Raw genomic sequence first — 71,025 nt, 5'->3', positions numbered from 1 at the left:
TTTCCGTACATGAAAGAAATGTATAGTTTCATGGAGAAAGACAAATATATATCACTTATATTCGGAATCTAAAAGAAAATGATACAAATGAACTTATTTACAAAACAGAATTAGTGAACAAACTTAATTGTTACCGGGGGGAAGCGGTGGTGGAGGGATAGATTGGGAGTTTAGGGTTGACATGTACACATTGCTATATTTAAAATAGATAACCAACAAGGACCTGCTATATAGCATAGGGAACTCTGCTCAATACTCTGTAATAACCTAAATGGGAAAAGAATTTGAAAAAGAATAGATATATGTATAACTGAATCACTCTGCTGTATACCTGAAACACACAACATTGTAAATCAGCTGTACTCCAATATGAAATAAAATTAAAAGAAAAAAAGAATGTACAGTTTAATTACAGTGCTCATTAGAATTTAGTACATTTGTTAATCTGTACCACAGATCAGTTGCCTATTTGATAGGCACCAAGCCAGCTAGACTTAAGGTATAAAAGAAGATAACTAGTTATTTAATCTTATCCTGTCTTCCACTGATGAAATCTCCCTGATACATGCGGGTATCCCTACAGGCAGGGTATGTAATCATGATGTGGACCACGGCCTGGCACTTAAAAGATGCTTGTTTTGTTGTAATATTTCTGTTCTTGGAACTTTAGCTCATGCAAAGCCCCAGTATGCCATTTTCATTCCTTTTTCCTCAGTATTGGCCAAATCCAATTTGGTCTGTGTTCCTTTTGAAGCAACTGACATCTTTATAAAATATAACATCTTGCCCAGTCCTGAGCCTAGGTGTGGGACAGGGAACTGACAGAAGCCTAGTATTCCCTTTAGAAATAAGAGGTTTTTAATTCCAGCTTTGAAAATCCCACCTAAGTATTAGATTAGGTGTAGAACAATCATAAATATTGATTCAGCTTAAGATATTAGAAAGATCTCTTAGGGAAAAATGATGGTGTTTGTGAAAAAGCAGGATTTAGTACTGTTATTACTATGATACCAGTTACATTAAGAAATCCTTGTATTCAGATATATATGCCCTATTAGGGAAGTCATTGCACTGTTCCATAGACATTTTCAGTCACTTTCACCTATTTGTGCCAGAATACAATTTTTAAAAAAATAAAATTTAACTTCTACAGCTCCCTAATCTCTTGTTTTACGGCCCACCTGGAACTGGAAAAACATCCACTATTTTGGCAGCAGCTAGGGAACTCTTTGGGTAAGTTGAAATCTCTCTCTCTCTCTTTTAAAGACTTGACGCTAAGAATCTCTGGTACTGCTTTTCATTCTCTAAAACTTTGCATTTGGTTTTTCTGAGGTTGTTGGGTTTATTTTTGTTCTGAATTTTTTAATAATCCAGCTGACCCATTTCCAGTTCCTCCCCTCCAATAAATTAGCTTGCCTGTATCTTTTGTAACTTTTATTCTGAACCGTGTTCAAATGTTTGAGTGTACTACAAGGAGCCTTGTGATTTTTTTCATCACTTTAGCTCTTTCATTATGATTTTGGAAACCAGAAGACCCTATCTCCAGTCATGCTGATAGTTTCATGACTTTTAGTGGTCGTGTTCACATCTGTCATAGAATTTGCTATTTGATGCTACTGATGCGCACCACCCCTTCTTGAGTTCCTTCTTGCTCTGGACTTGCCAGGGCCTGCCTCTCGAGTGGCTGGGCCAGCTCCTTGCCCTCAAGTATCCTGAGTATAAGAATGTGTGGTAGTTGAGGCAGTATGATTCCAGGTACAGCAGAAAATCTCTATGAGCCACCTTCTTATTCAGTCCTAGACTGACTGTCTCAGCTTAGCCGACTGTTGTAGTAGAGGAGCCCTTTACCTAAGGTTAAAAGACACGTATCAGCCATGTCTGATATCTATGCAACATGCACCAACATAACAAAGTCTATCTTTAATTAATCCAGAATTTTAATATCAGGCATATGACCTAAGGGTACATCTGAAATCCTACACATGAAGATAATTAGATGCCTCTGAAACCACCAAATATATAAGGATAATCAGTTCTGTTGAAATGTGAAGGAGGACAAAAGGGGAAGCTGCTCTGAACTGAGGATTTTATTTGACAGCAACTTTCATTTTCCCAAGGAAATTTTAAGAGAGCTTTTTTGATTATTCTACAACTCAATCAGTTAGATCCAGTCTGAATCATCCTTAGCGATGTAGTCATCATGAAACTGTTAAGTATAGTTTATTATTGGTTGTTCTACAGTAGGTTAGTCCAAATTATATAACTTGTAAAATATTTTTTTAAATGTTTGTCTTGATAGACCTAAAAGGACTTAACTATAAATTCCACATTTAATAGTATATGTGGTTTTAAAATAGAAAATACATGCACAGAGCTTTCTAGATGTTTATGCCCATAGAAAAATGCGTAGGGTATCATGCTATTTAGGAAAAATAAAGACGAAATCCCAACTCTTTTTTCTATTAAAAAAAATATACACATATATATAGAAAAATAACTAGAAGGAAGTCTTCAAAACAGGGTTTGGCAGTGTGTGCCAGGTATTTTTATTTTCTTTTGTGTTCTCAGATTTCCTACAGTTACTTTTAATTTTTTTTAAAAAACTCACTTAAAAATTAACTGTTCATTTTTGATCCAGTAATTTTCCTTACAGCAAACTACTTTATGGAAATAATTCAAAATATGCTACATTGCAGCATTATTTAAAATTGTAACATATTTAAAACTATCTAAATGTCTAATAACAGAAATATGTTAAGTAAATTAAATGATGGTACAATCTTAGGTTAGAAAGTTATATAGCTATTAAAATGGTTTTTACAGTGTTTATCATGACATGGCAAGATGCTTATGATACAGTCCAAAGTGGAAAATTGACTTAAAATTTAGTACATTATCATCTGTTTTTTTAAATGCATGGAAAAAAGCCAGAATGTTCACTGTATGCCTTTGCAAAAGAGAAAATACAGAATGAATTGTATACCTTCTATTCATATTGTTTACTAGGTGTATTTTAAACTATTGAAAAATGTACAAATGTTAAAATATGGTATAAACCTGGGTTACTTATATGCTCTATGATGTTTCATAATTTTTTTTCATTTTGACATAGGCCTGAACTTTTTCGATTAAGAGTTCTTGAGTTAAATGCATCTGATGAACGTGGAATACAAGTAGTTAGAGAGAAAGTGAAGAATTTTGCCCAATTAACTGTGACAGGAAGCCGTTCAGAGTAAGTAAGCTCACCTTCCCTTCTCTATGCCATGTCATTGTATTTGTTTAAAAAACATGTTTCTGCCAGATTTTCAACTTCTTTTTCATGTTAGATTGTATTTTTATCTAAATTATTTAAACCTAGAAATGACCTTTCCATTATAGTAACTAATTTTAAGTTATTTAGCTGTCAAGGGGTTTTAATCGATATTTGTCTAAGGAGTATTTATTAATCAAATGTGATGGTTTGGTTGTACACTCATAATAAAAATCCTGATTTTTGCTATTATGTTATTTTTTTAAAGTCCTATCATATATCTTAAGCTTCAGTGTATATTTCATAGTTGGTGACAATGTAAAACCTTGTCCAAACTGGGACACATTGAGTGAAAAAGGAGTTGTTACTAATAATAATTCAATAGGGGTGTTTACGCAACTGTGTATATTCCTTAGGTTGCAAAGTTCCAAGGTTAAATTTTTGGTACCTGGCATATATTTAAATTTATATCAGAGCACACTTAGGAATTTGTAGAAAGTGAATAACACAATTTTTGATATCCACCTTGGATTGACAATGTATATAAATCACATACATGATAAGGGACTTAGATCAAGAATAAAGAACCCTTACAGGGCTTCCCTGGTGGCGCAGTGGTTGAGAGTCCGCCTGCTGATGCAGGGGACATGGGTTCGTGCCCCGGTCCGGGAAGATCCCACATGCCGTGGAGCAGCTGGGCCCGTGAGCCATGGCCGCTGAGCCTGCGCGTCCGGAGCCTGTGCTCCGCAACGGGAGAGGCCACGACAGTGAGAGGCCCGCGTACCGCCAAAAAAAAAAAAGAAAAGAACCCTTACAACTCAATAATAAAAAGACAACCCAATTTAAAAATGGGCAAAGGATCTGAATAGACATTACTCTAAGGAAAATACACAAATGGTCAATAAGCATATCAAAACATGCTCATCAACATCATGAGCCATTAGAGAAATGCAAATCAAACCCATGATGAAATATCACTTTACACCCACTAGGATGGCTGTAATCAAAAAGACAGAAAATAACAAGTATCAGCAAGGATGTGGAGAAATTGGAACCCTTATACATTGCTGGTTGGAATGTAAAATGGTGCAGCCATCTTGAAAACAGTTTGGCAGTTCTCCTATGAGTTACCATATGACCCAGCAATTCCAGTCCTAGAATATATACTGACAAGAAATGAAAACATATACACATATACACAAATGTTCATATCAGCATTATTCACAGTAGTCAAAACATGGAAACAACCCAGTATCCATCAACTAAAGAATGGATGAATGAAACGTAGTATATCCATCCATTTGCCATAGTATTTGACAATAAAAAGAAATGAAGTAATGATATACAACAACATGGATGAACCTCGAAAACATTAAGCGAAAGAAGCCAATCACAAAAGACAATGTATTAAGTTGACAACATGTGGTTCTATTTATATGAAGTGTCCAGAATAGACAAATCTGTGGAAACAGAAAGTAGAGATTCCTGATTGCCTATGGCTGGGACAGTTGGGAGAGAAAAAAATGACTCCTAAGGGTCACAGGGTTTCCTTTTGGGGTGATGAGAATGTTCCAAAATTAGATTGTGATAATGATGTGTGAATTATAACTCCTTTGTGTTTCTCTGAATCAGTGGGAAGCCATGTCCTCCTTTTAAAATTGTGATCCTGGATGAAGCAGATTCTATGACCTCAGCTGCTCAGGCAGCTTTAAGACGTACCATGGAGAAAGAGTCTAAAACCACCCGATTCTGTCTCATCTGTAACTATGTCAGTCGGTATGTGTAATGCCCTCAAGGTGGATGCAAGGCAGCCTTATTTTGATAGACCCAAATAGGGAGAGAAAAAATTTAAATGTTTCAAGGCTACATTAGTTTCTCCATCACATCTTTTTTTTTTTTAACATCTTTATTGGGGTAAAATTGCTTTACAAAGGTGTTAGTTTTTGCTTTGTAACAAAGTGAATCAGTTATCTCCATCAAATCTTGATTTGTTCTTGACAAAAATGAGTTCTTCTGGGGAGTTTCTTCTTTAGCCGCTGATTTGTTTTTTCCAATATTTTACAGAATAATTGAACCTCTGACCTCTAGATGTTCTAAATTCCGCTTCAAACCTCTGTCAGATAAAATTCAAGAGCAGCGATTACTAGACATCGCTGATAAAGAACATATCAAAATTAGCAATGAGGTAATCACTGTTATTACTATTGTAAATTACTAATTCCTTTGATGAATGCCTATGAAGAGGCACTTCCTGAAAGTCAAATTTGTGTTGCTTCAATTTCTGATGCCGATTCTTCAGGCAAAGTTAAGCTAAATAAACAATGTCTAGGAATTACTGGTTCAGCCTTTCTGTTGCTACTAGAAGTTTATTATCTGTCAATACTTCAGAAACTGAAAGCTGAGGCAGATTTCATGTTAGGATGCAAATTCTGCGACAGCCAATCTCTGCATGACAGCGTACTCCACTCGTCATTATACCCATACTCCACTGCAAGGACTAATTTGGTATGATGAAATTCTGGCAGTAATAGAATGTATAGGCCCTTATTCATTATAACAGAACTTAACTGTAATTTGAATTCTCCTTGCTGTATGTAATCATGGCTGTCTCCATGAATTCTGCCGCTATAGAACTGACATTTCTTCAAAAATGGAAATAGATTTTGTTTTTCCCCCAGTACATCCTTAATTGGCCATTAACAGGTTAAAGAACTTTTTTCTCTTCAGGGACTAGCTCATCTTGTTAAAGTGTCAGAAGGAGACTTAAGGAAAGCCATTACATTTCTTCAAAGTGCTACTCGATTAACAGGTGGAAAGGAGGTCACAGAAAAGGTGATCACAGACATTGCTGGGGTAAGAGCACTGGATATTCTGAAATTTTTAGTTTGCTTTTTTGTGGCTTTTAGAAAATTTTTAATTTTTATATATATATGGAGTGCTTATTATGTGCTTAGTCCCATTCAGGCTGCTGTAACAAATGCCATAGGCTGAGTGGCTTATAAACAAAAATCAGTTCCAGAGGCTGGGAATCCAAGATCAGGGTGCCCACAGATTGAGTGCCTGAGGACACACTTCCTAGTTGAGTAGACTCCTAGTTCACGGATGGCCTTTAGCTCTCTGCACCATCCTGTGGCAAAAAGCAGCTTTCTGAGCTTTTTAGGAGCACTAATCCCATTCATGAGGGTTCCACTCTCCTATCACCTGCCAAAGGTGCCACCTCCAAATACATTAGGGATTTTTAACATAAATTTTGAGGGAATATAAACATTTGTACCATTCTGGGAGTTAGCAGAATGCTGCAGGCAGGCAGGGATACGGCAGATATCAGACATCTAACAGATGTCAGATATGTTAACAGATATCCCTTTTCTTATAAAGGAAAAAGGGTCATATCCAACTTATAATTAAATCATTAAAGCAATTCTCTTGTGCCACACCCTTGTCTTCAGGTTTCATTTTGTATTGTAATGAAACATAAACCAACCCATCTCTGCATTTTGTTAGTGGCATCTTAGAAACAGGATGTTTCCAGAGTTTGTTTCAGGTCCAGTAGCTTTCTCCATCACCTGTCTGGAGACCAGATGAGCATAAGGGTTGAAGCTGACCCTTTTGTCAGTTCTTTGCCCTCCCAACTCCGTATGTATGGATTCAGTATCAGGTAGCAGTTCCACGCTTGAAGTGGCACATGTCCTAGCATAGAAAACCAGGGAGTTTGCACAGGCTTGGCAGAGAAACAAGTCAACCATCTTTACCCAGAAACTTTATGCTTTATTTTTAATTAATTCATTCTTTAATTATTTTAGGTAATACCAGCTGAAACAATTGATGGAGTATTTGCTGCATGTCAGAGTGGCTCTTTTGACAAACTAGAAGCTGTGGTAAAGGTAAAGACACTTTACTAAACTGGTGGGGAGGGATGGAAATCATACCAAAATCATTTTCTTTTTCTGCTACAGGACTTAATAGATGAGGGTCATGCAGCAACTCAGCTTGTAAATCAACTTCATGATGGGGTTGTAGAAAATGAGAACCTTTCTGATAAACAGAAATCTGTTATTACAGAAAAACTTGCTGTAAGTAGGCATCTTCTACATTTCAGCACAGCATACACACCTGAAAGGGAAATTACTTACTCATCTTTCATTTTCTTGTAGGAAGTTGATAAATGTTTAGCAGATGGTGCTGATGAACATCTACAGCTGATCGGCCTCTGCGCAACTGTCATGCAGCAGTTAACTCAGAATTGTTAAAACATATTCAGCATGTATTTTTGTGAACAATTTAAAATAAAATGACTAAAGCACCTTTAAAGTGAATATACAATTTATTTAACATTCAAACTTCATTAAGACATGTGCAATATGGCAATTTTACTGGGGTAAACGTTTAACCCTATCTAGGATGATTGCTTGCTGGGGCTTAGCAACAGGGTCCAGTTCACACTTAGCACTAATTAAATACTTTATTGAATAAATATAATACCAAACAAAATGCATTCAAATGCTTTCTAAAAAAATCAATTTTAAGGGCCTTTCTATTCAGGCTAATGACAAACACAATAAAGGTAGATATGCTAGTTTAACATAATTGGCTGATTTTATACAGCACTTATATCTTTTAGTCCACAAGTATATTATTAAATGATAGAGAACATCTAATACAACCATTTCTACAGAACTAGGAAATAAATTTCTAAGAAAGAAAGATTTTACAGACCCCATCTTTTATACCCACCCCAACAGTCTAACTCTAAAGAGGATAAAGCCAACGACTTTCCTCACAAGAGCTCACGACTAATGTCGCTTTGCTATCAAAATCTGTATTTCTGATCCGTTATGAGCATTGAGACAAGATTCAAATATTCCCAAAGAAAGAAGCACAATGCACGTTGTGATCGCCTATTCAGCAACAGCGAGCACTGCATTCCAAACTATCTCATCCCAGGAATTAAATAAGGTCAGCCACATTCATTGGCATTTCCTCCACTGTAGTATTGTAGAAAGTCTCAATGTCACGAAGAATCCTCTTGTCTTCTTCAGTAACAAAGTTTATAGCCACACCTTTCCTCCCAAATCGACCCCCTCTGCCAATTCTGTGTAAGAAAAAGAAATCAGCAATTAGAATATACTACTTCACATGCTGCATGAACTACTGAACATGATGATCCACTTGTTAACCAGCAGCTGCTGTTTACTTATCAAGGTTATAGTTCGTGCTTCTAATTGGAGCACTAGCTGCTAATCAATATCTAGAGGAAAAAATCTTCCTTTGCAGTTAGTGCCAAAAGGATTCAAGGCTTGTCTGGCTGCAAAATGAGATTTTATCAAGTATCTTGAGCATTATTATTTTTTTTTTTTTAAAGCAGATGACAGTATTGTGTTTGGGGTAGTGAATTTAAAGCCCATACCAAAGTGGGCCAGCCAAGAGCAGATGTCAGCCTGGGACAGATGTAAAACACCAGGGATAAAACAAAAAGAACAGTTATGTAATCCATTTCGACGCACTTCTGGAACTGTAAACTGCAAATACAAATGCTGCAAGGTTAACTATTGTCTAAAACTTACAACTTTTTCCAGTGGGAAAACAAATATTTGGTATGGTGACCCAAACTTATCACTGCTTTTTTGCTCAGTTTCACACGTTATAACTGAAATTACTCAAACGTGTTTACCTCCAAAAACAGCTTTCTAACCTTCCTGATAGAAACCAGACAATACAAACCACCTAATAGGCTAGTATACAAAATGCCTTGGCTGGAGCATCTTAAAATATCAAATAATCATGACAAAAGAAAAACAAATATAAATACCGACTCGCTCTTTATTCAAACAGTGTGCTGTTTCGCTTATGATTCCACGTCCTAAATTACGTCAACGCCGTTTCTGAGCGCCATCTCGTCATCAACTGCTGCTATCGACCCCTGTATTTTTTAAAAAGTCTTTTTTTACATCATATAACAAAGTACAATTCAATTTACTTAGGGATAAAGCCACTATAACTAAACCAGGGACTGCTCAAATTGCTACCAGATGACACCAAGAAAATCCCAACTATAGAGGAATCACCAAGAAAGCGCATGGACACGGACACGAGCATCACTAAAAAATACAGCTCAAAAATAAGCTAAGACCAACCGATCTAAAACAACCTTATCTGTATGTACAGAGTCCACAATTTGGGCAACATTCACAACTGTTTTCCCACTGTGTATGACCAATCTTCCCAAGTACAATTTTAATTACACCCTACCAAGTTACTATGTCATATTACTCAATTCCCTGATTTGAGGTTACCTTTCAGACAAATCAGTCAGCAGAAAAGCAAAATATGAATTTTACCAGTACAGTAAAGTCAAGATGCCATCTACTTACCTGTGAATATAGTTTTCACGATTGGTAGGTAGATCATAGTTTATAACCAATGACACTTGTTGCACATCAATCCCACGAGCCTGAAATACAATGACGATGTTCAAATTCTAATTGAAATACTAGACACCTATGTAATGTAGGCCACAAAATAGTAATGAACTATACTAAGTGGTATAGCTCACTGTGGAGTGTGGTCTTTTCTTTATTCTCCCAAATAGCCTAGAATTGGTAAAGGTTATTAAAAAACCTTCCCCCCAAACAAACTTTTGGTGAATTAAAAAAGAGCAGTGAAAGACTTACCAACAAGTCAGTAGTGATCAGAACACGGCTTGACCCTGATCGGAATTCCCTCATGATAACATCTCTTTCCTTCTGGTCCATGTCACCATGCTGCAAAGGAACAAACCTATTAATTCAAGAATCACCAATCAAATCAACATTTAACCTTATCAACATGTATGAGACCAAGCGTCCCTGGCTGCTACAGGGGTACAGCAGACAGGTATAGTTAAGAAACAACTTTATTTTGAGCAGGGGGAACGACAACACAGCACTTAGCAGCTATATTGTAGTCTAAATCCTGCTTTAATGAAGGTAGACTTAAGTTACCATTACTAGGTTAGAATACCTCTTACCAGAGCAGAAACTGTGAAATCCCTGGCATGCATTTTCTCAGTGAGCCAGTCCACCTTACGCCTTGTATTGAGAAAAATAACAGCCTGTGTAATCGTCAGTGTCTCATACAAGTCACAAAGTGTATCCAACTTCCATTCCTACAGTATTTCAAAGAGAAAGTTAACAGTAATTAACATGATTGTTTCCAACTTACATTCATTAGAAACTCATTATTAGATTGGTCTAAAGACATATTGCACCAAATCTTAAGACAAAGGACATTGGACATTAAGAAAGAGGTCCACCCCCGTCTTTTACAACCTAGTGCAGTTACTCTTCTTCTTGTGTGTACTCTGCTAGCATTATTACAAAAACCAAGATGTGATCCTAGTTTCTGTAATTTTAGCACAGTGCTTATTCAAGAAGGTAAAAAAAAAACCTGGCTACATTTTTATGTTTGACAATTAGACAAATTACCTCTCTTTCAACATTAATATAAAACTGTTTAATTCCTTCAAGGGTCAATTCTTCCTTTTTCACCAGAATTCGAATGGGATCTCTCATGAATTTTTTGGTCACTTCCAACACATCCGTTGGCATTGTGGCAGAAAGCAACACCACCTTAAAAAAAAAAATTCATTATGCTGTCACACGTCACACAAGTAGTTAGCACAACTTGGCACAATACTCGACGTAAAAAAATCTTTGAGACCAAGCATCTCTGTCTGAGCATGGAATTGTGAGAGTCATGCATCAGTTGCTTTTGCTTTCAGGGGGAATGACAACAGAACACTTCAGTTATGTTGTAATAATACCTGCATTAAACCTAACCTCCAGCTATTTTAAGAGTGGGAGTGAAATAAAGCTCACCTGAATACTTGTATTTAATTTTTGGAAAATCTCATAGATTTGATCCTTAAACCCTCGGCTCAGCATTTCATCTGCTTCATCCAAAACAAACATTTTGATCCATTTTGGAGCTGTTTAAAATAAAGTCATACTATCATCTCTAGGTTTTCAGGCATGCTATTTACTTTATTTATAATAGTAAAACCAAACTATATTCGACAAGCAATACTTACAAAGGTATCTTCTGTTTAACATATCAAACACTCGCCCTGGTGTACCAACAACAATATGTGGTGCTTCAGCCTGAAGTTTTTGCATTTCATTTCGAACATTGGTTCCACCAATGCAGGCATGACAAGTTGCTCCCATATAGTCTCCAAGTGCCAGAATTACCTTTTGGATCTGAAAGCCAAAAGCCTGATTATTATCCAGCAGAATTACTAGTTCTGTGACTTAACTTCCAAAGCATAATGGCAAATATCTGGTCTACAAACAGCTTTAATGCATGCAGAGCACTTAACTACTTCCGAGCTTAAAATGCAGACCAATCTAAATGCCTCAAGATAAACTTCCCTGAAAACATCTTGTGCCTTGTCAAACTTGAGATCCTGTTGCCCCAGGTACCAGCTACGTAACTAAAAACATTTCCTACTGTTATTCTTCATTGTGTATTAAAGTGTAAACCATGGTAAAACAATAATTTTTCCCGTAGCACTGCGACGTAATCTTGGCTTTAATAAACCCTACAGATGTATTAGCAAGGTTTTACTTCAAACCAATATGGCAGTGAGCTCTGAAAACACAGCATGCAACAGATACATCACAAACTACTAAGACAGTCAAATAACATGTCACTGTAGTTTTCATGTTGCACAACTGCATTCAAACTTGAAAATGAGAACAGGTCTAGTCCACCCTGAACAAAAACTTGTTTCTCAATCTGTTACACAACCCTGCAAAAACCATACCTGCACACCCAGTTCCCGTTTGACTGTTTAGCTTTCAACAGAAACTCCCTGCATGCACACAGTTAAAAGGAGGGCTCTGTAGGACAAATTTATACTAAGCTTTAAATTCTTCACAATTGTGAAACCTGAAACCTGTACAACACGCAAGCAGTTTTTTTGAACTACACTATCAATACCTGTTGAGCCAGTTCTCTGGTGGGGGCCAATACTAGTGCTTGGGTCTCCTTGAACTCAATCTCCAACTGTTGCAGGATGGAAATAGCAAATGTGGCTGTCTTGCCAGTACCTGACTGAGCTTGAGCAATCACATCATACCCTAAAAAAAGTAGGATACACATTTACCGATCCCACATCAAACCGCCACTTCTAGTTTACACCACGTATTCCATTTGGAACACGAATTATGCCCAAATAATCAAGTGATCAGCAATGAGTATTCTCTTCATTTCAGGTCAGTCCCGAAAGATGATTGCCATCATTTCACTTTAAGGAATACAAATAGGTGCTAGTCCCCCAGAAGATAATTTTCCCATATTAAAGAGAAAAAGGTGCAGGTCCTAGGCAGAACAGGGAATTCATTTTTAAGAAGCGCCAACGAGTTCTTTTACCTTTAATACACGGGATAATAGCTCTCTGCTGAATAGCTGATGGCTTCTCAAAACCATAAGCATAGATGCCTCGAAGAAGAGACTCCTTTAAATTCATATCATCAAAGTTATCAACAATCTCATTCCAGTTACTCTGAAAAGTTAAAAAAAAAAAAAAGGAATAAACGGATGAACAAACTCACCTTTCCAATGTTCCAAATTCCACACCCATTTCTTACCTCGATGACACCATCGGGCTCCATTCCCTCGGGGCCGCCATGTTCTCTGCTGACACAAATACTGCTGTTAGGAGAACGTCCCTTCCCCAAACCCCTGCAACTGCACACTGAGGGGAAGAGAAGCCCTTTCTCATCCGGTCGCTCTCCCCCGCACGTGTACACTTCCCAAACGAGCAAAGGCAGCTGGTGCCGCAGGGCACACGACGTACTGCGCGGCCGCTCAAAGGTTAGGAACCGGGGACGCCCGGAAAGGCCCCACGGACGCCGGCCCTTCCCCCCAGGCCTGAGCGCCAGGCGCTCCCCTCTCGGCAGTGCACCGTCTCGCGAGAGCTCCACGCGCCGAGCTCCGCCCCTAACAATGCGCAAGCCGTAGTGATTGACGCGGGCCTAGGCCCGGCGAGGCCTTGCCAACGGCTCGCCGGGGCCCCTTTGCCGGCCCGGCCCCATCCGGCCTCCGGCCGCCGCTGCCGTCCTGCCCCCACCCAACCTACTGCCTAGCGCTCCCAAACCGCGCCGCTGGCCGCGAATAGAGCTTTAGACAGCCCAGTTACACCGTACCGACTGCGGACTGCGCCACGGCTGCCAATAAATGCCGGGCTCCGTATGGGCAGGGGAAACGGCCGCGATTTCAAGGCGTCTTCGGGAAAACACACTCTTTCACCACCTCGTTTTCTTACCCGTCTCCCCACAATCCGGGCCCTACCTATCATGGAAGCTTCTCGACAAAACACAGGAGTACTGTACCCCAAAGCCACGCCTATGAACCCGGGGTTCCCTGCCTCCTCTCCATCTATTACAACCTCCTCCAGCGCTTTAGGACCTGTGCCACAGAGCACCACCACCACCGAGGAAGCGGCATACCTGTTATAATCCGCGGAGCTACCAGACATGATCCGAGGAACCACTCAGTGCCTGACTGGAAAGGCAGAAGGGCCGCACCGCCCGTTTTTTATAGGCTCGCGGCCGGGACCCGTTTTCTGCGGAGGAATTTTCCCGTCGTTCTTCGACCAGCCACAAAATTGTGATCCTGGGGTGCTTATCTCAGAAAATATCCTAAGCAAATCGGTGGGAAAACCCAAATTTAGTTATTTGCCGATCTTACGGCGTTGCTGAACATCCCAAGACCCTGGCGGGGGATGTTGGGACTCTTTGCTCTGCGGCGGAAGAATATTGCAGCAAGCAGTAGAAGACCCGCTTTCCCCGCCCGCCCTGCTCCTACGGGGTTTCCGCGTCCCCGAAGCAGAGGCGGCCGGGCCGCCGGGCTGGACCGGGAGGCGGAAGGCTGGGGCGCGCCGGACGGTTGGCAGCTCCGGCTTTCCCGCCGGACAGTGGGACCAGGCTCGCCGATTCCGCAGTGCTCGGTGCCGGAGGGGCAGGCACGTCCATACTCTGCACTGGAGGGGAATCGGGCTGTTCCGCTCGTTCCCACCGCTACTTAACTTGACGGTAAAGAGCCGCCTGGCCTTTGGCCCGAGCGTTTAACATCCTTCAGACCTTGACAGTGAAACTCCTGCTACGGAAAATGTCGGCTGCCCAGCAAGCCCCAGAAGATCCGGTTTACCGTCCAGCGTGCAGGGCGAGAAGAAATATGTAGTGTCCTCTGCAGATGTCTCTGGAGCAGCCAACTCCATTCTTCTCATGTTGCCTCTGCTCTTCTCTCGCTCTCTTTTTAAAATAATGCTTATAATTTTAACAGGTGTGAGAAATGCCTGCTAAAATCACTGTAAACTTTTGCTTATGTAGGGGTGATGTTCCTTGTAACTCAGGAATTTAAATGGATGCTTCCGGCCTGTACAGCTCCATGCTGCTTTGGGACTACACAGGTTTTGGTTATGGTCTTTTTTTTTTTTTTAAGGCTTTTTGCGCTTTAATTGTTTATACGTAATGAATGTTGATTTAGTGAAATTGAGAGCAATACAACCCTTGCTGCTTAAATAAACTGCATGATTTGTAAAGATCCAGAGGTTTTCAACTGTAGCCCTAACCCAGGCTCGTTAATAAAAACCAAAAATAGTATTTTTAGTCATTTAACTTTAAAATACAGTCCTACCCACCCTGCAAGATAACACAAATACTCAAGAAAACATTTTCTCATTAATTCAGAAGGCCAACCTAAAGTCTGATAACGGGGGAAAAAACGACTTAATTTTCTATATTTGTGTATTCAACATGATACCTGGTTGTAAATACATTTTTTTCCAAAAATCATTTATTTGAAAATTATCATGCTAGGAACTGTGACAAAAACTAATACCAAGATGACAAAGTGTACTTGACCCTCAGTCTAGTGATGATGCTCCCTATCCACCCTCTGTAATGGTCAAATCCAGATTTGAGGTGATGCCAGACATTTTCTGAGAATGGAGGTCAGAAATCCTTGTTGGCTCATCCAAAACCTACTAAAAATCTCCTGGGATCCAGGAAACTAAAGAAAATACTAAATGAGAAAAATGGCGAACAATTTAGTCTCACTTGAGTCTACAGGGTGAAATCAATCAACAACACCTAATTGTTGAGTGTTTTCTTTAGGTTTAGCACTACTGTTACATGCTGTGGAGGATTTCCAGAGTCCCTTAACAGGAAATAATCAAGGGCTAAACTCTGGTTTAAGTCACAATTGCTCAAGGGGTTTCAAGGTAAGAAAGTTTCCTAATCCAAAATTCAGCAAAAATCCAGACCCACATTGCCAGCAACTCTACCATGTATTTCTAATAAATGCTGTGCTTGCCACATTCTCAAGTGCTTACTAAATAGTATTAGTAAGTAAAAAATAAAGATCCAAACAAAACATACACATTAACAAAGTTTTGCATATCAACACAGAGTATACTGTGAAACTTTTCCACTTACCTGAGATCTAAAATTGGATGGCTATCTCTAAGTCAACTACAATGCTTCTTTGCTAACCTGGAACATGTGAGGCCATTTATATGGCAAGTGATGCTAAAACTCAGCTTCTTTCCCTGTGTGACCACCTAGTTTAGTCTTACTCTCCAGTAGCCTCCGCTGACAATTGTAAAGCCCTCTAGCGATTGTAAGCCAACCTATTTGGGGGGAACATTATTCTGCCTGCCACAGCAACCAACTTTGTTGAATAGTGTATAAAATAAGAACCAAGAAGAGACAGTAAAGGCATTGTTAGCGTAGAGTTGATCCAGAATAGCTTCTAGGAAGTTGTGAATTTTAATCCACAAATGGCAAAATGATGTTTTTGCTTCTTTTATTCTTAGGTCAAACAAACTGATGAGGAAAAGAATTTTTTCACTGCTGGCGGTAATTCCTTAGACATATAGTAAGCCCTTAAATGTTTTTGAATGAATGAGTGAATAATTAGAAGAATAAATAGTAGAACTACAAAGATGAAGGGATATTATCTATTTCCTACAATGAGTTGTACTGTTGATATGCTGTTTTAATTTCTTTTAAAGAGTAGAACTACTCCTGCTATTCATATTCAAAAAAGGACACATCCTGATGGCCCCTTCAGCTTATGTGACCATTTTTATCCCCTGAACTTGTAGGCCTGCATTTACTTACTGAAATGGTGACGATTTACATAAAGGTACTTTTAAGAAGAAGCTGTTTTAAACTGTCTGGACTGTAAAACAAAATGAGTTCTACTTGCAAGTTTTTATGTTTTTTGTTGCACAAACAATCCTTTAAGAACAATACAGGGCATTTTAAAAATAAAATTTCTCCTAACCCTACTACATTAAGGAAAAAAGCTCAGCATTTTCCTCCTCTTCACTGCTCCGTCAGTTGCTTTGGTATTGTTACTTCTGCTGATGCCGTCTGTGAATTTTGTATGGTGAATTTGCCCCCATTTGAAAGTGGGCCTGGAGCATAGGCTGGGTGGTGGTGGTCCTTAGGTCCACTCCTTGCATCTGAAACGGGTGCAGTAGACGTAGAAGTGAAGTGGCAGTTTATAGACCTCATTTCCTTGGAATAAATCCAGCCATTCTTCAACTATTCAGGCTTCCTGATTTTTGCCATACTTGAGTACCACCTGAATTATTTACCTAATTTTTAAGTCAATTTGCATTTACTTCGCTTGAGTGAAATCATCGGTTTAATTTCTTGTATTTTCTAATACTGATTAAAGTAATTACCAAAAAAAATCAACATAAATACTGTGTGTCAATATAGCTCATCTGAACGTTTCTGTTTGGGATACACTGTTTCAGACGGATTGCAGGCCTACTAAATCTGTACTCGTTAGCCAGACCAGGGCAGAGGCAAGTTAGATCTTGGTTTCCAGTTCTGAATTCTGAATGATAGGCCAACTAAAGTCTGAAAATAACCGACTAAATATTGTCAGTTGTTTCTGATGAAAACTTTTTTTTAATTATATTAATAGGACTTCGAAAAAATAAAGGGGGCGGGCACTGTCATCTTCCTGACTCCCGTAGAAAGGCTGAGGTGATGCGTAACTAGCTGGTATTCCCTGAGACTGTCTCTGGGAAGGCCTTCGCCTCTGAAAAGAGAAGATGGTCAAGGCATAGTGCCCCTTTGCTTGCTAGAGGCTTCTATTTTTATTTTCCTTTAAAATTCCTTTGAAAAGTAACTTTAAAATTTTATACTCACAATTGACCCAAATAAAAGAAATTATATGGGCTATAATGGCATTTTTTGGCGGCGGGTGGTGGTCAAGAAACCTATTACATTAAATGCTTGAAATTTTCAAAGTATTAGGCTGATCATTATCCTCCACAGTAAGCTCAGAAGTCAAGAGCCAGGAATATGTACACTCTGGTGATATCAGGAATAAGCAGCCCAGCCCAGTGGAGGAGAAGTCTTATTTAATTACAATTTGTAAGGCTCTGTCTCTTGCGATGTTCAGTAGAAACACCGAAAATTTTCCTGAGATGTCCACTGCTACTAGCTGTTTTCCCTGAGCTGATCATTCATGTTTAAACTCCCTTCTACTGCAAAGCAAATATAACTTTGCAGTGTTTCTTTAATCTGCAGAATGAGTTTGCAGTAGAAAATGTAATTTGTTCACTTAAATTGTAGTTGACTTAATAGCTTTGACTTTATATGACCTATCTTTCTCTATAAGCTGATGTCTGTTAGTTGATGAAAAAACCCCAAACCCTGTGTTTAGCTGCCTTTCTGCTGGCTCTGCAAGTAAAAAAACAAAAACACAAAAGATGATTCTAATAGATTTAACTCTAAGCACACCTCAAAACTTGGTTCCTGGACAAGGTGGTGCTGTGGTAGAGTCAGCTGGCAAACTCCTTCCAGCAGGCAAGGAGACGCTTGGGACTGAACTCCCTGGCTTGCCAAGGAGGGGAAAGGCAGAAGACCCTTTGGGACCTTGAATGGGAAGCTTCTTATTTTTCCTGCTCTCTCTAATTTGAAATAAGCTGTTCAATCTGTTAGACTCAACTTGAAGTAGACAAAGAAAGAAAAATCTATCAAACGAACTAAATGAAGTTCTGAGGCTAAAAAGTAGAGTCGGAGTGCATTTCTATATGAGTTTAGATTAATCAGCCAGCTCAAAGGCTGTCTGATAAGATAGCCGATACTTGTGGACAGTGGGAATCACTGAGGGGATAGACTCTCAACAGAAAACAGATTGAGGAATAGGTACTAAATTTTCCTTTGGGGCACCTATTTTCCAGTTTGGGTTGCCCTCCTTCTTTGCAGTGACCCTGGTTCCTAGAGGTAAAAAACTGTGGAGGGATTATACAGAGATTTGTACAGAGTGTACAGAGATTGTATAGAGATTAAATGATTTACTTCAAAATGCTTGCGTTTGAATGCATTCCTTGAGAGAACTGTGATGAGAATTCCCCCTGGGCTAACTAGTGTGAACTGAGATTTCAAAGCTTCCCAGGCAACTCTGAATAGTTTGTGGATCTAGGTGGATTGTTAGGTTCCTAAGAGTATCAGTGGCCCTGCCTTTGCTCCATCCCACCCTCCTCCTTCAAATGGGGACCTTTGTCCCTATGTATTAAAGTCTTGATTTTGGTTAAAGTTAGAAGGTTGATATTTAACCTCTGCCGTCTCTTGAAAGCTCACCAAAATAATAGTAAAAAGTCTTGCTGAAAAGACTTAAACACTCAAGAAAATTGGAAAAGAGACAACAGCTCACAAAACTTGAATTGGAAAGCAAATGAGAAAATGATGAGAAAATTAGCAGATGGGAGAAAGCCCTAAATTCAGAGTGTGGAAAGCTGATAAGCAACCTCATTTGTATTGCAGAACAACCAAAAGACTCAGAAATTGGTAGGACCATGTTTTTTTGGATATAGGGATGTGAGATTAAAACATGAACACTGGTTGAAAGTCTGTTGAAAAAGCAGCTAGAAACGGCCAGAGCAGAGAGGAGCAAACAGTCTGCTGAATTCCAGCATGCCAGAGTAAGTGCCTGTGCTGCCGAACCCAGGTTCATGTGCGCAATGCACAGTGAAGCCGCACAAACGGAAACATCGGGCTTTGGAGCAGAGAAAGGTTTACTGCAAGGGCCAAGCAAGGAGTACAGGCAGTGGCCCATGCTCAAAAGACCCTGGACACCAGCTCTTTGCTGACCCTGGATTAGAACCCTGTGGCTGCAGAGAAAATAGACATTTTTATCAGGAATTAAAATACACACTTCAGGCTGAAATCATTGGCAACCCCCCGGGAAGTAAAGGAGGAAAAATAAACCCAGGGATCAGAAAAGCCAACAGGCCAGTTAATTAAACCTTAGAGTGACCAGGAAATCGGGAGTTTCCTACAAGAATGGGAATTCCTTGAATGTGAAGTGGTGAGAAGACTCATGTACAGCCAAAAGCAATTGCCCAGGGTCGCAAGCACAGGGGCATAAAGAAGAGTGGCAACAATGTCTCCAAATGCTTATAAATTTGCATGACTTATGCTCCGCTATTCATGAGGCCAACCAGAGGTCAAGGAGCAAGCCCTGGCCTTGTCCTTATGGAGAGGCCCCTTCACAGGATCCTGGGATACAGATGGTTGGACAATGTCTTCTCAGGTCCTCCCTGTGCACATGTGGCCAGCCTCCCACCTCCTGAATACCAGTCCCAGGCCTGTGCCAGTCATATTCCCTTTGGGGAGCTGCTGTGCCCACCGCCCCAACATGTGATCTACATGAAGGATCCTCAGGTACCTGGATGGGAGCCCTGGAACAGGAATTCTCCAAGGTCAAGTACATTTCTGTTCCTTGCCTTTTTCCCAGCCTCCAGCTGCAGTCAACCTCCTCTGACTCTGATTCAGATCCTGAACTCAAAGGAAGTTAGAACCTGGATCCCAATTCTGTCTGAAAGACAGTGCAATAGTGCAATTCTATACACTCACAACTCCTTCCTTTCCCAGCCCAGTGCAATGAGAATAAATGTGAAATTAAATGAGAAAAAAAGAAAAAGCAGACTTCAGGAATTCCTCCCCTACTCCATGTAGTTAGGCAACTTTCTCTCCTTTACTCTGGCTAGTCTAGAAGTTTACTGTCCAAAGATAGTATTGATAAAATAGTAGATCTCTGGATTGAAGGCCCTCATGAAGGTATACTTGAAATTTGGTGGTCAATGTAGAGAACTGTGGTTTTACCATCTCATACTATTATTGGGGAAGGGCCATGTTCCCACTCAAAGGTCTACCTACTACTCCATAAAGAGGTTTTCCTTTTGTGGCATGCGGGATCTTAGTTCCCTGACCAGGGATCGAACACATGCCCCTGCATTGGGAGCATGGAGTCTTAAACAGTGGACCGCCAGGAAGTCCCCATAAAGAGGTTTTGCTATGCCACAGTGATTTACTTTTCTATTTGCTGCTACATCGCCAGACCTGGTCAAGGCCTACCACAGGCATATACTGAACAACATATCTGTTATTTTTGGCGCCAGATGGAGAGTTCTGTTTGGGCTTTATTAAATTTGACATTAAGCAGAGATATTGAGTAGGCCATTGTATAAATGAGTCTGGGGACCTGAAGCAGGGGGGCAGGGGTAGGAGAAAAAGTCAGGTCATCAGGTCCTAAGATCTCAATTTGGGAGTCGTGGCATATGAATATTTAAAATCATTGTACTGAATAATATCACCCATGGAATAAGTGCAGAATTATAGGAGACTGGGTGGAAGACTGAGTCCAGAGGCACTCAACATCTGAAGGTCAGCAAAGGAGAGAGACCACAAAAAAGTCTGAGGAGAGGCCACTGAAGTACAAGAAATAAGAGGAAGGTCTGACAAACCAAGAGAATAAAGGGTTTCAAGGAAGGCATGCTCAACTGTTCAAATGCTAACAAAGGACTGAGTATCTGACTACTAAGAATTTACCACTGCGTTTGCAAGATGAATGTTATTGGTAAGGTTGACTGGACCAGTTTCACTGGTGGGGATAAAAGCCTGATTTGTGTGGATTAAAGAGAAAATAGGAAATTAAGTTCCATGTGTAGTGGACTGATATGATCTGAAAATCTACCTGTAATAACTCTCAGATGTGCTAGATGAATTACAACAAAATTTATTTTAAATTCATAGCTGAACTTGCAAGGCAAAAGGGATATTGCAGATACACAAAGTGAAGATGTAAATGAACACAGGACCAGGATGCATGCAAGCTGACTCCATGGCTACCTAAGGGTCTAACCTAGGGGCTTCCCTTTTGAAAAATCATCTTTTTATTTTGGAATAATTTTAGGTTTGCAGAAAAGTTGTAAAGATAGTACACAGAGTTCCTCCATATACCCCTTACCCAGTTTCCCCCATTGTTAACATCTTAGAGTCCAGTTTCTCATAGAGGTTTGGAGATTGAATTTCTTTTACCAGTGAAGTCCCCCAACCCCAAGGTGGGAATTTAATATAAAAATGTGTCCAAGTCCAAGTGACATCCCAAGACTCTTGTTGGAAGTCAACAGAGAATGGATCTGCCAGGACTCTTCTTCACCCAGGGCACAATGGGTTCTCTCAGGAAAAAGAAAGCCCTGCTACAGATCATACGTTTTGATCATAATCGAAACATACGTGGAAACAACTCACCCTGTTAAGAGTCAGCACTTACAACAAGCAGTAGGACTCAGTGGCCATGAACTTCTGGTATTAGAAAGACTATCTGAAAGAGAACACAAAATAGAACAATTTAAAATGACTAAGACATTGAATAACTGAATACCTAAGAAAAAGATAAAATACCATAAAAGAATAATCTGGAAGGGGGATGGATGGGTGGGTGAACAGAGCACCTCTTCTTCTCCAGTCTCCGCCTCTCTCCCTTCCCTTGTCCTCTCCTTTTTCTCCTCCCCTTTCTTCTTTTTAACCACCATAAATGTGGGAGAAGAGCCCAAAATCCTATTCTAGCTTGCTAAAGAAAATTCACAAGTATTTATATCTTTCAGAAAAAAAATAGACAATAATTTAATTATTACCAGACCAGTAACTTACTGAGAATGACAACCAGAAAGAAATCAAACTTTAGATGATAAAGGTGATGAGGAAAAATCATAAATTTTCTATGACAAGAGAATCAAACTAAGATGGAAAGAAAAAAGAAAAACGCCCCTCTTTGTGGTGGGTCTTTCCCAATGCGCATGTGCATCAGCATGATACATTAACCAGACCTCCTCAAAGCAGGACGATATAATCAACTGTTGAGAAAAATGGTCCCTTTCTTCAGACACCAGCATGGTAATTTTAAGATTAATATTTCTTTTTCATCCCATACAGGGGGTCACATTGACCAAAGGCTTACTCTGTACACACATAACTGACCAAAACATCTCTAATGAACTTGATGTACAATGCTAACCTGTAAATGTGATACATAAATTCTGTCTCAGGAATGTATAAAACTGCACCTCTAACTCTTGACCAGTGGAACAGTTGTCAGAGCTTCTGAGAATCTGTGTCCCGGGTTATAATCCTCTTCTTAGCTTGATTGTGACTTGATTTTCTGTCAGCAAAGGTAACATACGAGATACAACAACAATCTCTGAACTAAAATATTTCCAAGTTACTGCACAATTTTTCAGATCCTAATTCCCTGAAAGTCCACCAATCCATTTATATAGCTCCCCCCTCTCAGGGGAGTACAATTTGACAACTTATTTTTGCTTCCAAGATTTTACCTTTTGTGATTCCTATGTTACGAAATCTGAGGATTCTTCAACATGAAGGATTTTGCAGACATCACTTCCACTGGCACATCTTCATCCTTGGTGTCACAACCACTTTCCTCATTTATGTCGCTAAGTTCACCTTTACAAAGTTCCCCTGGCTGCATGCCTGGAGTCTCAAGAATGGCAGCGGTGTCAACATTCCCCTGGCGGTATCTTCTAATCACTTTCAATTTCACTTCACTTCTAGTGATATCACTTTTCCTTTTTTTGGGGGGTGGGGGGTGGGGGGCTGCACTTTAATTTTTCTTGGACAATTTTTTCAGTCATTCATTTTTGTAAAATGTCAGGTGGGCTTTATCACTGGAAGACAAAGCAGCAACTGCATACTGAATAACAAATGCACGGTGACTAGTCGTCAACAGACTTTGAAAGAATTGATGTGATTGGCTACAGATCATGATACACATCTCTTATTTCCCTAGTGCTTTGAGGACAGTGAAGTTTTTCCTATGTCATTACTCACAGGTATTGGGGGACTGGTCTTAATTTAGACTGCTGTGACTGAAATGTGTGCATATCAGAACTGTGCAAAGTGAGGAGTTATTATACTCATTTCCCAATGAGAAAGTGATCAAATCGGTTTCTGGCAGAAGAGGTTATCAATGCAGAGGTTCTACATTAATCATTTTGTAGTCTTTGGAACCAGTTCACTCAGGTCAAAGGTGAAACCTTGATGTATAGAAAAGGTAAGTCTGTATTTAAGAGAAATGAAGTACAATCTATTTCTTGGAAACAAACAAGTAAAGTTTGAACCAAGACCTTCCTGTTAACAAGCAGGCAGGTTGAATGTTCCACTGAGAATTTCCTGTTCTTTATTAGTTCCTCCCTTCTCCTTCTCCCCTCCTTTTAGTCATTGAAACACTTATAATCAGAGATTTTTAAAGTTTAGCTTTCAGAATCACCCAGGGCTTGCTAAAACACAGATGACTGGAAATTCACATATTCTGACAAGCTCCCAGCTGATGCTGATGCTGCTGGTCTGGGGACCACACTTTGAGAACCACTGCGTTTGTTGGTAGACTCAGGAATGGAATTGAAATCTCTTCAATTAAGTGGCTAATTCACAAATTTTTTGACTAGCAAAAGCTTGTGATCAATTGATGAAACATGAATACTTCTCTCAGGCCATAATTTAAGTCCCTTAAGCCAAATCCACAATTCTACAGATGCCACTTTTTCCAACATGAATTCAGTTTGCCTTATTGTACACCTATACAAACATTTAAAAATCTTCAGAATACTATCTAGCTATTTTGAACATTTACAAAAAATATTTGTGACAAAAATTAAAATCTAAAGACAAAAAATACAATTTGTTTTGCTGTGTAACAAAGAAATAATGTTTATGTTCTTAATGGCTTGCTTTTTGAATCAAGTAGGTTTATTTTTATTTATTTTTTTTATTTTTGACTGCGTTGGGTCTTTGTTGCTGTGCGCTGGCTTTCTCTAGTTGAGGCGAGCAGGGGCTGCTCTTTGTTGTGGTGCACAGGCTTCTCATTGTGGTGGCTTCTCTTGTGGAGCACAGGCTCTCGGCGCGTGGACTTCAGTAGTTGCAGCATGCAGGCTCAGTAGTTGCAGCATGCAGGCTCAGTAGTTGTGGCAGGCGGGCCCTAGAGGGTGCGGGCTTCAGTAGTTGTGGCTCGCAGGCTCTAGAGCACAGGCTCAGTAGTGGTGGCTCATGGGCTTAGTTGCTCCATGGCATGTGGGATCTTCCCGGACCAGGGTTCGAATCCATGTCCCCTGCATTAGCAGGCAGATTCTTAACCACTGCGCCACCAGGGAAGTCCGCCTGAATCAAGTAGGTTTTGAAACATAATTTAAAATCTCACAGGAAGTTGGAATGAAGTCTGTGGTGTAGTAATACACCAATGCTAATTTCTTATCTTTGATAATTGTACTATGATTATGCAAGATGTTAACATTAGGGGAAGCTGGGTGAAAGGTGGTGTACAAGAACTATCTGTATTAGTTTTGCAATTCTTCTGTAAGTCTAAAATTATATCACAAATTTAAAAGTTTTAAAAAACTCATAGCAAGAAGAGCACTCTGATATATGTATACTTATATATCGAAAAAAGTTTTCATCTGCAGAAAATGACTTGGGTTTCCTCATTTATCTCTACAGAATAATTCAGTTGCCATGTTCTTTCTATTTCTTATAGTCTCAGGATAATTTCAGAGATAGTCTAAATGGATTTTATTGGGATACCAATTGAACTTTGGTGGAGGTGTAGAAAATGCCTGTGGATGAGGTTTTCTGAAATTGGTAACATTTACTATTATCCCCTTCAAAAAATGCTTATTTTTATTTTTTGAATAGGTAATATATTTATAAGACCTGAAGTTTAAAAGGTACAAAAGTGTATATAGTGAAGAGCCACCCTCTTACTCTTGTCTTACTGCCACCTAATTTTCTCCCCAGATTCAACCAATAATATTATTCCTCTGTATCCTTTAGGTAGAGTTGTTAATACATAAGCAAGGAAATGCACGTCTATTTTACAGAGAGTGATAGCATAGTTTACTTCTGTATCTTTTTCTTTTATTAATTTATTTTTTTACGTAATATATTTTGGAAATACAGATTCTGTATCAGTGCATAATAGGCTTCTTGATCCTTTCTTGGGTCTGCATTTGATCCTGTTGCATGGATGTACACAGTTCCTTTCACTCATCCCCTTCATGGACATTTAGATGCCTCCCATCTTTTGCTATTACACATGATGCTGCCATGAACAGGTTTCCCCCATCATTATTTGCACATGTGCAGTTATATCTGCAAGAAATGTAATTCAAGGGTCATGTATGTGACATTGTAATTTGGAAGAGTGTTATTATATGAACTTTTTGATAAGCAATTATAAACTTTGTACAAAATGCAAAAGAACAAAAGGGTAAATGGTGAAAAAGAAGTCTTCCTCATACCCTTTCCCTCTAGCTCCTCTCCCCAGAGGTAACCTCTGCTACTTGCTTCTTGGCTATAGACAATATTTCTGGCCACTTTAATCCAGTTTTTCAAAATCTTTAGCCAGTGGGTTGGTCCTTCCTTCTTCCCTGCCTTCTCCTTCTCCTTCTCCTCTCTTTCTCCTCCTCCTTCTCCTTTTACTTCTTCTTTAAGATTTCTATTTTAACATTACCCTTGATTAATTTAAGATGGAAAAATCAATGAAGGCATTGCTATATACATGTAGGGCCTTAAAACAAAATTCTTTTACAATCTCTCCTGCGAAGTGTATCCAAGTATTGTTACCAGACTAGGGTATTCCAAACCTGGGAATAAACTGTCTCTTAGAAGTCTTTTGCAGATAGTCATTGTGTCTACCTCTCTTTGTGGCTGTTTCCACTCATCCTAAATAGATGCTTGCAATCACGAGAGCACACTCATATCAACAACTCTTCAACATTGAGGGGCTGGCAAAAAAAAAAAAGGGCAGCTTTTACAAGACTCCAGGGCAATTCTAGGAAAAAACTGCAGCATACAGATCATGCCCATTCACTCCTGGACTCTCTTCCTTGTTGGCAAGTGCTGAACTGGACAAGGCGAGGGAGCAAATCTTTGTTAGTCTGGGGAGCAGCAAAGACAGTTTAGGTGAAAATGACATCCTGTGAGTGTCCAAAGCTTCTGAATTTTGGGTCAAGTTGTAGAAATGGGTAATATATGAAAAAGTAGCCCTAAGAGACTGGAGAGTTGATACAAATAATAGCAGAGGTGACTAAAAATTAGAAGTGGATATTTTATAACAGCCATAGAGAGATAACAGTGGAAATCGTATTAATTCTTTTAGCAGTCAGGAACTTGGGTACAATCATGAAGCACTCAAAAGCATCACAAGGATCAGTATAAATATTGGCACACTTGCAAAAAAGGAGAGGGCACACACAGAGGTTTGACAATCTTTGCTCCCATGTCAGAATATAATTTAGGCAAAGAACTTTTACCTGCTTCATGTTGACAATAGATGATATACCCAGAGACCAATTTTCTTTTCCCAAACTGCAAGTCATCTCTCCTCTCTTATATATAATTTTTTTAAATTATTAACCTTAATATAACTTTGATATGCACATATGCACTCACAAACATATATAGTCCTGTAAGTTTAAATGACAATACTTAAATCTTTAAAACTCCAGCTCTTAAAACAACTTTATCAAGTATATCATAATTTGATGTTTATATGCTTTTTAATCTTAATTTGAGTATTCTGAAGGAAAAAAGTGTTCACACATAAATAAGAATACATATATAAAACCATGCATAGGTGTTGTGTAGGAGCTATGCATTTTATTTTTTATTTCTGTCTGTGTTGGGAGACCATTCTCCATGGGGTTCTCATGATTCTGCACATCATAAGAGCAGAAGCAATGATTAATGTTGCTCTGGACTCTCTTTCAAAGATGTTTGTACAGTGAGCAACCAGGAGATAGAGATTGTGTCTTCCTCCAGAGCAAAGGATGTTTTTATTTATTGCCCATCGTAGTGATGTCTCCCTCCAGTACAAAGTTCAGGTGGGCTTACTGCTCATTATAAAATATTCATGTTCTTCAAATTCAGGGTTCCTCTCCTGTAATGCAATCCACTGTGTGGGCAATGCGGGTATCCCCTGACCCTCTCTGTGTCACTCTGTGGGAAATGGCACTTAGGGGACTGGTGAAATGCTGGGATTGCTGGGAGTAATACTATCTCTGACCCAGGTGTCCTGTGTCTTCTGCCACCGTCCATGAAACTGTGGAAGGCTAGCTTGTTGGCTGAAATTAGAGTAAAATCTTAGATTCTTCACAGTTCTTGGCACTCTGAATTTTATTTTATTTTATTATTTTATTTGTTTGGCCACACTGCACAGCATGTAGGATCTTAGTTCCTGGAACCAGGGATCAAACCCAGGCCCCCTGCAGTGGAAGCGCAGAGTCTTAACCACTGGACCTCCAGGGAAGTCCATTGGCACTCTGAATTTTAATATTTTTCAAAGTCCCAGATAAATATTGATTCTTAACTAGGTTTCTCAATAAACTATTAGTCTAAGTTTCCAAAGACAATTTAAGATTTTAGAAAAATATATTAAGTTGGCATTAAAGTTCACTAAATACTATTTAAAAACTTTTATTAGAAAGATATCACATCTTATAAGTTTACACATAAAGGGAAGTGGAGAAACTCTCCAGGTTCTCATAAATTGCAATATCATCTGAGGTTTTCAAGACCAGTTTCTAAGGACACCAATCATTCAGATAAAAACACAACTCAGTTGTACGCCCATATTCATGTTTATATACTTTAAGCAATAGTAATTTATAAGGCAAGTGTTTAGAATTTTGGAATTTTCATTTAATTTAGCACTTTGTAAAATGCTGTGTTTCTCACATTTGCTCTGTTTGCATTTTTATTTCTCATATAGCAAAACCAGGAAAAGATATGTAGCTATCTTTCACATCCAGAATACATAAAACAATTTATTAAAGTATCTGAGTAGTATCACATAAACTTAGCTTATATTTTACTTTTTATTCATGCATTTAAAAAGTAATATGGAAACTCTAATCTTCACTAAACGGATTTTTTAAAGTCTTTTCAGTTGGAAGCTGTGTCTTTTTTTTTATTATAACTTAGAAAAATTTTATTATTAACGACTAGCACCCAGACAAAACTGAGATCTTGTGTTTTGGATAAGAAACTGTATTTTCTTTTTCTAACCTAATCAGGTGTTTTCATAATTATTAAACTTTGGGTATATACATAGAAAAAAAGAGTTACTCAAAAGATCATTGTTCATGGACTCATGAATATTTAGGATCAAGGTCAGTGATGCTTTAATGGCACCAGGTAAAAACGTATATTCCAGTCTAGAGTATCATATATATTTCGACTATAAACCACGAAGTTTCTTTCTTTTCTTTTCTTTTTTTAGCAGCAAGAGGTAATAGTCATTAATTTAAGGTTTTTAGTTTTTCTTTAGTCTTAACAATTCTTTTTTTTTCCCAAATAGATTTGAGTCATAGATCATCATTTTATAGACTCTCCTCTACTTCTACATTATTGCTTACATTGCGTAAAAACTATCCTAACTGCTTTTAATATGACATTTGGCAATGTCTTAAAATATTTTGGAGTAAGGACAATTTATCACTGTCATATGGGTATTTTGCAAACAATCTCAGTTGGGTTAAGAATATAACTTTAGGGCTTCCCTGGTGGCGCAGTGGTTGAGAGTCCGCCTGCCGATGCCGGGGACACGGGTTCGTACCCCGGTCCGGGAAGATCCCACATGCCGCGGAGCGGCTGGGCCCGTGAGCCATGGCTGCTGAGACTGCGCGTTCGGAGCCTGTGCTCCGCAACGGGAGAGGCCACAACAATGAGAGGCCCGCGTACCACAAAAAAAAAAAAAAAAAAAAAAAAAGAATATAACCTTAACAGAGAATTCTTTATTTTGTCCAAAACAGCAGAATAAAAACATCCTCAACAATACACAAACCTATGTATAAAATATAGAACATCTCCAGTATATCTCCTTTTCATGGGATCATGCCAAGTATAGGCAAGAGAAAACTGATTTAGGCAATGACCCAATTAGCCAGGCATTAACATTCAAAGACCAGGTAAACAATAATTTTATCCAGAAAAGCTGTATGAAAGAGTTCCTATGAAGCCGATTCACACACTATATTCTCTGTTCCTGGTCATTTCATGCACAAGTTGACTATCCTTAACCATGCTTCTTCGCCTTCTTTCACAGAAGAAGGATTATTTGGAGGAGTGGTACTATAAAGGTACAGGGAATACCTATCCCAATACCAGATTTTCACCATGAAAAATTATAGCGACAAAGCTTAAAAAAAACCACACACACGCAAAACACGTGGGATTTCAGAAGTATATACCCTAATAATTTTTAAGAAAGCTCACCATAAATACTTCCAAAAACAACAGGCTTTACAAAAGACTGTACAATATCCTGTGTATAGGATATAGGATATTCAGGCCATTTGCCAGATTCACTCAGTAATACGTTTCTGATGTACGCTTTCATTTCAGGAAGGTCAATAATCACCTGATTTCTTCTTGACCTAGTGATCTGTTGTTAGCCTACTCCTGATAATGGGAGAGGAAACTGATACCAGTTTTAAGTCAGCTGGTTCTCCTTAAGTCTCAAGGTTTCTATTATATTTCAACACCATGTTATTGTGCACTTACAGAAGCAATCTCTCAGTCATGAAAAATAAAACATCAGTTGCAGAACTTACAAAGTAAAAAGGGAAATTCTTTCCCAAACCCTTTTTTGCTTAAAAAGTTCAATTAAATTCAAATGTACAAGACCAAGCACAGGCACTTTCCAAAAATCAAAAATGAAGCCAAACCATGAAATTACTCAATAGTTACAGAAGACAGCTCTGATTTTGGGGGGTCCTCTCTGGTTGCCTCGGCACAAGCACTGGTCTTTGGCTGCCCTGGCATTTCCTCCTCTTTTTCTGTCAGCCCACCAAGAGACCCCAAGGGAAAAGTGCTTTCACAATTCTGGGTCGAGGAGACCTGTGAAATTACAGGCATCTGGACAGAGGCGTTGTCTTCAAAACTGTGTTCTCCACGATCATACTGAACAAGGGTCTCTTCTTGCTCCTGGTTTAAGTAGTCCGGTACTAGGAAATCACTGCTCTGGAAGTAGTTTGCTAGCTCTGACGTTTCATGGTTCAGACTCCTCAGGTGCACGATTAAATTTCCAGAGTTGGTGAACATGGCGCCACATGTTCTGCACTCGTAAATCCGAGGCTTGCGGATAATGTGCCGGGAAACCCTCATGTGGTGTTCATATTCCCCGAAGGAAGTGAAAGTGGCACTACATATCTGGCACCGGAAACAGCGTTTACCTTCACGCTTTGGGCGATGCATCTTTAGCGAGTAAGCCCTGGTGAACTTTTTCCCACAGCGGTCATACTGAAATGGTTTAATTCCTGAGTGGATGAGCATGTGCTGTTTCAGGTTCTGAATCGCACCCCACATGTTGGACACTGAAAAGGTCTATCTGGACCATTTGGACTTGACCGTTCTGTGCTGCGATCATCATCATCTGCGTGAGCACTGGTGCTAGAAGTGCTCTGAAGTGTAGGTAACCCTTCAGTGACGCCTTCATCTACTGAACCTGCGGGCGGCGGTGCCAGGGCCCGGAGGCCTGCTGCTCCTCCTCCTCCTCCTCCTCCTCCCCGCCAGGCTGAGGCGGCGAGGGGTGGCGATGGCAGCCTGGGGGGAGGGGGCGGAGCGCGCGGCCTCGCTCCCTCTCTCCTCCCCCAGGGGACGCAGCTGTGTCTTTTTAAAAAATCATTCTCTCTCTCTCTCTCTCTCTATATATATATTTTTTTTTTTTCTTTTTTTTTCTTTTGGTTGCACCGGGTCTTAGTTGTGGCAGGCAGGCTCCTTAGTTGCGGCTCGTGAGCTCCTTAGTTGCAGCTCACGGGCTCCTTAGTTGTGGCTTGCAGGCTCCTTTGTTGTGGCATGCAAACTCTTAACTGCGGCATGCATGTGGGATCTAGTTCCCTGCCCAGAGATCGAACCCACATCCCCTGCATTGGAAGGCAGATTCTTAACCACTGCGCCACCAGGGAAGTCCCAGGAAGCTGTGTCTTTATAATTCATCATCTTACAAATGGAAAGGGTCTCCTGTATTTGTTTTTTTCTTTCCCTTTTGGTAACTACTCATTGTTGGCTTGTTGTCGATTTTCCTACCTCTATTTTTTATGTTATAAATAAGAGAGACAAGAGGTCATTCAATGAACGTTAAATTTTCCTTTTTCTCATCTAAAAATGTTTTTGAGAGTGTTTATATTAGAAAACAATAGACATACTCTTTAAATTTTCATTAATAACTTAGTTATCTTTATATCATAATTTATATGTTTTAAGTTTTATTTTGCTCAGAGTTTTAACTCTCATCTAAAACTTAAACTTTTCCGCTTGGAAGGCACCTTTTCCTAGGAAAAAGACTTTTTAAGTTTCAATATTCTGAAGACTACACGTTAACCTACTTGAGGCCTTTCGATAGGCCATAGAGTTTACTGCTGGGCACTTGCAGACAGAGTGACAGCCCAGTATCTATCTTTCCTCACAGCCTGGAGATTTTCTCCTCAGGCGTAATGTCTCATTTTTTTTGAAAATCCTTATGATCCCTTCCCCTAGACTCATAAAGTCTTAGTGGTCTTTTGTCACCAATTATAGGAGTCCCATTAAATTTGAGATATTTTACTGGACTTTATTTTCTAATTTCCTCCATGGGTGAGTCATCCTACATAAGGCAAAGGCACCAAGGGAGGCTCTTGTCCTCTGTCTTTAGTGGCATATCTACACTGGTCTGCCAGAACAGAAAGCTTTCACTGCCAAAGGCTTCAGAAAAGCTAGAGTCCCTTTTGGGGTCCTACATCCTCCTGGGTACATATGGACTTTCACATAGAAAAGTAACCACGGCCATATAACAAAAGGAATCAGTAAGCTCTTAGGCAAAGTGAAATAATACAGCAGCCCTGTAAGAACAAGGAAAAGGATGCAAATGTATTCATTAAGAAGAGAGAGCACTTTTTCCCAGTGGCCTTGAGTTTCCTATAAAGACCTTCACTTCTTTTTTTTTCAATCTTTAATTTTTTTAATTGGGGTATAGTTGTTTTACAATGTTGTGTTAGTTTCTATTGTACAGTGAAGTGGAGCTCCCTGTGCTATACAGGTTTTCATTAGTTATCTATTTTATACATATTAGTGTATATGTGTCAATCCCAATCTCCCAATTCATACCACCCTCCCTTCCCCCCTTGGTGTCCATACATTTGTTCTCTACATCTGTGTCTCTGTTTCTGCCTTGCAAACCAGTTCATCTGTACCATTTTTCTAACTACACATATATGGGTTAATATACGATATTTGTTTTTCTCTTTCTGACTTACTTCATTCTGTATGACAGTTTCTAGGTCCATCCACATCTCTACACATGACCCAGTTTTGTTCCTTTTTATGGCTGAGAAATATTCCATTGTATATATGTACCACATCTTCTTTATCCCTTCATCTGTCAATGGACATTTAGGTTGCTTCCATGACCTGGCTATTGTAAATAGTGTTGCAATGAACATTGGGGTGCCTGTGTCTTTTTGAATTATAGTTTTCTCTGGGTATATGCTCAGTAGTGGGATTGCTGGTCATAGGGTAGTTCTATTTTTAGTTTTTTAATACTGTTCTCCATAGTGTTCTCCATAGTGGCTGTATCAATTTACATTCCCACCAACAGTGCAAGAGGGTTCCCTTTTCTCACACCCTCTCCAGCATTTGTTGTTTGTAGATTTTCTGATGATGCCCATTCTAACTGGTGTGAGGTGATACCTCATTGTAGTTTTGATTTGCATTTCTCTAATAATTAGTGATGTTGAGCATCTTTTCATGTGTTTGTTGGCCATCTGTATGTCTTCTTTGGAGAAATGTCTATTTATGTCTTCCACCCATTTTTTGATTGAGTTGTTTGGTCTTTTGATATTGAGATGCATGAGCTGTTTATATATTTTGGAGATTAATCCTTTGTCCGTTGATTCATTTGCAAATATTTTCTCCCATTCTGAGAGTTTTTTCATCTTGTTTATGGTTTCCTTTGCTGTGCAGAAGCTTTTAGGTTTCATCAGGTCCCGTTTATTTATTTTTGTTTTTATTTCCATTTCTCTAGGAGGTGGGTCAAAAAAGATCTTGCTGTGATTTATTGTCAAACTGTGTTCTGCCTATGTTTTCCTCTAAGAGTTTTATGGTGTCCGGTAAAGACCTTCACTTCTGCATTTATCCTCTGGGGGTCAGCAGTTCCCCGTAAAGGAGGAAAGATACCCTTGGGAAAGGTGAGGGCCACTGGCAGTCATTCATTTCGTTTCTCATTTTTCCTGGTGGTGAGGGAAAACTTGCTTCTTACTGGGGCTGGACACTCACAAAAAAAATCCTCACTCACCTGAATAAGATTTAAGCTGAATCACCTCTCAAATGTAGAAACACTTATTCAGAAAGGACTATTTTGAGTCAGCTACTCACAGAAGGGTCTCCACCTATTGTATGGATCCACCTTTTGTCATATCAGTACAGTAACAGCAACAACAAATACCATACTTACTGAATTTTCTTACTAAGATTTTCAGCAGTGTATCATTATTAAAAGTTATTCATATGTTTATCACAATTATGAAGGAACTTATGAAAATCAAGTCTAAGGGCATAAAAAATGGTCATACTTGTTGAATAAAAAAATAGAGATTATATGTTATATTTACAGCATGATTTCCTTTCTGGAATACACATACCTACAGGCATTTTGAGAAAATATTTCTGGAAAGTCATAACCAAAATTTCAACAGTAGTTTCCTTTGGCTGGTGAGATTACAGGAGTTTTTACTTCCGGCTTTAACTTCTTCTAAATTTTCCATACTAAGCATTAAAGTATGTACTATAAAATAGTATATAAAATAAAGAATAGAGATATCATCAACCTTAGAGAAAAAATAATAGTGAAATTCAACATTTAAATGAATATTTAAATGTGAATAGTCTCCATGTTAGTCCTACACTTTCCTGTTACATGTCCTGGCTTTTATTTATTAATATTTACCTAGCATATAGAACTAGCATAAAGTTGTTTGGGGGTAAATAAGATTTCGGCACTGAGTGGTAGTAGATGTTCAAAACAGAGAGAAAAAATGCAGGAGAGAGGCATCTGCTCATTACTACTCTTGCAGGGCACCTGGGCAAATGTCACTGCCCACGTCGTTTTCCTTCTACTCTTGGTCCATCAGTTCTAGATTTCCTCATTATAGGACTCTAGAATCTTGGAGGAGGATGGGCCACCCCTGTCATCCTGTCCTGCCCTTCTACCCAGCTCAGAGACTCTTCCCAGAATACCTCTAACTTCCTGGCCTCTCCTTCAGCACCTCCAGAAATGTGGAGCTCAGTACTTTTGCCTGAAATACTTTCCCCCTTTCTCTGCCTGCAGCACTTCTACTCATCATTCAATATTCAAATCAGGTGCTCAGTTTCTCAGGCCCATGTGGCACAGTCATTGGTGCTTCTGAGTGTGGACTCTGGGGTCAGAAAGACCTGGGTTCAATCCTGCCTCTTCTGCTAACACTTGCTGTGTGATCTTAGCCAGTTTATCTCACCTCTCTGAGCCTCGGTTTTCTTACCTGTAAAATGGGGTTCGCAGATGTGGTCATGTGTATGGGCTCTTCATGTGGTGTCCAGTACGTAGCAAGCAAGTAATAAATGGTAACTGCTACCACTAACATCAGTGGTTTCAACGCTGACCTGCAGATTAAAATCACCTGCAGAGCTTTTAAAACATGATTTAATAGGGCTGGGCTGATGCTCCTAGCAAAGTTTGCATTGTTTGAAAGTTGCCTAAGTGATTCTAATGTGTAGCCTGCCAGGTGGGGAACTGTTACACCAGCAGTTTTGAAAGTATGGTACCTGGACCAACAGCACCGGGGAAACTGTTAGAAACTCAAATTCCAGGGCCCCCTAGCAGACCTACCAAATGAGAAACTCTGGAAGTGAGCCCCAGCAATCTGGGTTTTAACAAGCCTCCCAGGAGATTCTGAGGCATGCTAACATTTGTGAACCACTGCACTAGATTGTAAGCTAAGTAAAGGCAAGAACCGTTTGTCTTGTTCAATGCCATACATGTTCTTAGGGCTTGACACTGTGCCATACACAAATTCAGTTTAGTTCAACCAAGAAATGTTGGGACTTCCCTGGAGGTCCAGTGGTTACGACTCCATGCTTCCACAGAAGGGGCCTGGGTTCAATCTCTGGTTGGGGAATTAAGATCCTGCAAGCTGCATGGTGCGGGCAAAAAGAAAGAAAGAAAAAAAACAGAGAGCTTCCCTGTTGGCGCGGTGGTTAAGAATCCACCTGCCAATGCAGGAGACACGGGTTCGAGCCCTGTACGGGAAGATCCCACATGCCGCGGAGCAACTAAGCCCGTGTGCCACAACTATTGAGCCTGTGCTCTAGAGCCCGTGAGCCACAAGTACTGAGGCCACGTGCCACAACTACTGAAGCCCGCACACCTAGAGCCTGTGCTCCATGACCAGAGAAGCCATCGCAATGAGAAGCCCATGCACCGCAGTGAAGAGTAGCCCCTGCTCGCCACAACAAGAGAAAGCCAGTGCGCAGCAATGAAGACCAAACGCAGCCAAAACTAAAAATAAATAATTTTTTTTTAAAAGAAAGAAAGAAATGAAATGAAGAACCGATTGAGTGCTAGTTTTCTTTAAGGCATTGTGCCTGGTCCTGGGGATACGATGCTGTACGAGACAGGTGCTCGTCCTCAGGTTGCTTGCAGCCTCTCAGACTCAACTCTTCCTTCCTGCTCTCACTGCTCTTTAAGCACCTACCGTTGTAAACTTTATGCTGATTTATATATATATTTTTATATGTCTGTGTCCCCCACGAAACTGATCTCCTCAGGGCAGGAACAGACTGTACTCATTTCCTAGGAGATGCTCAAAAGCAGTTGCATTGCTGGGCCTGGCTCTGCATTTAAGACTAATGGAATGTGTTCCCCTAATGAAAAATGATGGAGGGAAAAGGCTGGTGTCAGTCAAGGTTTTATCAGGGAAGCAGAACCACTGTGAGGATTACGGTACAAAAGATTTACCTTAGGGCTTCCCTGGTGGTGCAGTGGTTGAGAGTCCGCCTGCCGATGCAGGGGACACGGGTTCGTGCCCCGGTCCAGGAAGATCCCACATTCCGCGGAGCGGCTGGGCCCGTGAGCCATGGCCGCTGAGCCTGCGCGTCCGGAGCCTGTGCTCCGCAACAGGAGAGGCCACAACAGGAAGAGGCCCGCGTACCGCAAAAAAAAAAAAAAAAGAAGCACAAATGGATGAAGCTGTGTGGTTCCAGAGCCAAGGTCATGAACATGGGTGTGCCTTTGGCTTGGGAGTAGGCAGAGGGTGTAGATACTTCAGAAGAGTGAAAGGTAGGTGCTGGGTCTCAGGAAACTCATGATTATTTTATCTAACAAGGGTCTGAGGTGGAAATACTTCCTGTTGTCGAGTAAAGTGAGACCTGTAGACTTTGTATACCAGCCCTGAGAGTGGTCATTCTTCTGCTGAGATGTGATGGTCTGGAGATACCCAGAACACTGCCTTGAGTCCCGTCTTGTCTCATCTAATCAGTGCTCTCCAGAATCTTCAGCATACTGGGTCTTAAATGCTCTTTTAGCATGTCTTAGCTCAGGACATGTAAAAGGTACTCTACTGCCTACTTCAATATAAACTCCCACTTGGTAGAACAGGAAACTATACTCAATATCTTGTAATAACCTCTAATGGAAAAGAATCTAAAAAAGAATATATATATGTATATATACACACATACACACACATATATCAATTATTTGCTGTATACTTGAAACTAACACATTATAAACCAACTATATTTCAATACAATTTTTTTAAAAGCCGTCCCACTTGGGCTTCATTTTATCTTTTCCAAGTTGGTCCCTCCATCTCTTCTGCATCTTCCTGTCACATTAGTCGGGTTCACTGCTCCACAAAGATCCTACTTGGATTAAATGTCTGTTTCATATGCTTTCGTCTAGGCTTCCCAAAGTGATTGTAAGCTCTTCAAGGGAAAGCATTTATGTCTTTTAAAATTTATTTCTCTTCTTTTGCCTTGAGGTTCCCATAGACTGAATATGTGAACACAAGTCAACTAAAGATGAGTAGAAGCACCCGATCACCACACCCGTGCTCTGAGCACCCAGGGAACCCCCAAAATGTGATGAGCTGGCAGGTATTTAAACTAAGACTGACAAAAAAGAGGGCTTACGTCAATTTCTGTCATCTTACTGATGGCATCTTCATCTTACTCCGTAATTCTTCTTTTTTTAAAAAATACATAACGATTTTTTTATATATAAATTTATTATTATTTTTTATTCTGCGTTGGCTCTTCGTTGTGGTGCACAGGCTTCTCATTGTGGTGGCTTCTCTTATTTCGGAGCACAGGTGCTAGGCGCATGGGCTCAGTAGTTGTGGCTCGTGGGCTCTAGAGCTCAGGTTCAGTAGTTGTGGCGCACGGGCTTAGTTGCTCCATGGCATGTGGGATCTTCCCGGACTAGGGCTTGAACCCGTGTCCCCTGCATTGGCAGGTGGATTCTTAACCACTGCGCCACCAGGGAAGTCCCTTACTCAGTAATTCTTTAAAATGATTGCACAGGTTTCTCTTTGTTGACTTTCTCTTCAATCTGGATAGTACAATGGAGTGGGATGTTTTAAATAAAAATTCAATATTAAAAAAAATAATAAGTATTTCTCTTTTTCTCAGGACTGACTATGGTAAATAGCCAATGCCTGTGCTTGACTCCATTCTAGTTTACCATGAGCAGGACTCAGAACAGTACCAGCCAAATGAGATATTTCATAAAGGTTTTGGAGCGAAATAATAATCATCTCAGAATCAGAAATTATCTTGATGTGTTTTTTGTAATGACAACATTGATGATAAAGCCTCGTGATAATATGGTGTAAAGGTGTTTAAGGACTGAGTTTGAATGCCAGCTCTGTCACATATTAACTTTGTGACCCTGGGCAGGGCTCCGTGAGCTAGTTTCCTCATTGTAAAAGAAAGGTGATCACGGGACCTCAGGGTGGTTGTGAGGACTAAGTTACACATGAAAAGGAGCATTCAATAAATGTGTTTTGCTACAGAAAATTTTAAATCTCTTATTTTTTATTCTACTGGTTTTCTATTTTTTCCTTTACCTGGATCAGAAAGATAATTTTACATTTTCCTTCAACTTTTTTGAAACTTAATATTTTCTGATAATGAGAAGTTGGTAGACATCATATTAACAAAAGATTTTTTCCTTTTTTGGTAATTACTTGGATCATAACAAATAGTAATAAAACAAGACGAATTTCTCTCAGCTTTGGGCTGGGAATCAGGAGGAGGAGGAAGGGAAGGGAGAAAGAGAGTCCTTAGATTGGTGGTAGAAACATAACCCACTAACCCTTGATTGGGCACCCGTGACGAGGTCTCTGTGGTGGGGAAGCCCCACCAAAGGGATCCTTTCTCGGTGAGCAAGAATGCTTCGGGGCTGGGCTGTGAGCTCCCAGGGCAGAGCCCTACTGCCCGCTCTCTGATCAGCTCGACTTTGCTGCAGGTTGGTTGTGACTGAAAGGAGACCACTGTGAATTAACTAGGAGGGAGAACATCAAGTTGGAACTTTATTTCACCCAGCCACAGAGGGATAAAACGGCATTCTTCTCTATTTAAATTCTATCCCATCTTCTTGTCCTTCCACGCAGGGCTGCTGACAGAGGTTGTTGGGGCAATTGTGCCAGGTGTGGAGATTCTGCCCACCGGTCAATTGACCTCACTCTCAGATGCTGGCTCTGCCCCTGTCTCTTGAGGTCGGCCCTTGTACTCGCAAGACTTTATGTGCCTCTGTAAGTATAGTAAAACTCCATTAATCTGATGTTATCATGCAAGAAGAGAAAAGTGAAGTCACCAGCTGACAAGATGAGACTTTTTCCTGACATCATAGGTTCTTTATTTGCAAATACAGATAATATTTGAAAGGAAATAAAAACTCAGAGGCTCAAATACATCCAGTAAATTGAAGGAGCAGTGACACATGCATCCACAAGTGAGTGTAGCTGTATGAAGCCCTACCTGTTTCCCTAGGCAAAAGCACAGCAAGGGTTATAAAATATATGCCTCCTTCACATTATCAGGCAACTAAAGATAATCATATTATTCTCTTTTGCAAAGTCCGTACACTTCAATGTTGTAGCAAAAAAAAATAATGCAATTATAAAGTGAGGCTAGAGAGGAGTTTCTCATAAAATTCCTGTAAGTATAGTAAACAAAATTTACATCACATCGCGTGATATTCCCTTATCAATCATTTAAAAAAGATTTCCTTAAGCAGGCCTGCCTTTGTATTACTTCTTCTGCTTTCCATCCTTATCATTAAACTCAGAGCTACTAAACACTAAGGATTACTCAATCTAGCCCTGGCAACATATAAACAAACAGAAAACTCCTATCTGAAAGCCCTGTTGCAAAGCACAGTTAATGAGTAAACAGAAATTACTGACTTATAAGAAACACTGTCACCCAGAAAGAGAATTATCAGAATAGCTTTGTCAAGTGGGAGTAACTGTTTAATATAACTAGCCCATTTTGGAAACAAAAAGTCAATTAATTTACTTTCTCCCTCCTGCCTGTGGCCAGTCTGTCTTTCTCTCTTGTCCCTCTTTGACCTCTGGAGGTTTTTATTATTGTTTTTTCCCCATTAAGAAGTTCAGCATTCAGTCTCTTGACTTCCCTTATTTTCACATGTGTTCAGGGCCCAGATGTCACAGTTTATTCAAAATGTCAAGAATCTTTGTATGAAAATTGATGACGTACGTTTTAAGGTACACATTCGTTATCAGAAAAGCAAACTGCAGTAGGCCACGAGTCACATTAGTTTGTCCATTTTCTGTGCTAGTTGAGAAAACTTGTGAGGAAGACTCAGAAAGGAGTTTGAATTCTGCGCACAGCTTTATGTTGTCCGTAGAGATTGATGGTGTCCCCATTAGGAGTCTCACCATTTCTCTCTAGGCTGCTCTGAACGTTCATGGTCTTAGTTGCATTATATCAGGATATTTGGACCATGGGGAGAGGGGATGATGAGATGTTAAGGAAATACCCGTGGCTGCATAAATTAATAAAGAGCATCAGAGAGACTGAAATCATGAAGTTCTTTCATTTCTACAGTTGGATTCACTCCATTAACTGGCTTCCAGGGGCGTCCAGGACATTTGGGGGAAGTTGTTTCTGGAAAATCTGGAATCAGTTTAAATGCAAGCCTATTTGGCTCTATCTGGATGTCAGGGATCCAATCATCATCACTCTCTGTGGGAGGTGGTAGTGTATTAGGCATCACAGTTGCAACGAGATCTGAGTCCTGTAAGTTAGGAAAGGTATTGGCTACACTTGGCTGGGCTAGGGAAGGGAAGGGTGTTGGCCCTTCTATCTTCTTTTGTACCTGTGAAGAAGAGGTAGTACTATCTTCATAAAAATTTGCCAAATACTCTGTTCTCCAACCATCGTGCTTTCCATTGTTTTTTCCTCTATTTTTATGTTTTCTGTGGCCATGACCATGCTTATGTCCATGGGCTAGGCCATGTCCCCCTTGATGTCCATGACCCCTTTGGTGCCCATGGCCAAGATCATGACCCTTTTGGTGTCCATGGCCTTGGTCATGCTCATGTTTATGGCCATGGCCAAGGCCATGTTTTATTTGCTTTCCATGGCCCCAGCCATGCCTATGAGTGGGTCCTTGTTCTTTTCCTGAATCCCGCTCTTCATCTTGTACAGGTGCCAGGAAAGTGTGGGGTGGACTTACGATTGTTCCTTCTTTAGTTTTCTCCACTGGTACTGATCGGAAAGGTGAAAAACCTGGAGGCCTTTTCATCAGTGTGGTCTAAACAGGAGATATTAAGATGAATGCATTACTGTGAAAACCACACTATCAAAGAAGAAAGAAGGGACAGGGACCTGGCAATGTTATCTCAGTTTACAGTGGGTCATGTCTTTGCCAGATTTTAAGTACTATATTATAAAAATAATCCAAAAAGGATGAAAATGAATAATATTTTTCCTTTTTTGATTGATTTTATAATTTGTAGATATTGATTCTTTTTCTTAATAATACTCTAAACTAGAGAATTTTTTATTTATCTGGAAAAACTGGATGGTTAACTATATAATCTCTAGGGTACTTTCTAAGGCTATGATTCTCTAAAGCCATTGCGTATTACTTATTAGTTGATGCTATTTCTATTAGCACAATTACTGCTTTTATCCAAAAAGGCCCTACCTGGCTTTAAGAATGGAATACATAGGCAGCATATACCACAATCACTCTGTTGAACTGAAACACATTAGAATATATATGTTCATAAGCTTGAAACACAGCCTTTGTATAATGTTTGTATTAGAGTATATACCTACACATGGCGAAAACCTAAATGAGGACAAAGGGAGCGGAGGCAACTTGCATTGAAGATATGGATTTGTGGATTGTTTCTACCTACACTTTCACTACCTATGAGGACGTGGCAGTCGGAGGCACTGTTTGGTGATGCAAAGAGCATGGTCTTTGAAGTCAAACAAGCCAGACCCTACTAGTTACCAGCATCTTGGTGAACAGAGTGGGCTCTGATTTGACCTAGATTTGAATCCGAGCACCACTAGCTTCACTTTCCTCATGTGTAAAATAGGCATGATAAAAGCACCTGCCTCATAGAGTTGTCAGGAGGAACGTATGTGTCAGGTCCTCAGTACAGTGCCTGGGAGGGAGGAAGCACTTGAGAAAGTTATTATTCACTTTAGGACTTTAGCATCTTCGTAATTTTTCGTGTCTCAACATTGACAGTGGGGAAAGTATTACTTACCTCCCAGGGTTCTTTTAAGAATTAAAAAAATGATGCAAACTAATGCTTCTCAAACTTGAATATGGGTATGACTCCCTTGGGGACTGTGTTAAAATGCAGCTTTTGATTCAGGAAATGTGGAGTGGAGTATGAGACCTGTGTTTCTCCCAAGCTCCCTGGATGTGCTTCACTAAGAGAGCCTGTGGACCCCTGGGGCACTGACAGTGTCTGAGAAGTGATTAAGAGGACTGCTGCTCTCCTTTCTAGTCATTAAAAAAAAAGAGATCAGCACAGAAATGTGAGAGCTCTCCGCATTTTAAAAAGATAGTCCCCCAATTCACTTAAATAGTGGTTCATTTTCAACCCCAAAATATGATTTTTCAGAATGAGCATAACTAACCCAAACCAACAGTAATTAGAATCATACCTGTCCAAGTGATTGACAGTTGACAGTAGGGTAAATTTTTTTCTCCCAAGGTACCACGTAAACATCAGCTTTACAGTTTAGAATTAGCTATCCACGAAAACAGAAGCCAAAAGAGAGAACAGTGTTATTCATGAGATACATAAACAAGCATAAAACGTCATATAGGTTTCCAGGGAATAAGTAAGATGGTTGCGTTACTACTCACACTATGTTTATTGATCTCACAACTTTTCGTCAACTCTTCATTACTTTCCTTAGAACATGTGGTTTCCCTGGCCGTGAACACAATAGAATATTTTTTTCCAGCTACCACCTGGAAAATGAATTAGTACAACATAGGAGCTTAATTAATACTGTGTAATAAATCATACATTTTACCATAAGGGCTTTTAGGGGAGAATATTGAAATTTTAATTATACATTGACCAAGTGAGAGCTACACTCAAAAAGCACAAATATTTGACAACAAAACTTTGTTTGTACGCATGTTAAAACACTTGGCTATTGGTTGGGCTCGTTTCCTTTTCTAAATGGGAAAAGAAAACCAGGCTGTAATTTTTATTTTTATATTTTTCTCAGTTTTATTGTTTAGCAGCTGCAAAATTCACTAGTAATTCTAAGCCTCAAGTCATAATATACAGACTCTAGGAAGAGTAGGAAGTAAAACTTAAACATTTCCTTTAAACACAATCTTATTGTGTTTCTTATTGTGTTTCTCTTGAATCAGAGAAATACTGAGTTAGTACCACTATAGAAATTATGTGGATTAAATTATGTGAATAGGAAAATGATTTGGATTTCTAGCTCGCTTCTCTGAGTTTTTTAATATTAAGAAATTATTTTAAGCTCTAGCACTCTAGCAATATTTTTAATCATTACACAATGCTGTCTTCTGTTAACAATTTGTGGCCCAATTTTTTCCTTTTTTTTTTTTTTGGTCTAGAAGAGGCACACTTTATTTACTTAAAAAGTAAAAATCATTGTGTGTGTGTGTGTTTTTTTTTAATACACTGACTTCAACAAAATCCCGAGCACAGTTTTTTTTTTAAAGCCTTACAGCCTTTATATACTTGAAAAACACACTTTATAAAATGTTTTAAAATTATATATATAAATTTAAAAGTTAGGGACTTCCCTGGTGGTGCAGTGGTTAAGAATCTGCCTGCCAGGGCAGGGGACATGGGTTCGATCCCTGATCTGGGAAGATTCCCACATGCCGTGGAGCAACTAAGCCCATGTGACACAACTACTGAAGCCCACGTGCCTACAGCCTGTGCTCTTCAACAAGAGAAGCCACCGCAATGAGAAGCCCACGCACTGCAACAAAGACCCAACACAACCCAAAAAAAAAAAAAAAAAAAGTTAGTTGATGTGGCTCAATTTTCAGGCTAAGTTATTCAGTATTTCATTCGAGGATTTAAATGTGTGTGTGTGTGTGTGTGTGTGTGTGTCTGTGTGTGTCTGTGTGTGTGTATGTGATGGACTGAATGTATCCCTCCCAAATGCATATATTGAAGGCCTAACTTCTAAGGTGATGGTTTTAGGAGGGGGAGCCTTTGGTAGGCAGCTAGGTTTAGATAAAGTCATGATGGTGGGCCCCCATGATGGGATTAGTGACCTTATAAGAGAGAGACTAGACCCCGTTCTCTCTCTGAAATGTGAGGACACAGTGAGAAGGCAGCCATCTGCAAGCCAAGAAGACAGTCCTTACCAGGGAAACAAACTGGCTGGTTTTTGGACTTTCCAGCCTCCGGAACTGTAAGAAATAAACTGCTGTTGTTTGTCACCTAGTCTATGGTATTTTGTTATGGCCGCCTAAGCAGACTAACACTGTGTGTGTGTGTGTGTGTGTGTGTGTGTGTGTGTGTGTGTGTTTAATATTAAGTAGCTATCAAAAAGAATATATCACATATATATGTTGACCTGGAGGGTTGACTGTTATTGAAAAAATAAAGTTATAGGGTGATAGTATAATCCCATTTTTGTAAAAGCAAATCATAACAGTCTTTCCGCTCTCTATGTTTTCTAAAAGCATGGAGAAATTATGGTGGGAGGAGGATGAGGAGAGCGAAGAGTCACAGGAAGAACTAAACTCCTCTACATTTTCTGGCATCATTTTGTTAGGTAAGCACAGCTAAATTTTTAGGACAAATTTGGTAATTAACTTTTAAAACTCCAGATATGTATAAGTTGGGCAGGAAGGTTTGAAAAGCGTTTTAGAGTCTATACTTCGGTGATCATGAATTTTGTTGCTTATTTCAGAGTATACTTTAATCCAGTTTGTTTGACATTACAGTTGATCAATGTGATGCCGCCTAAGAAAGCTGACAGTATATGACACAAACTGCAGCTGTTGGCTCAACACTATTCCAGGTCCAGAGGGCAGGAATAAAGTAGACCTAATAACGTCTTCTGTTCGAGGGCCTCAAGATCGCATCCACATTGCCATTCTTATCAGGTGCCATTCTTATCAGAAGTCTTCCCTGTTTAAGCCCATCCTGCCCAAGTTTTGCTTTTAAGGTAGAGAACACTATGTAGCAATATAAGTTCCAAATGCATTAAAACATTTAAATTAAAGAAATAAGCTGGAAAGATATAAAAAACATTCATCAGTTCTCAGGATGATGAAGGCTTTTTGTAGGTGAAAAGCAGAGGAAGGAACCAGGAGGAAGGGAAAAATGTCTAAATTTGACTAGACAAAAATGAAAACTGATTCTCAAAAGTCACCATAAGTAAAGTAAAAAGGGTAAACTGGGAAGAATATGATGTAGGGTCAATATGACCAATATTTAGTGTTGGTCATAGAAAGCCCAACACTAAAAAACTGGACAAAGGACATGACCAGATCTTTTGGAGAAGTTAAAATGGTCATTAATCCTGAAAAAAGTTTACCTTCATTAATAACCAAGGATACGTACGTAAAAAAACAATGCAACATCATTTTTAACCTTGCGTGTTGGCAAAGATGAGAAACAGCGATGACACCTGGTGTCGGCCAGGTGTGGAAAACATGCAGCTTCAATCACTGATGGTAGGAATATAATTCAGATCAAGACCATCAACCAGTGTCTTACACCCAGGTGGTGTGAATGTAAATTGGCATAATTGCAAATCACTTGGTGATTTGTCAATTTGCATCATAAGTCTTAGACATCCACATATTCCTTGACATTTCTAGGACTTTGTCAAAGGAAAAATTCTAATGTGCACACACAGATCCTTGAAGTGTGTTCATCTGTGCAGAGGCAGGGAGGGACATTGACAGCAGCGGGGACAGAGGCAGTAGGGACACAGCAAAATGAACGGTATATAACAGAAATCGCAACCATTCACATGTGCAAACGAAGGATTTAAGAAATGTTTGGTATCTGAAATATGAAACCAACCTGGAACGGACATGCACCCAAATAGGACTAAACATGCGAAGCCAAGGCAAGACTAAAATTGTAAAACAAATCTAGCAATTTGGCAAATTGGTCATTTGGAGATTGGCTACTGCAAATTCATTATGGTAAGTTGATTTCCAATAATAATAAATTGGCTGCTCCCACTAAGGCTGCCTTGAGTAACCAAATTGCTCTCTTTACATGCAAAAATCAGTAAAGAGTCACCTCTTAAAAGTAAATTTGAAATTCTCACAATATTCCAGATTAATTTAGCAAATGAAGGAATGTCATTCCCTTTCAATTCGTAGCATAATCTATTGTGGTTCCCCTTGCACCCTTAGCGTAAACAAACACACACCCATTCTAGTGTGTCGACTCATTTACAGAAAGAACTGTGACTACCAAGACTAGTAGTTCACGCTTGAGAATGAATGGTTCTCTCCTGACAGTAACTCTCTGACATGCAATATATGGTGGAGTACAAGATTGTTCCTGCATCCTTAGGAATAAAGGAATTTCACGGAAAAGCAGAAATATAGAGTGAGAAGAAAAGCTGACACAGACAGGAGTAGTAGGCATTGGTAGCTCCTTCAAGTAAGCCTAATGTGGGTCACATGTCAGTGAAATCAGTGAAAGGAGTTAGCGACTAGGACAGGAATAAGTGCCTGAGTAGGAGAGAGATCAAGTGTCAGTTTTATTTTAATACAGTTTGTTTAGGTCCTTTTTTTCCCCCCAGTTATAAAACTACTACAGGAAACAAGAAAGATGAAAATAAACAGCCCATTGTGCCATTACCTAAAAGCTACCACTATGAATAATCTGAGGTATTTGTTTCTTTTCAGTATTGTTTCCTGTGCTGTTTTATTTTTGGTTTTTATTTATTTATTTTCTTTAGGCTGCACAGTGTGGCATGCAGGACCTTAGTTCCCTGACCAGGGATTGAACCCGTGCCATCTGCAGTGGAAGTGCGGAGTCTTAACCACTGGACCACCAGGGAAGTCCTTAAACTTTTTAAAATAACACAACTGAGTACAGAATGTTTATTCAATTTTATGGCCTCTTTTTTTTTTTTTTTACTGAAGTATAGCTGATTTACAATGTTGTGTTAATTTCTGCTGTACAGCAAAATGATTCAGTTATACATATATATACGTTCTTTCTCATATTCTTTTCCATTATGCTTTATCACAGGATATTGTATATAGTTCCCCGTGTATGGCCTGTTTTTTCGCTGCATATTATAACATAAGCATTTTCCACATCAAGAACTCCTCACAAAGATGATTTAAAATTGCTGGTTAATATTCCATTGTACAAATATACCAGACATTATCTGATCATGTCTATATTACTGATCATTTTTATGGTTTACTTTTTTTGCTTTTGTAGTTAGAGCTGCAATGAATATCATTGTATTTAAAGACTCCTTCTATTTTAGATTTCTAGAAATTCAATTATTTAGCCAGAATTATAAACTTATTTTTAGTGAGATTTTCTTTGTATTGATAGATTATAAAAACCATCTTGGTTTGCTATAGGAGTTTGGTTCTACTTTGATTACTTTTTTTAGCTTGTATTTAGGGAAGCCCGTTTTGAGGTTCCATAAAAGGAATTGTCCATGAATACATCGGTCATAGGCTATTGGAGTTAGAAGGGATTTGGGCTCTTCTAATCCAGCCACTCATTTTACAGATGCTGTGTGAGTCTGAATGACTGCCCAGGATCACCTGGGATGCAAGTGGTGGATGCTGTGGCAGAGCTGAGTCTCCTGACCTCCAGACCAGGATACGCCTTATCCTCTATTGACAAGCATGGACAAGAGAGATGAATCCCCAGAGGCTACATTTGTAGGAGAGAATGACACCCCAGGCAGGGAACAAATGACATGAAGATGAATGTGTGAAGAGAGCCTGGGGGACGATTGGCTGATGTGGCTGAGCGCAAGGCATGAAGTGATGTTAGAATGAGAGATGAGTCTAGAAAGGCAGAGGATAAGTCTCGCTTTTCCTAGCCCTGAATTTTATTAATTATATATATAATCATTGCTAATATTTATATAGCACTTTAGATTTTGAAAAGTGATTGACATACATTATCTTTTTTAACCCTCACTATAGTCCTTTACGGATAAAAGAGACAATATTTTAAATGACTTGTCCAAGATCACACACCAAGCATGCAGCGAGGTTGGGACCTGAAATTCAAGTCTACCAAATCCCATTCACCAGATATACTGTTTCCCAATCCAGAGCCAAGATCAGTGGCAAAATTAGTAAGCAATTTGCAATAGATAATCACTATTTTTGTAGCATAATTTACAGACCTGCACTGTTGCTTTTTCCACAGTGTCAATCTTGAAATAGAAGGTTCCATTATTCTCTACATTAAGCTTTGCGATGGAATGTTCCAGAGGCTCCTCCAGCTCTGGGCTGTTGACAGGTATAGATATGGGACAGCCAGCGCAAATCCTGGTGGGTGGTTGTACAAAATCCTCCCCTGAAAGAGGCAGGTTTTATATCAGCGGGTGCACTGAAGGAGCCGTCTAGCCTAGTATTGTACCTTTCCCACATGTGATCCAGCATCCATTTATAGAGGGCCACGTGGCAGCCCAAGGCCCAGCAGTGAGTGGGTGGAGGTTGCCTGTCAGACCTCCAACTTACTGTCTCTCCTCTCTTCCTCTCCTAAGAGCCAAGTGTGTGTAGGGAAACTTTCAATCAGAAGGTGTTAGTTAGTGACAATCAATAGGCCGCACTTTTCTTAAGTTTTTGCATTTTTAATGGAAACTGTGAAAAGCAATGCTTAACGTAAAGGAATGATCTTCTAGTGGGAAAATTCTGGTGAGCAGGCAACTTCCATAATGCTTTATATTGTACAACATATACAACTATCTTCCAAATATGAGAAAAGCCAACTCTTGGTGTAAGAAATACTGACTTGACCTTAAACTTGCACTATCGCCCTTTCCCCACATTATAACATGTAAGGGAAAAAAATCTTTAATTGAAAGGATTTTATTCTGAGTAGTTAAAAATGAGATACAGCTTCCCCAATTCACAATATCCGATGCAGGGACAGCTTGTATATAAGAAAGACCAGCTGACATATCTGAAGGCTAGCTTTGCCCAGAAAACATAAATTTTCCCTTCTGTCACCATATTCCCTTCTGCCACTTGCCAAGCAATCTCAGCTTCACCTGCTGCAGCACAGCAGGGCAGAGATGGGGCACAGTGTTCCTAGTAAGGTCTGTGGGTCATGTAGATTTTGTGGCATCTCATGGGAACCAAAGCACAATATCTATGGAAAGATTTAGCCAGTTGTCTGGGACTAACATGAGCACCAATATGTATCATCCTGTACCTGGATAAAGGTCACATTTCTGCGAGAAGGAAGCAATTCTTAGCTGGATATCCACGTATGCTTTATCTGTACATTCACCGATATTCTGGTTTTTAAAAAGCATATAAGAGCATAAATTAAAAACATTTTTTAAGAATCTTTAAACGACTAGTAAAATTAAAAATAGGATGTTGACTTTGCAAATCATCACGTGGAAAAAAACAAAACATAGTCTATTTTCAAAAGATAGAATAATAAACAATGAAAAAGTAGTACCAACACCAACAGCAAATACATACACACAAACACACAGAAACATGAAAAAAGATGACAAGAATATCTAATGTAGAAATAATAGCCATACAAGTGAATGGGTAACATTTTCTTTTAGCAAGACAAGGACTTTCAGATTAGGTTAAAACCAAAATCAATGTACTACATCTTCAAGAATAATAGCATGTAATAAAAAAGATAAAGAAAGATTAAATATAATGGATGAGCAAAGCCACAAGAAGCAAATATGAACAAAAAAGGAGCTAGAGCATTATTAATACTGGACAAAGTAAAATTCAAGGTAACAACTCATAAAGGTAAAAGAAAGATAATTTTAGTTTTATCTAAAAGCATGGAATCAAAATGCATAAAGCAGAAAACATATAGAAATAGAAATGGATAAAAATAATTGTGCTGGGAAACTCCAATATATAACTATTATACAACAGGCAAAATGTATAAAAAATAAATAAGGTCATAGAAGACTTGAATAACATAATAAAGATTTGTTGAAATGGTATTCTCATATGATACACACGATTTAAAATGATACTCTCATAAGTATGATGCAAATAATATTTCTAATTACTTTTATACTAGGTTACAAGAAAGTCTCAATAAATTTTGCAAATTGAAAACAATACAGGCATGTTCTTTGACCTCAGCACCACAATGAAACAAAAAAGTTCGTAAAAATTAATAACATAAGTTTAAACAAATAAACAACCAAAAAGTACTTGGAAAAATAAACACACTTTCCTAACTAAAATCTTCATTGATAAGGAAAATAATAAAAAACAAACTGAGAAAAACGAGAATTCCACATGTTGCCAGGGCAGCACTCAGAGTTAACTCCCGGCTTTATACACTTCCACAATTTAAAGAGAGGCAAAAACTATCAAAACACCCCCAACCTCAGTGTTTATCTCAAGAAGTTAGAACAAGAAGAACAATAAACAGCCTTAAGGAAAACAAGAAGGAGGAAACAATAAAAATAAAAGCAAAGCTGGTGAATTAGAAAACAGAAAGCACTAGCATTAATAAATAAATCCAAATAATCATTCATGGGGTAAGGAAAAATAATCAAATGCATAAAAAAGGAAACCTAACAAAGTATACAGAGAAATGTAAAAATATAAGAAAATATTATGAACAAGTGTATGCTAATTTAAATCTCAAAGAAAGACACTTTTCTGGAAAATATAAATAACCAACACTGACTTAAGAACAAGAAGAAAACTTGAATGGACCAATGACTAAAGAAGAAATGGAGAATGCTATTACTACTCTCAATTTACATCCCATTTTTCACCTCTAAACAGCATAGATGTTTTATAGATGAATAATTTTAAAAATTAAAGAAATATATACTGTATTTCCATGTTATATAAACCATTTCTGAATACAGAAAAACTACCCAATCATTCTATAAAAGTATATTCTGGATACCAAAACCTTAAAATATAGAATGCACACACAAACACATACCCAGAAAACTGTTACACCACTTTCACTTATAAATGTATACGTAGACTGCTTAACTAAACTAGAAATAGAATCCAAATGCATATTTAAAGAAAAATTAACACTAAACAAGTAGAGTTTAGTTTAGGAATCTAAAGATTACTATTAGGAAAGCTGTCAAAACAGCATAGATTAAATTAGAAAAATATGATATTTCAATACATATTCTAAAGCATTTGCTAAATTCAACACCAATTCCTTATTTAAAAACAAAACAAAACTCTTTAAAGAGGAGGAATGTAAGGATGTTTCCTTAACATGAGGAAGAATATCTACCGGGATCCCACAGCAATATTATACGTAATGACAAAATTCTAGAGGCTTTCTCAATAAAATCAGGAATAAAACATGAATTTGTGTGATCACCACTATTTCAAAAAATATCTCTGAAAATTTGGATCAATTCATTGAGACGTGAAACAAAAAAATAAACATTGGAAAAGAGGAGATAGTATTATTTGCATAAGGTATTATTATAGATCTAGAACAATCAAAAAAATCAATGAAAAGACATTAGAGTTAATCAGAGAGTTCAATAAAGTTTCTGGATATAAGGTAAGCTAATCAAAATGTATACATTTGTAGGGCTTCCCTGGTGGCGCAGTGGTTGAGAGTCCGTCTGCCGATGCAGGGGACACGGGTTCGTGCCCCGGTCCGGGAAGATCCCACATGCCGTGGAGCGGCTTAGCCCGTGAGCCATGGCCGCTGGGCCTGTGCATCCAGAGCCTGTGCTCTGCGACGGGAGAGGCCACAACAGTGAGAGGCCCGCGTACCGCAAAAAAAAAAAAAAAAAAAGTATACATTTGTATATAACAATAACTTGTTTAAAAGAGAATGAAAGGAAAAGGAAAAAAAAAAAGGATTTAATTCCTAATAACAATAACCAAAAACAACAAAACAAAACCTAGTAATAACTTTAGTGAGCATTGTTCTGAATATATTTAAGAAAATCACACAACTTTAGAAATATAAAATAAAACTTGACTACATAGAGATGTATACCAAGTTCTTGATTAAAAAGACTAAATATAGTACATATGCCAATTCCTCAAATTAATTTAGAAATGTAATGCAATTCCAATCTATGTGACAGTGTAAGTTTTTCTTCCAAACCTCTTCTAAGATTGGTTTTAAAAATACAAACACTAGAATAATAAAACATGTATTCAAGCTTACTATGAAGCTATGGCTGTTAAAATACGGTAGTGTTGGTACAAAAACAGAGAACAGATTTTTTGTAAGAAATTATTACGGGATAAAGTTTGTTGCAAATTTTGTTGAAGGAAAGACTGTTAAGGTATCTGGTTATTCTCTTGAAAATATCAAGTTAGATACCTCACAAGATACATCAAAATTAATTCCATATAGTTTCAAAAGCTATATTTAAAAATACTGACCATAGACAAACTAGAAAAAAAAAACCATATAGTGACTGCTGAGCAAGTTGTAGAAAGATTCAAAAGGAAACTATTGATAGATTTAGTCACCTATAAACAAAAACTATTTGTAAGTCAGAAATACCATAATGAAAACTAAAAAGTAAATAAATGAGAAAATATGACAAAACACTGATACCTTTAATATATAAATACTATTTCTAAGTCATTAAGATTTATCCCAAAAAGAAATGGGCAAAGGATGTAGAAGACAATTCATAAATTCAACCCATAAATTTCTAATGAATGTATGAAAATATAATGCTTAAATAAATGCATATTAACTATGTTATTGATTGAGAAAATAAAAACTAAAAATGTTTTTGTCTATGAATTTAGCTGAGTTAAAAAAATACTGAATTCTATCAAGGGTAAACATTGCTGATGGAATGTAAATTGGTGCATTTAGCAGTTAACCTATATATATATCAAGAGTTTTAAGAGCTTTCATACAATTTTACACTATGTGTAAAGCCAGGACTTTATTCTGAGAAAAACAATGCCAAACAGAAATAGCTGTATTCTAAAAGATGTTTGGTGAGTTATTAATTATAATAAAAATGGAAACAACCCATTTTCTTGGTGGGTTTTGAACAAATGACCAAAAGTAGGAAAGTAATTTAAAAAATAATCTATGGTATCTTCACTAGGATATTAAAAGTTATTTTAAAAGTTTATCAAGAGTTCTAATGACATAGAAGAATTCTTAGGTGAAAAAAGTGTAGCATGTAAAATAATTACAACTACAAAAAGACAAAAAAGAAAATCACTCAAAATTGCCCGTATTCCCCACCAAAAAAGACAAGAGGGAAATACATTCAGATAACTTTGGGTGTTTGGGTATGTGGTGCAACATTATTTTTTTTTCTTTGTTTCTGCATTGTCTTGAAGCTTTCTATAAATGTATATTTCCAATAAAGGAACACACATATAAGAAATGTACTCCAATAAAGATGTTAAAAAAAAAAGTCATGTTTTTTAAAGGTACAGGGAATACCACACTTATAGTACCTTAATTTTGGATGGGGAGAAGGATGCTGGAGATAGCTCAGAAGTTCTCAGTATTATTAGCACATTTGGTTTACCTGAGAAATTTTTAGATCATCTGACTCCAGGGACTCACCCCAGACCAATTAAATCAGAATGTCTGGTATGGTACTGGCACAAAAACAGAAATATAGATCAATGGAACAGGATAGAAAGCCCAGAGATAAACCCACGCACATATGGTCACCTTATCTTTAATAAAGGAGGCAAGAATATACAATGGAGAAAAGACAGCCTCTTCAATAAGTGGTGCTGGGAAAACTGGCCAGCTACATGTAAAAGAATGAAATTAGAACACTCCCTAACACCATACACAAAAATAAACTCAAAATGGATTAAAGACCTAAATGTAAGGCCAGACACTATCAAACTCTTAGAGGAAAACATAGGCAGAACACTCTATGACATACATCACAGCAAGATCCTCTTTGACCCACCTCCTAGAGAAATGGAAATAAAAACAAAAATAAACAAATGGGACCTAATGAAACTTAAAAGCTTTTGCACAGCAAAGGAAACCATAAACAAGCAAAAAGACAACCCTCAGAATGGGAGAAAATATTTGCAAATGAAGCAACTGACAAAGGATTAATCTCTAAAATTTACAAGCAGCTCATGCAGCTCAATATCAAAAAAAAAACAAACAACCCAATCCAAAAACGGGCAGAAGACCTAAATAGACATTTCTCCAAAGAAGATATACAGATTGCCAACAAACACACGAAAGAATACTCAACATCATTAATCATTAGAGAAATGCAAATCAAAACTACAATGTGATATCATCTCACACTGGTCAGAATGGCCATCATCAAAAAATCTACAAACAGTAAATGCTGGAGAGGGTGTGGAGAAAAGGGAACCCTCATACACTGTTGGTGGGAATGTAAATTGATACGGCCACTATGGAGAACAGTATGGAGGTTTCTTAAAAAACTAAAAATAGAACTACCATACGACCCAGCAATCCCACAACTGGGCATATACCCTGAGAAAACCATAATTCAAAAAGAGTCATGTACCACAATGTTCACTGCAGCTCTATTTACAATAGCCAGGACATGGAAGCAACATAAGTGTCCATCGACAGATGAATGGATAAAGATGTGGCACATATATACGATGGAATATTACTCAGCCATAAAAAGAAATGAAATTGAGTTATCTGTAGTGAGGTGGATGGACCTAGAGTCTGTCATACAGAGTGAAGTAAGCCAGAAAGAGAAAAACAAATACCGTATGCTAACACATATATATGGAATCTGAGGGAAAAAAAAAAGGTCATGAAGAACCTAGGGGCAATACAGGAATAAAGACGCTGACCTACTAGAGAATGGACTTGAGGACATGGGGAAGGGGAAAGGTAAGCTGGGACAAAGTGAGAGTGTGGCATGGACTTATATATACTACCAAATGTAAAATAGATAGCTAGTGGGAAGCAGTTGCACAGCACAGGGAGATCAGCTCAGTGCTTTCTGACCACCTAGAGGGGTGGGATAGGGAGGGTGGGAGGGAGGGAGCCGCAAGAGGGAAGAGATATGGGAACATATGTATAACTGATTCACTTTGTTATAAAGCAGAAACTAACACACCATTGTAAAGCAATTATACTCCAATAAAAATGTTTAAAAAAAAGACTTAAATGTTCAGTATGTACACTGTTGGATGCTGCAACTAAAAAAAAAAAAAAATCAGAATGTCTGGGGGAGTGATCTGGGAATAGGTGTTTTTTAAATCTAGGCTAGTGCTTCTAAGGTGCAACATGCCCTGAGAACTACATAGGAAAACCCTTAAATCAGTGCTTTCCAAACTTTAATGTGCAGATGAATCACCTGAGAACCTTGTTAATATGCAGATTCTGATTCAGTAGCTAAGGGTGGAGTTGAGATTCTACTTTGCTAAGAAGCTCCCTGGTGATGCTAATGCACTTTGAATAGCAAGGCCTTAAATCTTACCAATTGTGGGCAAAATATTTCATTTCTATTTCATGTCCTTTAATTACTGTAACAACTCTGTGATATAGGTGCTCTTATTCTTCACGATTTTACAAATGAGGAAGTGAAGGCTCAGAAAAGTTATACCAAATCTGATTGGCTTTGTGACTCCAACCAGCCTTTGCAACTCTCTGTGTTGCAAAGAGAAAACTTAACTGGGGGTTTATAAACAGATGCAGCAAGATTAAAGCTAGATAACATTTAGGCCTATATAACCTCAAACGGCTAAGCATAAAAACAGAAGATGTTAACAGATGCTTAAAAGGCCAGACTCAACTCAACCTGACAAAATTAAATAGTGGCTAGAACCTATGTGTTTAGAGTGTTCCTCTCTCTCTCTCTTTCTCTTTTATACTATTTTCTAAAATTCTGGTAAAATATATATAATATAAAATTTGCCATCATAACCATTTTTAAGTGTATAATTCAGGGCCATTTATTACATCCACAGTGCTGTGCAACCATCTCTACTATCTATTTCCAATAGTTTTCATCACACCAAACACAAATTCTGCAACCATTAAGCAAAATCTCCCCGTTCTCCCTCTTCCCAGCCCCTGGTAAACTCTAACCTACTTTTTGTCTCTATGAATTTGTGTATGTTGGATAATTCATATACGTGAAATCATATACTGGTTGTCCTTTTGTGTCTGGCTTATTTCACTTAACATTTTCAAGGTTCATACATGTTGTAGCATATATCAGAATTCCATTCCTTTCTATGGCTAAAGAATTGTTATATGCATGTCACATTGTGTTTATGCATTCCTCTATCGATGAACATTTGGGTTGTTTTCCACCTTTGGCTATTGTGAATAATGCTGCAATGAATATTGGCATATAAGTATCTTTTTGAGTCCCTGTTTTAAATTCTTTGGGGTATATATCTAGGAGTATAATTGCTAGGTCATATGGTAATTCTACATTTAACTTTTTGAGGAACTGCCATACTGGTCTCCACCATGGCTGCATGATTTTACATTTCCATCAGCAATGTACAAAAGTTCCAATTTTTCCACATTCTCCCCAATACTTGGTATTTTACAATTTTTTAAAATTACAGCCATCCTCTAGGTGTGAAGTAGCATCTCATCTGTGGTCTATACTTACATTCCCCCTGATGGCTAATGATGTTGAGTATTTTTCATGTGCTTTTTGACCATTCGTATGACTTCTTTAGAGAAATGTCTATTTAAGTTGTTTGCCCATTTAAAAATTTTGTTGTTGCACCGTGGAAGTTTTTTATATATTCTACATATTAAGCCCTTTTCAGATATATGATTTGCATATATTTTCTCCCATTCTGTGGATTGTCTTTTCACTCTCTTAATAGTGTCCTTTTTACTTCCCCCCATTTTTGAAACAAACACATGCTTGATTAGAAACATTGGGAAGTATTGAAGAGTTTCAAAAAGTATAAAAAATCAGAAAAAACAGACATAGTTCCAACTAAAAGTTAGCCATATTTTATATTTTGGCATATTTGTTTTTCATCACTTTTTATGTTTACATCTACTTTATGTACCTGAGTAAATCTGTATGTGTAATTTTGTACCGTGCTTTTTTTTGTTTTTTACTTAACATACCGTAACCATTTTACTAGGTCACTAAAATCTCTGCAAACATAATTTTAATGGCTGCATATATTCTACTGTATGGATATACTGTAATTTGCTTAACCATTCCATATGTTGAAAATATGTTATTTTTAATATTTTCCTTTTAATAAAAAGTCAAAATTAACATCTTGCTGCCTGGATTTCTCATTTTCTTCCCATATAATGGACGTTGAGAAGTAGAATGACTAGGTCAGTGGTCCTCAACCTTTCTGGCACTAGGGACGGATTTCGTGGAAGACAATTTTTCCACAGATGGTAGGGAGTGGTGGGGTGGGGGAGATGGTTCAGGCAGTAACACGAGCGATGGGGGAGTGATGGGGAGCAATGGGGAGCGGTGGGGAGCGATGGGGAGTGCTGGGGAGCGATGGGGAGCGATGGGGAGTGATGGGGAGTGATGGGGAGCCGTGGGGAGCCATGGGGAGTGGTGGGGAGTGGTGGGGAGCGATGGGGAGGGATGGGGAGCCATGGGGAGCGATGGGGAGGGATGGGGAGCCATGGGCAGCGGTGGGGAGTGGTGGGGAGCTGTGGGGAGTGATGGGGAGGGATGGGGAGCGATGGGGAGGGATGGGGAGGGATGGGGAGCGATGGGGAGCGATGGGGAGCGTCAGATGAAGCTTCGCTCACTCGCCCGCAGCTCCCCTCCTGCTGTGTGGCCCGGTTCCTAACAGGCCTCAAACTGGTACCGGTCCACGGCCCAGGGGTTGGAGACCCCTGGACTAGATGAAGGGACTTGCAGCCACCCCTTGCTTAAAGAACAGCCTTCTGCTAAAATGCAAATAGCCCTGGGAAGGTCATCATGCCTTATCATCTTAACATGCACTAACTCCTGCCACTTTGAGATGCTCTCTTTTAACATAATTTTGGTTCAGGTAATAAGATATCAACCTGGAAAGGGCCACTAAGGGAGAGAGACACAGGATGTACTTATTAAAGATAAAAGTAGGGGAGGGAAGGTGAAAGAACAAGCAGAGACAAGTTGGAAGTGAAGGAGTGTCCTGGGTAGAGCTCGGGAGCCTTGTAAGGACATTGAGCACACGGGGAGGAAAGGAGACAGGAAAGCGTGAAGACATGAAAAGACAAACTTGACCGTGGCATCATTTTGTCTCAGGCTATTCCTAGCCTCTGGTTATATCTGTAAATGCTTATTGCCAGATGTACAGACTCTGACCAGCTGGGTAAGCAGCTTGACCAATGATGTGAACTGTAGAGTCTCAAGTGAAAGTGAATGTGAGCTGCGTATGTCATCAAAAATTTTAGTGACTGAGACTTCCTCCACAGCTGAGAGTTCCCACACCTGTAAATACTGGGCACAAAAGGCTAAGAACTTTATGATTAGATTTTTGCCTACTTACACCATTTGAAAGGGACTTGCAGTCTGGAGTTAAGAATAGAAAATTCTCCTTGGAACAATTAGTCTGCACAATTGAGTAAGTAATTTCATAGTTCCATCCAGCCACCACCTGAAACGATTTTGGATTGAATATTTAAAGGGCAGTTTAAACATAATTCATAGTGTTAGGAGGAGCTTAGTGTTAGGAGGAGCCTGATATTTCATAAGTGCTCAAAAATACAAACTATTATTATTACTAGGCAAAAGTCATTACTGAATAAATATTGAGCACATTATGACTCTCACACCCTTTAACACAACACACACACACACACAGCTACACATCTGAAAATGAAAAGCAATTTATAGATGGAGTTAATGTATTTCCTTAAGTAAGACCTAGCAATATTTCCTCTGCCAGGCAACAGGGAAAAAATGATCTGTTGAATTTTGTAAAATATTAATAATGCTTTTCTAGATGGATAAAGAAAACTTTGGAGCTGGAGTGGCCTTGACCAGTAGCTCCTTAGGTTCCCAGACTGCCAGACAGTAAGATTTCTCCTGCTTTATCTAGGGTGGGTCCCACCCTGATAGCTGGATATGGACAGAACTGAGGAGAGCATGCATCTTGCATGAAGGCAAGTCGGAAGGTCAATTAAAAGCAGGAAATGCTACTGACCAAAGTGGGTCCCTCATAATTAGAGGCTGAAATCCAAGGGGCCCAGTCAGTTGTCAGTAAAGTCTTCATGAACTGAGGCAAAAGAAAGGACCAGATTTACAAGTATTTGCTTTTTTCTCTGCTGAAATGGAAACCATAATTTAGAGGGTACCCAGCAAGCTTTGCCAACTTTTTTAGGTACAATTTAATATTGGGGGGCCATGTTTGCCTCCTAATAGTTAGGTGATGAGAGAGTCTTCTTAAAACCCTAAGGCCAGAATGACTTTTCCATTTTACCATCCCTAGGAGAACATGCAATGCTGACCACCCATTCATCACAAACAAATCTCCCAGGAAGGGGGTCTGATTAGGCTCCCTTTCCCCATTTACATACTGCAGTATCCAAATCATTGTGCCTGAAGAGAAAGGCTTTGCCTCCTGAGCTAGTCGTATGAGAACATGAAAGAGTTCCTCACCACCTGTGGAATCATATGTTTTCCTCGGCCAAAGGTTTATTTTAGGTAATGAAACCCTAAACCATAAAGATCTAACAAATTCTAACAATACTATGACACGGGAAAAATTAAAGGACAAACCTGTCTTTGGGCCTTTTTTACTTCTTTAAGATCAAAGAGGTGGGAGTGATCAGTGTTGTTGTTAAAGTGTTGAATGGCATGTCTCAGTACAGGTTCCAAGTCGGGGCTTTCGGTTGATATGGGGTGCAGGCAGCCAAGGCAGTCGTACTGGGCTGTCACCAGGGGGCCCTCGGCTTGACAAAGAGCAAGCAAAAGGGCAGCGTTAACAAGCAAAACCTGCATTCACATACATTGCCCTAAATAAGCCAGATAATTTGGAAGGCCCTGATAAGCAAACTTTCCAGTAAGTCCTAGTATGCACTGGAAAAAGAGAACACAAGACTGAATGATAGGGAAGACCTATCATTCACTTAGGGACATCTTATATGCATCCTATTGTGCATAATTATTTTAAGTTTATTTTAAAGTCATTTTAAATTACAGAAGTGATACACGAATTTATCCTCATAAAATTAAAACATTACAGGTGCATTTTTATTTCTTTTTCAGTGTTAACCAAAGCTCCTTGAAGCCGGGAGCAGGATGTAATACATTTTGTATCAATTCAATCCAACAAACATGTATTTCGCACCTGCTATAACATGCCCTGTGTTGAGCATGGCTGCGTGGATGCATTAATTCGTTAGTAATGGCCACTGTCATGAAGGAGTCAGGAAAAGTCAAGGGGGAGAGACCGAACTGGAGATGGATGATTTCAATATAATTCAGCAAGAGATTGGAAAGGCAGGAGCCCAGAGTGAGCCCAGGGAAGCCTTTCCTGAGGAGAAAAGGCTGAGCTAAGAAGGGTGAAGAGCAGTCAAGGTCAACCTCTCAAAACAAGGTGTGAGGCCTGAGGAGAAGGGAGGGACGGCTCCTGAGGAATAAGGATGAGGCAGGCACCGTGTTGTACACACATCTTAACCAGAGCTTATAGCAGGAGGCAGGGAGGGGTGGTCTGAAGTGTGAGCAGTCTGAAGGGAGGCCTCTGCTGTGGAGTCTGGGCTGTGCTCTGTAGGCAGGGATTCTTAACTATTTTCCTGGGTCATAGGCTCCTTTGATGACCCTAATGTAAGCTATGGCGCCCTCTCCTGGAAGATGCACATACTCACAACCTTCTCCACTTCTGGGCATTCCTAGACCCTCTGAGGTGAATTGAGAATGGTCCCCTGTAAGAATGGGGAGCCACCGAATGGGTTTTAATAAAATGATGTAAAATATTTTAAAAATGAGAGAGTCTGTGTTAAATCACCACTGTTCATGACACACAGCCCTGACTCCCTGGTCAGTAGCAGTACATGTGGCAAAAAGGGGAAGAAATGAAGGAGTCCTGGGCCCCTTGGCCCTGGGGCTCTCACATCCCGAGGATGTAAGATCCCCCAGTCAGCAGTTCAACGCAACCCCCCTTGCAACTGTTTCTCGGCATTCTCTCCATAAGTTTGTGTCAGGAAATGACATATTGTGTGAATATTCATAGCTTTCCCCCCTCCTTTCCTTGTAGAAGTTAGGTTGAATCAGGGTAATGGGCAAAGTTAAAAAACTAGAGGGAAATAAATAAATAAATACTGTTGAAATAATATTTACATTTTTTCCGAGAAAAATATACAGACCCTTTGAATAAAATTGTTTCTAAGATGGTTTCTGTTAAAAAAAAAAAAAAAAAACTAGAGGGGATGACATGGGAAAGATGAGAGAATTACTGATGGGAAAACAAAACAAAAAAAGATGAACACAGGAGGTGAAAGGGAGAGATGGAGAAAAGCCCAGAGGCTGGTTTGCCTGACCTCAAGGGCAGCTCCCACTGGTGTAGGGAAAGCAATGGAGCAGCCTTTGAGGGTGAGATGAGCAGGGAAAGATGCAAACTCAGTCTTTCTGGGTGACAATGATTTTCCACCCTGCCTCAACATTTCCAGAGAGATTTTTAAATTAAAATGTTTCAAATTTTGAATTCTGAAACATATCTGGCCAAAAAGTTGTCAGATAAGAGATTGTGGACCTAGCACTAATTTCTGAAGGTGTGGCAAAGAGCTTTTTCTCTCATGGTACATAACGTGCTCTGCTCTGGATAATGTTAAAATGTGCTTACGAGATAGAGCTCTTAAACCAAATAATAAAAAGCTACCCCTATCAAAAGATTTTAATTACTTGTGATTTCTGTTTTGGACTATTTTTCTTTGAATGCAACTTCTTGCAGGAACGGAAACTCGAGGGATATAGTTTTTGTGGGTACCATTTAGGGGATTAAGGCTGGAATAGAAGGACCACTACTACAGTGGGATTCAATAGCATGGCTGAGGATGCTGTTCTGGAGCTTAGGTACAAAACGCTATCATGCAGAAGGCCAGTTCCAGGATGGCTTTTGTGACTGACTTCACCTAGACGTGCCCATCCTTCTGTATGTGGCACCTCTGCCACAGGAGGGAAGGAGCTAACAGTGGTCATCTGTTGAGAAGTTTCTCCATACTTAGATTCTAAAGGAATATCGTTTATGGAGGGTCTATTCCACCAACTCTGCTAACTGCTAGCTGTGGGGTCTTGGGCAAGATATTTGACTGCTGTGGGCCTGTTTCCTCATCTGTGAACTGGGGATATTAACATTTGCCTCATAGAGTTGTTCTGAGGAATAGATATGTTAATACACATGAAGTGATTAGAACTGTGGCTAGTAATAAGGGCTCAATAAATGTTAGCTATTATTACCTTTTCCTTGATTATCATTAATACATTATTATGATTACATCTTCAGGTATATCATCTAGTTTCATTCTAAACAATTGTGCAAAGTGGGAATTACTGTGATCTCCTCTTATAGGTAAGGAAAAGGAAAGCCAAGAAGGTGAGAGCTTTGAAAGGTTCCAGGCCAGATCTGACCTCAAAGCCTGTGCTACTCTCACTCTAGGACGCTGCCTACAGTTGAAGCCAGTTCTGTGGCTTCTCATCCTTTTGCACACACCTAACACAATGCTGCTCTTGAGGAAGAGAATCAGGATAGCGCTGAGGGGCGTGAGCCCGGCCCCACCTCAGGACTCTGCCGCTCCACCCCCTCCAGCGCCCCCGCAAAGCTGCAAGTGGTATTGCCACTGCTGCCCTCCGGGAAAGAGGGGTCTTTGGTGCCACACAGAAGAAGTTCATTTTTCCCCAGGGCAGCACCACCAGGCACAGCAGCTACCTGGAGTAATCTGGCAGGTCTGGGTAGCCACGGAGAACTTCATATTCCCCCTCTTTGCCACCGTCGCTGTGCATTCCCCTGTAGCCTAAGAAGAAGAAGAAAAAAGGACTAAAAAAAAGATTTATCTTAATCTTTCAGATGAAAGCCACCTAGTACTATTGCTAAATACGGCTTTCCTCTATAAAACCTTGTCAAGGGCTTCCCTGGTGGCACAGTGGTTGAGAGTCCGCCTGCCGGTGCAGGGGACGTGGGTTCGTGCCCCAGTCCGCGAGGATCCCACATTCTGCGGAGCGGCTGGGCCCGTGAGCCATGGCCGCTGAGCCTGCGCGTCCGGAGCTTGTGCTGCGCAACGGGAGAGGCCACAGCAGTGAGAGGCCCGCGTACCGCAAAACAAAACAAACAAAAAACAACCTTGTCGAGATTTTTTATGTTTTCTAGCAGAGTTTTGAGACACAAGAATGAATGTTTTGCAGCCTAATCATTATTTTATACAAGCCACTGATATTCGTGAAATATTGGAGGAAAGGCAGTTTAAATGGCGAGGTTTTAGAGTATGAACCTTTGTGTTGTTTTTTTTTTGCGGTACGTAGGCCTCTTACTGTTGTGGCCTCTCCCGTTGCGGAGCACAGGCTCCAGACGCACAGGCTCAGCGGCCATGGCTCACGGGCCCAGCCGCTCCGCGGCATGTGGGATCTTCGCGGACCGGGGCACCAACCCGTGAACCCTGCATCGGCAGGCGGACTCTCAACCACTGCGCCACCAGGGAAGCCCTGAATCTTTGTTTTGAGCCCCAGAGATATTTCTGTTTCATCAAGATGCACACAGTGCCTGAGAACCAGCCTGCTAAACTGTCCTCTTGATTTACCTTTCAATTTCAGTGTTCAAACTGCATACAGGAAGCCAGGGTTTTGACATTGAAGAGGTGGCTCCCTGGACTGGGAGGAGAGTGGCTTGCTTCTCCCTCAATTACGGCCCAGCAAGAAGCTGTGCTGTGCCAGGGCAGGGTAGGCGTTAGGTTAAGACAGCCCTTGGTAAACTTGGCCGAGAAAACTGGAGGCTCGGAAACTGTCAACACACTCACAGCTTGTGCAGAGTCATTGTAGTCACAATCCTGCCAGGTTTTGTCACTTTGAACAGGACAGTTGCCCTCCTTGATTTGGTACTTGAAGGAATAAAACGTGTCAGGATCATCCTGAAAAACAGCAACCAAAGATACGTACGGTTCATCTAACTGACCCAACGGCAAATCATTTGAGTGGGATCTGGTTCAGTTATATTTGATCTTGATTTGATTCAATGAAGGCAAAAACATTTATTAAAAATATTGAAAGTTTATAAATATTTACTTGGAGGAATGTTCATAATATACTATTTACAAATATATATATATATTTAAATTTCAAAGTAGGTCCATAGTTTTAGCCCATTTTTGTAGAAACCAATTTATATGTAAATATATATAAAATTTTTTTTTTAAGTCTGGAAAAGTACGCAGCAAAGCTGTTAAAATGTGTGTCTTTCAGTGGTGGGAGTACAGTTCTCTTTCACTTTCTTCTTTCAACAAACATTCCTGAATTGTCTATTTTTTTGAACAAACATTATTTTTACAGTTAGAAAACAAACCAGAAGCCTTTTTTTCATTAAAAAAAAAGTAACAATTATCTGGATAGTGGGAATAATTATGGGTAATTTTAGTATTTTTATGGGCATTGTTTTGTTTTCTATTTAGTATAGCATGACGTGAAATAATAAATTAAACTTTTAAAGTATAAAGGTGCTGATTTAGATGAGCCTTCAGATGCAACGTCCTGGTGTGTCAGAACAGCAAGGGACTTCAGAGGGGATGTTGTCCATCTTCTCAGTTTGCAGGTGAGAGAAAGGAGGCCCCAGGTAGATGGCGTATGCCTTAGGCAGCCTCCCCACCTTGGAAAGGCAGAGCCAGCTCTGGATGGCAGGTCTCCTGACTCACCAGGCAGTGCTCTCTCCACAGTGTTTGCATTTGGGAGATGATGGAATCAGACAAGATAGACTCTTCTAGTTCCTCCTAGGTCTCAGATTTTAATAAAACCTAAGTGGTCATGGTACAGGCAGTCCCCACACAGCAAGGTAGAGATAAAGAGTGATTCTATGGACATTTTAGAATAAAAAACCACATTTGCCATGGATGTCTGCCAATAAAGACTACAACCATACTAGAGAACACTAGGACTCACAGGACTGCACAAATTTGTGAAACAGAAAGGCTGGACTTTCAGAAGACAAACAAACAAAAACATATCTACTGGGCTTTTTCCTTTTTCCTTATCATATCAAATACCTGGGGTTTTTTTCCACCAAAGTAATCAATTGCTTAACTATCACAGAAACACAATGTTTTATAGTGAAATTCACTCAAACAAACTATATTGAAAAGATTTGTAATTCTTGAAGTCACATACCCTGTCAGGGTTTGTCTCCATCCTGAGTGCATCGATCATTGATTTTAAAAAAGTGCTAAAAATCAAGTAGAACATGGCTGTTACCTTGATGCATTCAGCCATATGGACTTCATGGCAGGTATTTTGTCCAATGCAGTTGAACCAAGTTAGTCTCATTTCTGACTCCTCTTAGACAAACCTTCCCTTTCCCCTAGCTTAATTGAGGTATAATTGACAAATAAAAATTGTATATATTTAAGGGGTACAATCTGATGAACTAAAACACATGTATATTGTGCAATGATTACCACAAACAAGCTAATTAACACACCCATCACCTCACATACTTATATTTTTGTGGTGAGAATACTTAAGATCTAGGCTTTCAACAAATTTCAAGTGTACAATAAAGTATTATTAGCTATAATCACCACACTCTACATTAGATCCTCAGGACCTATTCATCGTATAACTGAAAGTTTGCACCCTTTGACCAGCGTCTCCCCATTTCCCCACCTCCCAGTCCCTGGCAATCGCCATTCTACTTTCTGTGTCTGTGAGTTTGAACTTTTAGACTCCACACATAAGTGAGATCATATCATACTTATTAGATGTACCCCTTTAAGAACCCATTTCCCACCTGAGGTCTGGAGGTCTTCATATTGTTGTCTAGGACTGGTCACCCAGTAAATCCTGCTGCTGCAGCCTGAGCGAGTTCCTGGATTCTCCCACTCTGCACAGTCCCTTTAAAATTTCTCCATCTACCTTTGTTTCATTTCACCCTAGGATATGCTGCTCTGATCACCCAGGAGGAGTCATACCTTTCCCTTCACCCCCAGGCCAGAGAATGGTGTTGGTCTTTTCTAAGAGCTGTAAGCTTCCCTTCGATTATCAGTTCTTTGGTGATTGGGGTGCGTGTGTGGCGTGAGGCCTGGGCTCCAAGTGACAGCACAAATCCCCAATGACCTCAAGGTTAAACACAGCTCACTCACCGTCCTGATGACCTCAGTTACGCGGTACAATACAAATTGGTTGCCACTTTTGTTTCCACTGTTATATTTCTTCAGAGCAGTGTCCGCAGCTTGAAATACATCCGGGTCGTTGCAGTCGATTTCTTGCGAGGAATCCTGGGTTAAACTTGGTAGCAGCCTGGAGCAAAGAAAAAGGATGGTGATTAATTTCATGATTTAAGTCTCCCTCTGGGAGTTTCACGAAGAATTGGGAGCCAATTAAGATGCTGATTTTAACTATCTTCAGCCTCTATTTCCTCCGGGCTCTCCTCTCCCTGCTGCCTCAGTGCTCTGGGGGCCTGGCTAATTCCTGCTGCCATGCACTATTTGCTTATTCCAAAAGGACAAATGGCCCTGCTGGGTAATCCAAGCAGATTTCAGGCTGAAACATTACAACACTGGGGTTGTTGACCTGCTTGTTTGCATTTGGGGAGCATGTGGGAGCACAGAGCACATTTCCTGGTGATTGCACAACTTTGTCTAGCAAATCAGAGCAGACTCTAATAAAGGAAGAGAAAAAAACACCAACTACCTCTGTTATTCCCTTGTGACTTTCCCAAAGCCATTTATGAAGGTCACTGCACGTGGCAACAATGCAACTGTAGATACAATGTGCAGACACCTTTCAATAAAATTGCTCTGCATGTTGACTTCTCTAGCTGCAGAGAAGCAAGCTGCCAGCAATCATATTGCGTGCCTGGGGAGCCCATGCACAGCGACGTAGTAAGTGCTGGGGGTCCTACACCAGAATATTGGTGCAACTAAAAATAAAATATGGACATCCTTTCTGGTCTGTGTTCAAGCCAGCCTCTCTCCACTCACTTGCATTAGTTCTAGAAAGGAAAATGCTCCCCAGGGTGGAGGAGAGAGGGGAGAAGCATAAGAAGAGATGGGTTGGGTGAAGCCCTGCATCCCCAGGCCGTGCTTCTGGCTTGGTGTCTTTCACTACCAAGCCTCCGCCACCTGTCTGAGAAAGATGGGCTATTCGGGGAGGGGTGGTCTAAGACAAGGGCTAGCCCCTAGCAGAAGTTTGCCCTCAAGTCTTGTCCCCTCCCTCACAAAAAAAGTGTTTGACTTCTTTGTTGTTGATAGGGTCTCTAGCTTGGCAATTCGGTCTCCCTGAGAGCCCTTGGAAAAGAGGGTCAATGTGGGCTGAATGGCGGCCTTGTAGTGGAGTGGCAGGAACATTTCACTTGACAGTAATCCAACCTTGATTCCAATCTAGCTCTGCTCCTTAATTGCTCTGTGTTTCTGAGCAAGCCAGGGTCATATAACCTTTCTGAGCTTCAGTTTCCTCCTCTGTTAAATGTAGAATAGTATCTTCATGTTTTTTTTTTTTTTTTGAGGAGTGAATGAATTAAGATATGTACAGGGCCTGGTAATTAGTTCTTATAAATTATAAACACATCTAGAGTGGGATGGTTAAGAATCCCTGATTTACTGAAGTGGTTTCAGGTGCATGGTGATAGCAGAAGGTAGATTCCAGTATGTGTGTGTATTGAGGCGGGGTCGGGGGTGGTGTAGGAAAAAAAAAAGCTAGAGGTGAAAGAGACTTAGGTAAGTTCTTAGGCTGGGAAGAAGGAGAGATGTGCAAAGATGGAGATGCTGAAGCTGGGAGAGTGAGCTGAAGCTGGGAGAGTGAGTGGCTGAAGGTGCACGGTCCAGGAGGACTCGGAAAGGAATACGAGGCTGATCGTGGTGATGTTTCAAGTGAAGACTCAAAAACCGGACTTGGAGGAAGGTGCTCAACAGACACAAACGTTCAGTTATGAGATAAATAAGCACTAGGGCTATAATGCACATCATGGTGACTATATAGCTGACACTCCTGTGTGATATATAGGAAAGTCATTAAGAGTAGATCCTAAGGGTTCTCGTCGCAAGAAGAATTTTTTTCTTTTTTTTTTAATTGTATCTATATGAGATGATGGATGTTAACTAAACCTACTGTGATCATCATTTCACATTTATGTATATCAAAGCATCATGCAGAACACAAACTTACACAGTGATGTATGTCAATTATTCCTCAATAAAACTGACAAAAAATTTAAAAACACAGGACTTGGCAGCGTATACAGGAAATATAATAAGTAGCAAAGAATGTGACTTTGGAGGAGGCTGATCTGGGTTGTAATCCCAGACCCACAATTTACTGACTGTAAGATCCTAAGAAAGGAATTAAACGTCTTTGGGCCTCATCTTTCTTCTCTAAAAAATAGTAATGGTGGCAACCCATTTTTCTTTCTTCCTTGGAATACAGCTAGACTTCATTTCCTGGAGCCACAGTATTGATACTCTAAGTATCCAATAACTAATATGACGAAAGCACTGACCAATCAGACCAGATACAACAACCAGTCAGAAGAGTCACCAGCCATAGACAACTAGGGTGGCACCTGCTGAACGCCAGCCCTGCAGAATCACATTCCTCCATGAAGGCATGGACACAGGGAGTGGAAAAAGGTGAAATCCAGGAAGACCAAAAAAACACATAGCTTAATAACCCACAGAAGCATTTGAGCAGTGTTTTATAATTTTTATTAAGTCCTTTCACAAATATTGCTTGAGTTATTAAAACTACTTCCTGGAAAACATAGGATTGAATGCTCTCAATTCATTTAATTAAATGCATTCATAATATGCAAATAGTTGCTACAGGTGAATAATGGGGTAAGAAAGGATTCCTACTTACTTTAGGGACCTTACATTGTTCTAGAGGTTTAGACAATATACCACTGATTGCTCCATTTCTAGATTTTTGTTGTTGTTGTCATATGATAGCTAAAAAGTATACGAATGCTTCTTTAATGTTTGTTATAATTAGTAAATTGTGGGACTTGGATTAGAGCTCAGATCAGTGTCCTTCAAAGTCACTCTTTCCTATCAGTTATACACCTGTATACAGTGCCAAGTCCAGTTGTAACTGAACAGGACCCTTTGGGGCCTTCCCAGGACCAGACCCCCACCGCATGTCCTCTGCCTGCCTCTTGTTTGTAAAAAGGTTTTTGTCTCCTAGACCTTCCCTGAGTTCCACAGACAGATTCAAACAGTTACTAACTAGGGAAGTGAGGGAATGCAGAGGAAGAAAAATCAAGTCCAACATAATCTTATCCATGACTGTTAGCTTAAACTAATGCCTTGATTTATGACCCCAAACTGTCCTGTGGCTTAAACCAGCTGGCTCCAAGCGGGCTTAAAATTGATGACCCTGGGAGGGTCAATTAAGAATCGAAACTCCTGAACCATCACGAAGGCTCTAAGAAATAATAAAATGCCTCCACCATCGCTGTTGCTCTCTCCTAGAAAGAAGTTAAGGGATCACAAGACCACCATTGACTAATTTGCTTTGCAGGAACACATAGATCAATCACAATCACCAAGAACACATCGAGTCACAAGATGGCGCCAGGATGTCTGCAACTGAGGTCTTATCAGGAAGCGAAAATCACAAAGATCCCCTCCCCTTTACTTTTTTGCCTTTCAGAACCTTGTACCCCGGCCAGCCAGGAAGATAAATTTGAGAAAAGTCCCATCTTCCACGCTGGCGCCTCCTCAACTAATAAACCTTTCTCTGATCCAAACTCTGACATTTTTTTTTGGCTTCACAGTGTGTCAGGCACACAAACTTAGGTTCGAAAACACTGTTTTTGAGTTTTCACTTGAAACACCACCGTGATCGGCCGTGTATTCCTTTCCAACTCGTGGACCGTGCACCTTCAGCCATCCCCTCACTCTCTCAGCTTCAGCTTCTCCATCTTTGCGTATTTCTCCTTCTTCCCAGTCTAAGAGCTTAGTTGCTTTCACCCTTAGCTTTTTTTCCTACCCCACCCGCAGCCCTGCTGTTAGAATCTACCTTCTGCCAACACCACACACCTGAAACTGCTTCACTAAGTCAGGTAGAGAGAATCTAAAGTCTTAGTAGCCTGTGTCTATGCTTGAGACTTGATTTGGGAAGAAGGAGAAAGAAAGAGGATCCAAGTGTGAGAAAGGAGTCTTTTGAGCAAAAACGAATAAAGAGAAGTTATCTGAGACTAGAGTGTCCCTAGCCTGGGGAGAAGAGAAGAGAAGAACAGAGGACTTGTGAAGCAGAGGACACCTCTGTCCTGCTTTCTGGGGCTGTAGCTTGGAGGCAGCAAGATCTCAGGGAGAGACCAGCCATATGGTGTCTCTTGGCAGTCATGTCCATTAGCATCTTACGGAGACTCCTATATCCCAGTTTGGTACAGAAGAAGCAGATAAACGAGACTTAAAGAGAGATGTGAACAGGGTAGTAAGCATCCCTCAGCCGGGGGACCTGGTGGATTAGTGATGAAGAATCAGACCTCCGGGCTTCCCTGGTGGCGCAGTGGTTGCAAGTCCGCCTGCCGATGCAGGGCACACGGGTTCGTGCCCCGGTCCAGGAAAA

General features: G+C 39.7%; 3 protein-coding genes, 4 non-coding genes and 2 pseudogenes across 13 annotated transcripts in view; 2 read left to right on the top strand and 7 right to left on the bottom strand.

Annotated features, from left to right (window-relative positions):
- Positions 1-7,561, top strand: part of RFC4 (replication factor C subunit 4) — a 24,266-nt gene extending 16,705 nt beyond the window's left edge. For all 3 annotated transcript variants that reach the window (XM_067738365.1, XM_067738363.1, XM_067738366.1), the window contains exons 4-11: positions 1,154-1,233; positions 3,113-3,232; positions 4,883-5,026; positions 5,315-5,435; positions 5,978-6,103; positions 7,054-7,134; positions 7,207-7,323; positions 7,405-7,561. In XM_067738365.1, the coding sequence (XP_067594466.1) occupies positions 1,154-1,233; positions 3,113-3,232; positions 4,883-5,026; positions 5,315-5,435; positions 5,978-6,103; positions 7,054-7,134; positions 7,207-7,323; positions 7,405-7,500 (885 nt within the window). In that variant the 3' untranslated portion in view covers positions 7,501-7,561. The remainder of the gene's footprint in view (positions 1-1,153; positions 1,234-3,112; positions 3,233-4,882; positions 5,027-5,314; positions 5,436-5,977; positions 6,104-7,053; positions 7,135-7,206; positions 7,324-7,404) is intronic.
- EIF4A2 (eukaryotic translation initiation factor 4A2) lies at positions 7,556-13,873 on the bottom strand. 4 transcript variants are annotated; one of them, XR_010943638.1, is made up of 12 exons: positions 13,741-13,834; positions 12,880-12,928; positions 12,662-12,794; positions 12,230-12,369; positions 11,319-11,487; positions 11,107-11,216; positions 10,714-10,857; positions 10,257-10,394; positions 9,922-10,011; positions 9,622-9,701; positions 9,064-9,170; positions 8,201-8,342 (listed from the first exon to the last, which is right to left on the bottom strand). XR_010943638.1 is itself a non-coding variant. In XM_067738362.1 (11 exons), exons 1-11 carry the CDS (start codon positions 13,767-13,769, stop codon positions 8,198-8,200), a joined length of 1,224 nt encoding a protein of 407 aa, XP_067594463.1. In that variant the 5' UTR covers positions 13,770-13,873; the 3' UTR covers positions 7,556-8,197. The 4 variants fall into 4 exon arrangements, 2 of the variants coding, with proteins under 2 accessions (XP_067594463.1, XP_067594462.1); XR_010943637.1 differs by having other exon boundaries at positions 8,202-8,342; positions 9,060-9,170; XM_067738362.1 differs by lacking the exon at positions 9,064-9,170 and having other exon boundaries at positions 7,556-8,342; positions 12,880-12,925; positions 13,741-13,873.
- On the bottom strand, positions 9,755-9,894 carry LOC137225620 (small nucleolar RNA SNORA4). Its single transcript, XR_010943930.1, has one exon. It is a non-coding gene; the product is annotated as a small nucleolar RNA SNORA4 (small nucleolar RNA).
- Positions 10,076-10,207, bottom strand: LOC137225605 (small nucleolar RNA SNORA63). Its single transcript, XR_010943918.1, has one exon. It is a non-coding gene; the product is annotated as a small nucleolar RNA SNORA63 (small nucleolar RNA).
- Positions 10,486-10,664, bottom strand: LOC137225635 (small nucleolar RNA SNORA81). The gene has a single exon (XR_010943944.1). It is a non-coding gene; the product is annotated as a small nucleolar RNA SNORA81 (small nucleolar RNA).
- Positions 12,471-12,539, bottom strand: LOC137225639 (small nucleolar RNA SNORD2). The gene has a single exon (XR_010943948.1). It is a non-coding gene; the product is annotated as a small nucleolar RNA SNORD2 (small nucleolar RNA).
- A 528-nt stretch (positions 13,874-14,401) lies between the features above and the next one.
- Positions 14,402-20,280, top strand: LOC137224279 (putative uncharacterized protein MSANTD5; annotated as a pseudogene).
- A 9,110-nt stretch (positions 20,281-29,390) lies between these two features.
- On the bottom strand, positions 29,391-30,966 carry LOC137224463 (zinc finger and BTB domain-containing protein 44 pseudogene; annotated as a pseudogene).
- A 7,737-nt stretch (positions 30,967-38,703) lies between these two features.
- Positions 38,704-66,970, bottom strand: KNG1 (kininogen 1). Of its 2 annotated transcripts, XM_067738360.1 has the most exons (11): positions 66,600-66,962; positions 64,272-64,382; positions 63,191-63,275; positions 60,046-60,218; positions 58,814-58,921; positions 49,590-49,674; positions 48,556-48,728; positions 43,052-43,159; positions 42,847-42,933; positions 41,390-41,467; positions 38,704-39,438 (listed from the first exon to the last, which is right to left on the bottom strand). In XM_067738360.1, the coding sequence occupies exons 1-11, from the start codon at positions 66,789-66,791 to the stop codon at positions 39,358-39,360; spliced, it is 1,281 nt and encodes a 426-aa protein (XP_067594461.1). In that variant the 5' UTR covers positions 66,792-66,962; the 3' UTR covers positions 38,704-39,357. The 2 variants fall into 2 exon arrangements, with proteins under 2 accessions (XP_067594461.1, XP_067594460.1); XM_067738359.1 differs by having other exon boundaries at positions 39,413-41,467; positions 66,600-66,970.
- Positions 66,971-71,025: the final 4,055 nt, after the last annotated feature.

Source organism: Pseudorca crassidens, chromosome 5 (genome assembly GCF_039906515.1).
Source record: "Pseudorca crassidens isolate mPseCra1 chromosome 5, mPseCra1.hap1, whole genome shotgun sequence".
NCBI lineage: Eukaryota > Metazoa > Chordata > Mammalia > Artiodactyla > Delphinidae > Pseudorca > Pseudorca crassidens.
This window is presented reverse-complemented; position numbering and strand designations above follow the sequence as displayed.

Coding starts and splice junctions, on each gene's coding strand:
- EIF4A2 (XM_067738361.1), bottom strand. CDS start 13,769: ATGTCTGGTAGCTCCGCGGATTATAACAG. Junction 12,795..12,879: donor AGCCCGATGGTGTCATCGAG/GTAAGAAATGGG, acceptor TTAACTTTTCAG/AGTAACTGGAATGAGATTGT. Junction 10,012..10,256: donor ATTTCACAGTTTCTGCTCTG/GTAAGAGGTATT, acceptor GTTCCTTTGCAG/CATGGTGACATGGACCAGAA.
- KNG1 (XM_067738359.1), bottom strand. CDS start 66,791: ATGAAATTAATCACCATCCTTTTTCTTTGCTCCAGGCTGCTACCAAGT. Junction 63,276..64,271: donor ACAATGACTCTGCACAAGCT/GTGAGTGTGTTG, acceptor TCTTCTTCTTAG/GCTACAGGGGAATGCACAGC. Junction 43,160..48,555: donor TGGAAAAAGCAACAGTGCAG/GTCTGTAAATTA, acceptor TTCATTTTCCAG/GTGGTAGCTGGAAAAAAATA.